This window comes from Anastrepha obliqua, chromosome 1 (genome assembly GCF_027943255.1).
Source record: "Anastrepha obliqua isolate idAnaObli1 chromosome 1, idAnaObli1_1.0, whole genome shotgun sequence".
Classification (NCBI taxonomy): domain Eukaryota; kingdom Metazoa; phylum Arthropoda; class Insecta; order Diptera; family Tephritidae; genus Anastrepha; species Anastrepha obliqua.
In genome coordinates, this window is record NC_072892.1 from 104583598 (window position 1) to 104655686 (window position 72089).

Below are 72089 nucleotides of genomic sequence, written 5' to 3' on the forward strand. Positions count from 1 at the left end.
TACGGCACTATGAACTTATCCAAAAAAGGACTGCAAGGTTTGCCTGACTGTAACACGTTTGGAGATAGGCGGGACATTTCGTGTTACTGAGATAAACCTAGGATGCACCTAGCCTATTATTTCAATAAATATCACACCAAAATTGATTCAGGGTGTAATATTTATCAAAGTTTGTTGTTTTCGACATATTATATATAAATGAATAAACTGTTGAAATTTCATTATTTGAATACGCTTGTTTGTTTATAAATATTTTTAAAGTACCTGTAAAATGTACGATTATACCTATTTTGGAAATCGTGTTGAGTTGCTGGTTCGCGCAAGCGAGAAAGGCCTCGAGTTCAAAAGGCTAATCTTCGTATGAATTCAAGACAGTCTCTTTTAAAATTTGGAAAAGATGAAAATTGCCTTTGAGTCGAAATTGAAAAAAATGCAACCACCCTAATGTATGCACATATATGTACATAAAATGCGTGTTGCTAACTACGTAGCACTAATACTAAATGCTCATATGAAACACTGCTTCCGTCATTAATTATCTAAGTATGTACGTATGGATGTAAAATTATAAATGATGTCTGCATGCACCGCGTATTCCTATATTAAAAATCACTATAAATGTACTAGAAGAAGAATTTAATTTCCTTCGTAAGTAATTGTATGCCGATTTCGCTATCAATCTTAATGATTTTTCCTATGTTTTTTTTACTCCTTCCTTTCTTACTTTTCCAGTTATGCTTTTTCTTATACTAATTTTTCTCTGCTATTCCCATGGTATTTTCTCTGTGTGCTTTGCTTAGCTTAAACCCATTCATCTTGGATTTACTATGCCTATTCTCATTCATGCAAAATTGCACTTAGCCGCTCTTCGACAGCGACCTTTCGCGATTTCCACACAAATTCACACACAGCAATTACACACGCCACGCCCATGCCGCCCATTAGCACTACGAACACCCCACCCACGTTCGCCAAACCCAACTCATTCGCCGCAGATGAGGATTTCGATGTCTCTACGCGACAACTGCCACCGCCACGTTTCTCCTTCCACCACTTCGTTTTCAGTATATGCAATTTGCCTTCCTCCTGCAGCTTGAGTATGACACCGTTGATGGCGGTGCGATAAGGGGAATCTGCAATGTATTATAGTATAGAACGTGTTATTCTTTCCTATGTATTTTATATGATTAGTAAATGGGTTTCGTCTTTCTTACTGGGTGGCGCTGCAATGCCATAGCCTTTGGTGTCCAGCATGCCGCCCACTTGTGTCAGTTCACAATTACGTTCGGTCACATATTCAATGGATGTGGACTCCATGAGAAAGGCATATGAACCTGTAATTCAATAATTTGAAGTTATGTGAGTATGTGAATTGTTAGCTTCTGTTGCTTTGGTTGGCATACATACCTTTACCCTTAGCCACCCGATCCACACCCTCAGCATTGGTTGAAGTGAATACAGAAGGCCGTGCGGACTCCATAAAAGACCACATACGTTGATATGTTGAGATTTTCGATTCCTGGTGGGTAGAGTTCGAGGCACAAATTTAGGCAAATAAAAATTCATAGTCTAAGTTAATTCTATAAACAATTTTATATAAATTAAGCGCCTAACATTCGGTTGTACAGTTACTAGATAACTTCGTCATAAAATATGAGTACTTGGGGTTATTGCATATGAATTGAATAAAAATTATGCATGATTGCTCACACAACTGATTCTATTATTTTTTCTCTTTACTCACAAGGGCATGGGGTTTTATTAGGGGATGCATTGATGGAAATAGTCGGTCAGGCATATTTGGGCTTAGATGCCCGGTGTAGCATTGGCAATTGAATTAAGAATGCGTGAATTTTTTCGTAAAAGTACAAATGGATTCGTATAAAAGGCGGTATCATAACGCAGCCTTGTGGATAACTTCAAAAATCTTTTGAGCTAATTGGGTCTCAAAATAAAGTCCCATTGAAGTTGGACTCATGCAAGATGGACAAGATGCAAGATACTAGCGTGAAATTCCATAAATTTAATACCCCTAACCCAGAAGCTACTTCCGTTATATCACGCACAAATTCAATAACTTGAGGGGTAACACCACTGTAGAAGTTTCAAAAAATTGATTTTTTTTTTATAAGCTTAAAAAATTCTTTGAACCTTTTAAAATACAGAACAAAAAGTTTTATACGTTACCGAAGTCTATTTCATAAATATTTTAAGCTTTTAACCAAGCGTTAGTGACTGCTACCTAACGACTTCTCCAAAATTCCAAACTTTAAACGCGTTTTTCTCAAAACACGTTTTCTGAAATTGGCACGCAGCATAACTCAAACAATTTTAAATATTTTTAATCAGATTTTTCACTACGTCTGTATAATAACCTTCTTAAGTGAAGAGCGTAGGGGATTTTCGATAGATTAATTTAAACGATTGTTATAATTATTTAAGTGCCGTTTTTTTAGTCCAAAATAGAGTTTTTTCCTTCAAATGCTTGCTAATTCTACAAAAATAAATATTTTTTAAATCCCCTACGTGTTTCTCTAGCTATTCTTATCTAGATTAAGAAAAAAAATGTTTCTTTGTTCCAGATTAAAATTTGCACCCTCTGTGCTGCGTGCCGCGGAGCTCCTTCAAGAGAAACCACATTACAAAAATGTCTCCAATGCCGCCATTTTGTAAAATTTTTCGATCAAACTTTGTAGTTTTGTATTTTAGTATATAAGTAATAACTTCCCAAATCAGAGTGATTGTTTCCCCTTTCCTTCTATACAAAAAAATTCTTTAAAAATCGTGTTTATTTTACGCGTGTACAGTGGTGTTACCCCTTAAGATGTCTGGCAAACTACCATTGTTTAACACCGAAAGTTGCGTGCTACAGTAGCCCAGTGTGCTTGAGAGTGAATTGTTTCACGAGACGAAAAAATGGTACTTAGTAAATAAGTACTTTGAATAAATCTCATATCGCGGTTAGAGATATTGGTGTGTATACATACGATTTTGAAATCTAGAAATTCCAGCAATAAGTCTATCCCTCGCTGTAACAAATAACGGTCACGCGGCTATCTGTTTATCTGTTGGAGCAACTTCAGGGGCATTGTCACAGAACACAGTGTTCTGGAAGATACCAAATTTCTTATCCAATAGCTGAAAAATCTTATGCGACAGAAAATTCTTACTCAAAATTTCCAGATTAAAAAGATTGGATATACGAGTATGAACTCCATGATGTTGAGTGTATGACGTACGGTGCTTCAGACTAAGATCCTATTGGTCTTAAACTCACTATTGGTCTCTGAACTATTAGAAAATGTTATGATACCCTTAAGCTTCTAACAAGAAAGAATACAGTAATCTTTTCCTAGATACCTGACCACAACGGCATTGCGGCAAACGAGGTCGCCGATGAACTGCCTGTTTCTCTAAATACCATTTTAGTATGAATGACATACATCAATTAAGTAAAGCCGAATTACGGTTGCTCACAGATTATCTCAAGGGCCATGATGCTTTGCTTGGTATCTGCACCGGATGGGTCCATTTATTGACTATGTTTGGAGAAAGATGATACCGTCCAACATATTTTATGTGCATTCTTGACCTCGGCTGGGCCTAGATTAATAATTGCTTTTAGCAAATTATCGCTGAATGTTAGGAAAGAAGCTATCAAGGAGCGCTTAGCCTTCAGGATTTTGAGGGTGCTTTAGGTATCAGAATTGGAGGCGTGCTATCGAGAAATGAAAGTTGTCTCAGTTCCCTTGCTACTGTGCCTTAATACCTCATAACTCAGATTATCTCATCAATAGAACCGAAAAAGCACAAAATGTTATACCTTATCCATCGCGCAATTGAAATAATTTTAAGACCTCATGGAACTGCTTCCTCAATTTCAATACCGAATTGCAGTACTCACTCTGAAGAATGCTGCCGTGCTGCCACCCTTCAAAGCACCATATTTAATTCGCGTCTGTTTGGCCAGATCTTCAGCACTCTCGATGGGCGAGTCCATACGTTCCACAGTGAGAAAAGCAGCCAAATTGGCGGTGTACGAGGAGATCATGATCAAAGTGAAGAACCACCATATGCCAGCCACCATGCGTGTTGACAAAGCTCTAAGTAAATCATAATTGGTTAAGAAGATTTGGAAAATAGTGTATTACGAAGCCACAACACGTACTTGGGCAAAAAGTCACAGCCCTGCTGCATTAACGAACCAATGGCAAACCACATGCAATTCATGAGAGTAAATTGGCTCTCGATTTTTTCGCCGTGCGCATCAGCATATGCAGGCCATTCGTAGGGTGTGAAGCTGAAAAATAAACATTTCTGAATATGAAGAGAAGAAATCAACACTTCCTTTTAAAATTACCGCGCCAAAATGAATAGCAGTACTGATACGCCCAAATAAGCTGTGGCCATATAAATCCAAACATCCAGTGAAAGCGGCGAAAGGAATGAAAATAAATTCGGCGGCTGCTTCACGGGCTTACGATAAAGCACTGAGACACCCAAGTTCATGAAGGGCATGGTGAAGTCTACCGCTTGTTCGCGCTCAAAGGTGATTGTCAGATCGGCAACGGCAAGATCGGCGCGTTGCTCCAACAGCTCGCGTATCATGCCGTTCCATTCGCTGGAGTAAGAAAATTGTTATAAAACATTTTTGGTCACCAAAATGTATCGATTTTTTTTACCCATTTTGCTTGTTAAAACTTCCATAGTTGCCGTCCGGTACCAGTCGTATCTTGTAATTGAATCCCAAAGCCTTTGAGATTTCATGTATGAGATCAACAACGTAACCCTCGAACTGATCATTGCCCGAGAGTGGTACTGCCGATTCTTTGCGCATGCAATACGGATTGCTCTACAAAGAGAAAAAATATTACACAGTCGCAAATCTTTATAAAAATGTAGCTAAATTTCTATGCACCAATATTGTTGTGATCGTAAGCGTTTTGTTCTTCAAGTTCGCTTCAATTTCGCGCTGTTTTTGGCTGTAGGTACGCGTAAAGTTGATACCCTCCGGTAATGTTGAGTTCCACGTGCCAATTTTGCGTATACCCGTCGGCCCTAACTCGATAATATCCAACACGAAATCGGTGCGAAAGCCTTGATGATCAAATTTTATCACATTTGTTAGACCCTTCATTTCGACAATCTTCATATAGTTGATTAGACTAAAACCATGCTGCCACGTATTCTGTCCATCACAGCTGATTGGATGTATATCTATTTGCTGGGAAGTGTCCAAATCGTGTAGTGCTTTTGAGAACAGATGTACCGCATCATACATGAGCGCAGTCTCCGCTCGCACCGTACTCAAATTCGCCGATCGTTGTAAGCCTTTATCGTCAAAACTCCACTGACGCACCACATCCGAGACAACCTTCTCGTTAATCAGACGAAAGCCGGTTATGTTCGTACCACCATAACGGAATTCGTCTAGGTTGATGGTATGCAGATCAAGTGAGGTAATCAGATAGCTATGATAGTCGCTCATCATGCCAATTTGTTGGGCTTGTTTGAGTACTTCGTAAATTTTATCGGTGGAACAGTCGAGTACGATGTGCGCTTCGGCGGAGTTTTTGATTTGTTTGAGCAGTGGTCTGTGGTGGAAGAGGTGAATGAGTAAATGTAGTTCATTTTTTATGCATTTCATAAATACTTGAAGAGAATAAGTGAACATGGATTATATATATAAGTATAAAGCTACATATATTTAGATCTGTATAAAAAGATACGTATTATAGCAGTTATGAGCAAAAGGCTTAGAGTGGAGACATACAAAAAACAATTACAATTAGCTGCTTAAAGGGCTGTCTATCTTACTGGCTCTTTTGTTGTTATCCTTTTGAGTGCGTCAGTTGACTGTCCTAACCTTCTGAAAAGAACTACTTTTAATGATCCTATGCGTAACCTATGTAGAAGCAATAATTTTAGGTCAGTTTTTCAAAATCTAACTACGCAAAGTATGCTCTCTTGATGAGCACTCTATCGGAACCAAGTTGTATCCCATTTCTATGCTGTGGACTACTATTGTGCATCCTACCATTTCATCATTTTCATTAATTTTTTGTTCAATTAGGTGAATAAATAAATAGGTTCGGTTAGGTGGACCTGGAGGGCGTACTGAAAGCCATCAAAGAGACCTTTTGGATGAGACCTTTTGGTTCATAGTGGTACCATATGGAGAAAAGGACGTAAAGGTCTAACGTTTCTCTGTATTAGACATTTGGAAGTAAGTCTGCGTGTTTTGCGAATCTAAGAAAACTCTGAAGCTTTAACCACGAGATATATTCCAAATTTTTTTATATTAAGGCCCTTAAGCATTTCATTCGTGTTCTAGCTAAAGCAGGACAAGAACATAGAAGGTGTTCTAAATTTCTCTCTCTTCCAGTTCCTTGGAAAATCTGCGGTTAACATTGTTTTGATTCGTATCTTATATGCGTGTGCTACTAGCCAATTGGGTACTGTGAGTACTATAACTACCATAGTTCTTCCTTCTTTTCTAGGTAGAGCTAGCACGAATCAGGTGTATTTATCTGCATTCTGTGTACACATGCTTTTCGCGGTTTTGCAAGGGGTTAGATTGTTCCACCTCCGTTTATCCGTCCTTTCATGCCCGCAACGACGTCATTGTAGATCGTCTTTAAGGCAATTAGTATGTCGTTTTCTTGTTCAAATAGCGAGCAAACTGCGTTCTTCGCAATCTCATCTACATTTTTATTTCTTGCAATGCCCCTATGTCCCCAATAGATGTGCAGCCGTTAGTATGCGGGCAGTCTTTCGCTGCTTTTTTGAACGTTTTTAGATGAAATTTCATATAAGTTTATTGCTTTTATCGCTGCTTGACTGTCAACGTATATACAAAATAGTCAAGACTGAGCTAAAATAGAACCGACAGGACATTTTTTCTGATAGCTTCGAGTTTATTTATTCAAAATAGTTCCCTCTGGCCTCGATACACTGTTTTGCGCGATCTAAAAGCTTTTCGAAAGAGTGTTTCAGGTCATTTACCGGGATGTCCTTCAAGATGTCGGTACAAGCCGTCTGGATGGCCTCTACTCTTCAAAACGTCAAGATAAAAAATTGTATTGACGGTTTGGCCCATTGGCACGAAGTCCTTGTGGACAATTCCCTTGGAATCGTAAAAACAAATGAGCATCGACTTGATTTTTCACTTCTTCAAAAGCGATTTTTTGGGTGGTGGCTCGTCTGAGGCCTTCCATTCGGCACTTTGACGCCTAGTTTCAAGTTCATGTAGGAAACACCATGTTTCATCACCAGTTACAATGTTGTCAAGGTTCTCGTCTTTTCTTGTCTCTTTAATGAGGTCTTTTTAATATGTATTGAATTCTGAGCAATTTTTGGTCCTCAGTTAACTTGTGCGGAATGGAACGTGCACAGACCTTTCGTAAGTCCAAATGATTAGTTAAAATGCGATAAATCGATGATTTGGAGATATCCAACTCCGATTCTATGAATTTCAACAATAATTTCGGTTCATTTTTGATAAATTTACAAATAATTCCGATGGAGTTTTCGGTGATTACTGATTTTGGGCGGCCCGTGCCACTCATGAACTCTGGCACGAGATAGACAATCACCGCCATTAACTTTTTTCATCAATTCAAACGTTTTATCGATTTTATATATATATACATATATATATATTTTTGTACCAATGACACAAACATACTGACACTTTAGACGCAATAACTTCGCGTCCACTGAACCGAATGTCGCCAAGCTTTCACAGGAAGTCAGCTAGGGATGTAACGCACTAACTCATTAAAAATATGGTGCCGTTAAAAACATTTTTATGACGCCAGTCTTGTTTATTTTGGACTTCACCCTGTAAATATATATTTAGGAGTTGCTCGATGTCTTTGCGAATCATAATTCTGCAGTCTTTCCTACAGCAAAGACTTCTGCTTGAAAGATACTGCAGTGATCAGGCAGCTTGCCTAGCTCTGCGCAATAGATCCCTGCATTTACTCCGTCCAACATTTTTCGAGCCGTTAGTTATCGTGAGGAGATGAAGCGGGAAACAGATTGGAGTTTTCAGTGACAGTCAGGCTGCACTGAAGGCCTTGGAGAACGCGAAGCAAACTTCACAGATTGTTCAAGAATGTAAGAAGAAGCTTAATTCTGACAAAACAGGCTTGTACTTACTATATGGGTTCCAGGACACTCCGGTGTTCAAGAAAACGAAATTGCCGATGAACTGGCCAACAATCGCGGATCAGCGGTTCCCCCACAAGGGCCAGAGCCAATAATCGGGATCAGTTCAGCAGGAATCATGAATTGGATCAGTGATTATGTAGGCAATCTACATAAAGAGTGATGGTCCGGTCTAGAACGCTGCAGAACTGCAAAGTGTTTTGTGACAAGTCCGAACAGAAAACTGTCAAACTTTCTATTAAAACTTAGAAGGAAAGACATTCGGTCGATTACAGGACACAGGGGTCAGCATATGACCACCATTGGAATCATTGAGGACCCAATATGCTTGTCGTGCTTGGAGGAGGCGGATAGCACTGAGCACTTTCTCTGTGAGTGTCCTGCCTTTGCTAGAGCACGGCTACGAGTTTTGGGTTCCGATGTCGTGAGAATGAGTAAAATTCGTTCTCTAAAACTGGAGAATATTTACAGATTTGCAAAAGAATCTGGAAAATTCTCACAGGACTAACTATCTCTATCTGTGTCTCTATTCTTTCTTATCTCTTTCTCTGATACTTTTCTCGTTTTCTCCTTCCCTCCTTGACTATCTACTCTCTTTCCAGAGCTCTAAATATAATGGGCTTTTGAGCCTGAGCTAAATCTCCTGGTGCTCCTTGGTTCGACCTTTTCAAATTTCAATTTCAAATATATTAAGTGTATTGGGCTTAGGTTTCATTGTCTCTTTTCCACCGCTCTTCTGTTACTAATTCTTCTTCTTCTTTTTTCGGAATTTCCTCATCCAATTGTATTTCGGAGCCATATAATCGTATTGATCCTATAAGTCATGCCTATTGAGCTATGTCTGAATATTTTACAACAAAATTCACTAAGTTTTACGACAGCACAAATAAATAAATAATAAATAAAATAAAAATTCTAAAGCGGAATGTTGAGAAATACAATTAAATAAATTTAAATTTATCCTATTTGCTTATAGTATCTGCAGGGCATTAAAACTGTGACATAAATATAAAATATGAAAATAGACTCAATAGTTAATAGAAATACAAATATGAGGTCCTTCACCTGTAATCCCCCGAATAACTCAATTGTCGTACTGTAATCGGATACGGTGAGTTATCATGAGCCTTGAGTAACTCCTGTAACCGTACAATACCATCATTGTTCTCGTAGATAATCGTGAAGGTTTTCCATTCCCAATACTTGACGATATCCACATAAGCCTGCGAAGTAAAAATTAAAACAATAAACAATGAAGGCTAATAATAGCAAGTTAAGCTCACATCATTACTTAAAGTGGCTCAAATTTTGCCAATGTGTGTGTAAATGCATGTTTGTATGGACGTTGTTCATACCTTAGCTAGTGTGTTTGGATGCGGATATAAGTTCACTAGGCAACTTTCACGTCGCAACCGGTAATCCCAACGATTCTCCAAGTGAGGTATCTACAGCAACAGAAAAATGGCATTTAAAAACAACGGAAGTGGCATAGCCATGATGCAAGCAGATCTGTGGTATTTGCATTTGGTTTGTTAGTATTAGCATTAGTGTTGGTGTAACAATGACTGCACCAATGACTGCTTGCGAGCAGTAGTAGTTACTGTAGTTAACTGTTAATCCTTACATACCTCCATATTGTCGCAGATACTTTGCACATGGCTCGCTGTGTTGGAAGATTGCGGCCCGAATATAGCTGCCACACCAATGTTCAGCAAACCGCAAACTATACCGAACGGCAAATGAAAAAAGAAAACGTACCAAATCAGTATATTCAGTGCTTTGATAAGGCAACAGATTTATTTAAAAATATGTCTGTAAGTGTAAAGAAAAAAAGAAAGAAAAAAAATGAAATAAAAAAGTAGAGCCCGAAAAAAACGCCGGCAAAATTGGCGATAACAACAGTTATTCGTTTGCTTTTATGGCGGGCTTTATGATCTTTAACAATTCTCCGCTGTCACACTCCTCCCTGCCCATCACTATTTTTACTATTCTGGCGTCTCGTTTTCATAGCTGATTCCTACGTAAAAACGAAAAGATGCTTTGCCATTTCGCTGGCGTGCTGTGCTCCTACTCTCGTGTGACTGTGTGCTGAATTTGTCTTCGCCTTACAACTAGCAAGGATTCTTAACTGTTGTGCTGCTCTCGTTCTTATTTTCAATTATTCGTTTACTGTTGTCTTTATGATGTGTGTTTGTGGATAAAAGGCGGAGGAAATTCGTATATTTTCCGGCTGAGCTTTATCGCGACCTAACCATTTCAGGCTGCGAATGAGGTCGTGTTGTGAAGAGTGAGCATTTTTTAAACCGATTATCTACATAAGCGTAGCAGTATACGCGGGAGCAAAACTTAAACGAAACGAAAAATGCTTACTATTGTTGTTTTATATTATATGCACTCCAATGAATAGATGCGACGATTTATTTAAAAAATTGGAGGTAATTTAAAATTTAATATAATATTATATGAATGAAACCTAAGCCGCTAAAGTGTTTGTTTTTATTTCATTTAACAAAGCTTCGTACTGGATCTTCAAAACGTTATGTATATATAATTGGCGCTTACACCCTTTTTGGGTGTTTGACCGAGCTCCCCCTCCTATTTGTGGTGTGCGTCTTGATGTTGTTCCGCAAATGGAGGGACCTACAGTTTCAAGCCGAACGGCAGATTTTTTATGAGGAGCTTTTTCATGGCAGAAATACACTCGGAGGTTTGCCATTGCCTGCCGAGGGGCGACCGCTATTAGAAAAATGTGGGAAAAATGTGAAAGTGGGCATACAGCCGGTAAGGGTGTCAGTGAAAATCGCATTGAAAACAGTACTTTGACCAATTTTGCCAATGTCGCTATAGACATGGCCGTCAAGTACATACGAGAGCGATTTAATAAGTACTCGTGTTAGAAATGAAGACACCATTTTTTCAATTTTTTTATCACGAAACACGTCTTATCCGAATATCTGCCAAATCCAAACTAACCTAACAATCGGTCTGAAATTTGTTTTGCTGTCCTTTGATAGATGGTAGCACACGATGCTAACACCAACTTCCCTCAGGATCGCCCTCTGCCATCAAACACGAGTACTTACTGAACCGCCCTCGTACTACATAGCGTGAGCAATTGTGGCGAAGAGTCTTAACGTTTTTGGAAGCCTTGAATTACTACGGGAGAAGTATAATTTCATCTCTAACTGTATAAGCAAACTGTCCATATCAGTCAGTTCTACGTAACAGGAACGACCCATTTCAGCAGTATTTCCCGCGGTACACTGCTCTAAGCGGAGGCTCAGTAGCACGGCGTACAGAATGTAGCGGTGTGGCCAACTTCAGACCGTTAACCGGCTCTCATCGATTTTGAAGGAATCAGCTGAATTGATGAACTAACCGGGGTTATGATAGCGGTTTGTTTACGAAAAAACTAAGATTGTGCTGGAAAAAATCAACGCCTGAACAATCGTCTGAATTGATTGGATGAGTGTGTGAAATGAGCGGGAGGAATTCTGCGAGTTTCCGGTGACGAGGCAGCCAAAGTTACCCCCAGCCTCGGATGGCTAAATCTTGTAATCTATCATACTTGGCTCCGTAGGACTTTCAAACTGCAGGGAACAACAGCGGAACTATTATCCTCATATAGAAACGCTTACATATATGCTTTTTAATGCTAGGCTTCTTTTATGTTATGTTTTTCCATCATTGACATGCATCTGAAATTTCGTAGGAAAAGAGATCTTTAGTAAGCGAAGGACAAAACTGTTCTTGTCCTCCCAGCAAATTTCTATGCTGCTTGAGTTATGTTTTCAAAATTATGATTCAAAAAAACTATCCCAAATAGGCCCATGTCTAAGGCCTCTTTTATGTACCCTATCATGGAACTAGGGGTCATGCCCATATTGTGTATCATTTTATAAGTTTGTAAACAGTGCGAAAAAATAGCCATGGCGTGAATACTTATAATAAGTCCACGAATCCGACTTTCAACTGGTGTTTCTGTTCGACAATACAACGTTTTAGAGAGCACGCTAAAGCAGTTCCACCTGGTTTTATTAATATGATATATAAGCATAGGGTTTCCTAATATGGACAGATCGATGTTGATGGGTCTGATAACTCTGTTCTTCTTCTTCTTGATTGGCGTGATAACCGCTTAAGCAATTTCGGTCGAGTGTAACAAAGCGCGCCCGTCGTTTCTTTCTCGTGCTAACCGGCGTCTATTGGACACACCAAGTGCATATTATTAAATTACTGATGAAAAATCGCCATGGAAAGTTAGATGATTAAACACCACGCCCAAAATTATTCTCTTACAGCTGTACACTGGTTTACTCTTGCAGAATTCACGTAAATTGGGCATCAAGATATGACCCCGTTAGAGGAGTTTTTAGGGTTTTTTGAATTCGGAAAAGATCCATGCCAATAAGGAGATTTTGACCGATCAAATGTAGCTGATCTCTGCAGTAGAGTTATTAAAAATTAGACCTCTCGGAACCGTGCCACCGATCGAAACATACATTCATATATTCCGTCCATATTGGCATACATACAATTGCTTTTCAAGTAAAAACCCCTGTATATCCTTTATATTTACAATTTTATTTATAGTAGAGCTTCGGACGAGAAACTGTAATTATTGTGTCGGCCATCTTTTCCATGCTTTTGCCCTACTACCGTAGGTCTCTCGGAGAAAAGATAATAATCGAAGGGCTTAGATGTAACAATCTAAAGTGGTAGAACTCGTAACGTACCCGAATTTTTATAACTATTCTATTCCACTAAAAAAACTTCTTGAAAATAAAAAAAGCTAAGGGGTGTTTTTTTTAGAGGTTAGGTTTTCAAGATGAAACAAAACGTATATAATTTAATGTTATGGCCAAGAATTTAGCTTTATTATAAAGATAAGGGTTTGCCAATATGTTTTAAAAATGATTTCGGGCAAGTGGCCGCCGCGGCTGGCTCGAATAAATTCCAGCCGAGAGGCCCAATTTTCGACCACTTTTTGCAGCAATTGGGGCCGTATGTCAGCAATAACGCGCCGAATATTCTCTTCCAAGACGTCAATCTTGGAGGCCACGCCACAGGTCCACGGCGCGAGATAATGCGCTCACCAAAAGTTTCCTTCAATAAATCGATTGTTGCGTTGGCTGTATGGCATGTAGCGCCGTCTTGTTGGAACCAAAGGTCGTCCACATCAACATCGTCCAATTCAGGCACGAAAAAGTCATTAATCATGGCTCTATAGCGCTCTCCATTGACTGTAACATTATGGCCGGCTTCACTTTTAAAGAAATATGGACCAATGATTCCCTCTGCCCATAGAGCACACCAAACAGTGACTTTTTGAGGATGTAACGGCGTCTCAGCAATAGCTTGTGGATTATGTTCACTCCAAATGCGACAATTTTGCTTATTGACATACCCATTCAACCAAAAGTGAGCTCCATCGCTGAACAAAATTTTCTTCGGTGCGTCGCGCGAACCGAACCATTATTTTCGTAATAAATTTGCACGATTTGCAAACGTTGTTCAGGTGTAAGTAGAGTTGGGTTTCGGGAATTTCCCGACGAGAATTCTCGAGAAATTCTCGATATTTTTCCATCCCGAATCTCGAGAATTGAAATTTTTAGCATTTCGGGAAATCCCGAATCTCGAGAATGTTTCAAGATTTCTCGAGAAATCCATTTTTTTTTTTTTAATTTTTGTTGTCAAATATTAAGAGAAAAAACAATTATTTCAAAAGTAAAAGAATACACATACATATGATTAATACCTGGAAACACCAAACTGTAACGGCCATTATGTTACAAAGAATCGCACACTACCTACTGTTTCGCAGAATCACATACAATTCACACCATAGTTTCAATTGCTATGCGAAAAGCCACAACAGTATAACTGTTCCATTTTTTTTTTTTTTGTTTTGTTTTAGGGTGACTACAGAGTAAATGCTAGATGCGTTGCTATGCTATGTCGAGGGAAAGCACTGTAACATCAAGCTAATAAAGTTTAGTTTTATGTGTTTCTTATATGTAGCAGCAGTTAAGCAATTAGAAATGCTTTGAAAATAGTCAAGCAATTTCAATTTGTTCGCAGACTGCACAGACGACGTTTGTAAATTTATTTTTTGTAGTGAGGGGGTGTATTTCATTTTGTGGTACCTGACTAAGTATAAATTATACACCGTATAATAAAATATTTTGTGGTCCAAATATTATTTATTTTTAAGTTTTGAATCGACGTATCGTTGACTGTGAGTACCGGTTAGTTACTTCCTTTAAAAAACAAAATTTAAAACAAATTTTGAATTTTTAGCATTAAAAATCATGAGTTCAGAATACGAATACGACCAAGTGTGGCAGTTTTTCAAGCGATTTGAAGACGAAGCAATATGTTTGAAATGCAATAAAATCATTAAATGCAAGTCATCGTCAACATCTGGACTTCACCGTCACATGGAGAGGATACACAACATGAAGCGAAGGGAACATGAGGCTCCAAAAGAACAGCCACCAGCCAAGAAGACCCGAACTCTTCACAACTTTTTCAATACTTCTTCCTCGCCTGAATCGCTTGAACAAATTGTTGCAAAATTGGCTGCAAAAGATGGAATTCCAATAAACGCGATAACAAAAAGTGAGTTCATTCGTAATAGTATCAGCCGCTTAGGATTTCATCTTCCAAAGTGTCACAAAGCTGTTCTGGGTTTGGTTATGAAGTACTGCACGATTTGAAGATCAAAATTGAAAATTTTAAATCTGCACAGCGTAAGTTCAGCTTGAGCATCGACGAGTGGACAAGCGTGCGAAACCGACGTTACATGAACATCCATATATATTATGACGATGAACAATCTGACAACCTTGGCCTGGTTCGCATTCAGGAATCATGTCCCGCTGAAAAAGTATATGAGCTCGTAAATGCAAAGCTTTCAGACTTCAATATAAAACTACAGTCCGACATCGTGGCTATTACAAGTGATGGTGCCAGTGTCTTGATCAAATTTGGGAGACTATCACCAGCGCATCAACAGATTTTCTACAATCACGGCATACATTTGGCGGTCATGGGGGTAATGTACCAGAAACGAAAAGTCGCAAACAGGATATACGATAGTGACGTAAGCGATGGAGACGATTCGGATGATAGAGGCTCCGATGAAAATGAAAACAATGCAGCCAGTACTTCATTTTCCGACATTAATGCGGAAAACGCTTCCGATGACGAGGACGAGAATATCGTATTTGTTGCTGACAAGACGGTCACTATAAAGTCTGCATTTGAAATCGTAAAAAAGGTTCGCAAGATAGTTTTGAAATTCAAGAACTCGCCTGTACGGAATGCCATCTTGCAGGATTATGTTAAAGAGATCGAGAAGAAAGAGCTTTTCTTGCTGTTGGATTGCAAAACACGTTGGAATAGCATGGAAACTATGCTGGCCAGATACATTTGCATCAGCAAGCATGTTCGTAAGGCGCTCGACACTCTTAATTTAAATTTTATGGCCACTACTGATTCAGAAGAAAAGTATTGCGAGGATATCATAAATGCTCTTAAACCTATACGTGTTGCTGTAGAAGCACTTAGTCGCCAAAATGTGAACTTACTTGCTGCGGATTCTATTCTCAAATTGTTGTTCACTAAATTGGAGAATCAGCACACCGAATTGGGCAATGAATTCTTATCCAGCCTAAAAAAAAACTTAACAGCTCGTAGATCTAGCCGTTTGTTATCGGCCTTTAAATATTTACACGATCCAGTTAACAGCTCTAGTGACAAATCTGAATTTTTCCACACCTGTTCTAAAACAGAATTGATAAAAGAAGCCGAAAACTACTTGGTTCGTCTATTTTCTACGAGCATTCAAGAAGACCAAGCAGTGTCTAGTTCTGACGATGATGACGTATTTGCAACCAACAACGTCAATGAAGAAGATATGGCGAAACAGCTTGAAAAATACGTTCAGCAATGCTCAAAACCGAAAGCAGACATTGCGCAACATGCGGCGAACCAGATGTTTTCGTCGCTTAGAAACGAGCTAAAACTATATGAAAAAACTGGAGAGAAAACACAAAATGTTGAAAGACTGATCGGGGCTTTTAACACTGTTAAGCCAACATCGACTCAAAATGAGAGGAATTTTTCTATTTTAATAAGTATAATCTTGAATTATTTTTGTTTTGAATTTTTTTGTAATTATTTTTGTTTCACTTTTTTGTTTGCAATAATTGAAATAGTAATATTTTCAAATATTTTTTTATGTAATTTATACTTTAATAAAAATAAATAAAAATAATATTTTATGAAATTCAATGCTCTTACACTGGTTTTAGATTTTTTTTTAATTTGTTGCAATTTTTCCCGAATTTTCGAGAATTCTCGAGAAATCTCAAAAATTATTTTCGGGAAATCCCGCATCTCGAGAATTGAAATTTTCGCTATTTCGGGAAATCCCGATTCTCGAGATTGGGATTTTCTCGGGAAATACCCAACTCTAGGTGTAAGTCTATTCATTATGAAATGGCAAACCAAACTGAGCATAAATCAAGTGACAGCTGTCAAAAAAACCATCTACGAAAAAAGTAGTGCCAACTTGAAAACCTAACCTCTAAAAAAAACACCCTTTAGTAGCGCCATGTGTATGGGCCATCTTTGTTATTATGTTTTTACTGCGATGGGAAATTAAGTTTCAAATGAAGAGCTTCAATTGACTTTTGTGCTGAACTTAAACTTCTGAAATAAATGTCTTCGGATAATATGTAAAGTTTTTTGGCGGAACACTATCCGAAATACGGACTTGTGGCTGATCACCGAGCAAGATCCAATCCAAAAGTTGATAAGTGGTCGCAAATGGTAATGGATCGGGCACACTATCAGAAAGGACAGAGAAAGCATTTGCTGAACTGCATTGGAATGGAACCCACAAGAACACAGACGACCCGGTCGTTCATGAAATACTTGGAGACGTTCCAACCTTCGTGAACTATAAACAGTTAACCAAACGTAGGATGTCGTAAAGAGAACGGCGGTTAACAGAATACAACTTCAATGTTTTGTTGAAGCCCTGTGTTCTCAAGTGGAATAATAGAGGAAACAAAAAAAAAAATACTAGAAGCCTCCACAATGCAGTTTGCTAGAATCGAAATGATCAAGTAGTTTCTAAGCTATGGCGTTCGCGCTTCTTTTAGACAGTCTGCATATCGCGTTTTTTTTTTGCAAAACCTGTAAAATTTTTTGCGCATGTTCTTTAGCATATACGAGATGCCCAGTTTTTATCCTGAGGAGTCACAGAGAAGCCAAAAAAGTAATCACTTTTGAAGGTCAGTTCGTCACATACGTAACTAAACCTGTTGATGATGATACAATTAATTTGTAAATTGAAAAAACTAGCAACCATTAGATTATGAATGCTAAACCCATAATTTTACACTGTTTTAAAAGAAAACTTTATGTAAGTCGTAGTAATATTAGCAGGAAATATTTGTAGTAAAATCTTAAGTAGCAACAAATCTTTGGATGGCCGAATCAGTACGACCAGTATTAACAGCAGGTGAACTCATCTAGACGTCTGCAGATAAAACTCCTTACTTTGCATAACACTCGATGAACTAAGAAATTAACTGCTCAAATTTTGTTTGAGGGATTGTAGCTTCACACCTTAAAACGTTTCCGGATTTGTAATGGGTGAACAGATTGGAGTTACTTTTTCTAATAGGGGTTTTTGACAGATCACGCGTGACTACTATCTTCAGTATTCGTTGGCATTTCATCATGGAAACTCTAACGTTTCAACAATGTGTACAAATCGTACAATTCAAAATATTACGAAGATCAACGCTCTGTGAAAAGTGTTCATCGCGCGCTCACGCCTATTTATGGTGTACATAACTGATACCGATTTTTGGCTTAATAGCTACGGCAAATTGAAGCCCGTGATCACATTTGGTTCAACAAGACGGTGGATGGCGCTACTTGCCATACGGCCTGTGAAACAATGGATTTACTGCGTCCTCGTTTCGGTGACCAATTTATCTCTCGTCTCGGACCAGTAGATTGGCCACCATGACCGTGTGATATTACATCTTTGGCCTTTTATTTGTGGGGGTATGTAAAGTCTAAATGCTTTGTGGATAAACCAGCTCCAATTGAGACATTGGAAGCCCACATTACTAAAGTTATTCACAAGATACCGACAGAAATCCTCCAGCGAGTCACCTAAAATTGGTGTTTACATTTGAAAGGGATTATCTTTAAAAAATAAATGTCATGAATGGTTTTACACAAAAATAATAAAGATTGCACAATCAATTTGAATTTACGTTATTTTATTGTATTTAAATTAATCACGCTTTATAGTTTGGTTTCGGCGCAAGCAAAGTTTTGGCTATATAAATATTCTTTCCTTGCTTACGTTTGTTTGTAAAATGCGGCCGCCAACGGCGAATACGGAAAAATCAGCCACAATTATGTTCTGAATTAGCAGGTTAAACTTCTGTCTATTGCTCTCTTTGTTTGTTTTTTGCTCTCGCTTATCTCATGATTTAACAATGAACCGTTATTCTTTATTTGTCTGAAGTGCTTTGAACTTCGAACAAAATGCTTCAGATTTCCGCCGATTCACTCCTTCGAGCAGTTTAGTTTAGACGCAGTCGTGCTGGCAGCGCCAATTGAACTCATTAAAAGGAAGTCCTGGTATAGGACTCGGGGAACTTATGTGGCAACAAGTGAGCTCCTTTTAAGAGAAATTTTAACGAAGCTACAAGCCGGCGAGCTGTTGCGTGAGTACCATTCGGGAGTGCGTAGGTTCGAATCTCTGTATGTATATGAAACACCAAAATGATAGAAAAAGTTTTTTTTACAAATACTGGTCGCCGCTCGGCAGGCAATGACAAACTTCAGAGTGTATTTTTGTCATAAAAAAGCTCCTCATAAAAAATAATTTGCCGTTCGGTGTCGGCTTGAAACTGTAGGCCCCTCCATTTGGGGAACAGCATCGAGACGCAAGCCACAAATAGGTGCAGGAGCTCGACCAAATACCGAACAGAAGTGCACGCGCCAATTATTTATTTTTTAACATAACCCAGCCAGATCATGTCAATTCATTCACTGAAGTATTGTTAACTTTTTACTAAATATTTATTTAAAACTCTTTTAGAGGAATCATAACAAGTGTGAATTTAATTAAATTTGCCTTTAATTTTTTGATGAGTTTTCTTCTTTTATTACTATAAGAATAATAATCTTTTGAACTCTTAAGTGACAGTACAGAGGAACCGCGGAGAAAGCCGACCGGCGTAGCTAAGTGAGTAGGGAGTAATTAGCACAGAAGAACAATAGTAACTAACCATTGTCCTCATTTGCTTTTTTTTGTGTTGAAAAGCTTATAAATAATCTGTCATTTTAATCTACAACCCTAATCAACCAATTTTATATACCAATTATGAAAAGAAAAATTGTCGTTTAAAATTAAAACCGCGTATGTGAGCTTACAAAAACAGTCTTATTCCCAAGCGGTTTTCTTATTTATAAAAGAAACCGATTTTAGGCTAATTTTTTAATTAATTCAACTTAATTCAAGCTGCGGCCGCCGCAGCCGAATGGGTTGCCCATTCGGAATTCACAGAGGGAACGTTGGTTCGAATCTCGGTGAAACCAAAATTAATAAAAACATTTTTCTAATTGTGGTCGCCCCTCGGCAGGCAATGGCAAGCCTCCGAGTGTATTTCTGCCATGAAAAAGCTCCTCATAAAAATATCTGCCGTTCGGCTTGAAACTGTAGGTCCCTCCATTTGTGGAGCAACATCAAGACGCACACCATAAATAGGAGGAGGAGCTCGGCTAAACACCCAAAAGGGTGTACGCGCCAATTATATATATATATATATATATATATTCAAACTGAAACAATACACATATAATCTTTTATGAGAAATGAGCTTGTGGTGAGCAAATCTCATTTGTGTCGCAAATGTCAGTTACGCGATTTCGCACTTTAAACAACAAACTCTTAAAAGCACCTCAGTAAGTTTCCCTTCAAGAGCGGCAGTAATAAGTTACATCAAATTGTTTTTTTTTGTATTATAAATAGCCGCTACCACATTGATAAGTGTTCACCCCCTTGAAGTGCTTATAAATAAAATCGCATAATCTTAAGAGTACTTACCCCTTTTGCCCGCATGGAAGCTATCAAACGGCGAGATACGCTCGATTTGCGCCACCAACTTGGAACGCGGCAATATTAATCGATCAGAGTTGATGTGCTCGACAGCCTGACGGAACGCCAGTTCCTGTGTGTCATCGGTGGGATGAAATAGGCCACCTGCGGGCATTACAATGGGTAATTTGCGGTGTGTGATTATGTTTGCGTGGAAAAGTAAGAAAGAGTAGTAGGCGAGATTTAGTTGGGGGAGGAGTGTTCGGATAAGAAGACTAATCAGGAAAAATGAAAAAAAAGATAAACATAAAATGTAAACAAAAGTGGTGGGTGCGCATTATTAATTTCCTTCCTCTGGGTTAACGTGAATGGAAGGCAAAGCGTAATTTCCGTACATTCATGCGCACACAAACATACAACTTCATTGTATGCGCACGACCCATTTATGTTACTTTCTTCATATAATAATATTAAAGTAATAAATTTAATGCTATCAGAAAATCAATAAGCATAAGTGGATTGATGAAAATAAAAAAGAAGAATGCATGCGATTGACCATCTTGGCGTTGAATGAGCTCTGCAGGCAGGCGTCTGATAAGCCCACTTGGCAAAGTAGTTATTTTTAACTCTTGCTTTACCAATTTTAATGACGTCGGGCAGCGCCAACGCATATCGTAGCTGCATGTCGAGCATGGCGAGACAAAGGCTCAGACGAAGGTAGCGCCAACGCCATGGCGCTGATATCAACGGCTGCATTCTGACGCAGCGGCAGGCGTTAAACTCCGCACTACTCTACACTGTCTCAAAGCACACTTTTTATTTTTAAACTTTCAAAGTATTTCTATTTTAAATTACAACAGACGCTTTAACTTGGCTAAAATATTTTTTTATAATTTTTTGTATTGCTTATTTTTGACACACACACACATGAGCGCTTCTTTTTCTGCACAAATGTTTTGTATACGTTGACAGCTGGAATGGTACTGAACGCATTGTGACGCATGGGAAAGCATCTACTGTGCGTTGAATGGATGCTGTATTGTTGCGAATACTGCCACTGTGTGCTCGTCGGTCAGAAGGGGGTAGCGAATGAAATGTGACAGTGTATTGTAAATGACAGTTTTGGCAACTGCGCAGTGGATGCTGTGCAGTAGGTGTGAAGCTATGCTCGGTCAAGTGGTTGTCGGAGCTTTTGAGTTGGAAGCTACAAGGAAGTTCTTAGTAAAAGCGGAATTTATAGCGAAAGTTGAAACTGCTTTATCGATGCCTAGGCATAGATCCGGTGTTGCGAATTGTGACACTGACCTGGTTGTTTGATATTCATTGTGTTAAGAATATTTGTGAATAAATATTTTTTAAATTGATATTCATATCTGCCAAATTTGAAGTGACAACAATCTTCATGCGATTTTTGAGAACATTTCGCTGCCCAAACAAGTCACTTCTTGGTGAGGTGTGCATGCCACAAGAATTACTACTCTACTATTTTTTTTAAACAAAAGACATAGTCAATGCTATCATTAATGTTTTGCATTATAGCCAAATGATTAGTAACTTTTTGATTTTCCATTTCAATATTAATCATCACAGTACCACATTTTTCACTTGAATATATGCACATATATTCTATACTCCTGGGCGGAATTGAGTTTAGGAAGACTTCACTCCGGTCGAAGTAACAAAAATAGCAGTCATGAGTGCTTGAGTTCTAAATGAGCCAAATCAGTCGTTTCCACGCGATTCAGAGAAATTGGGAACCTTTCAGTTCACATTGAAGAAAATTTTGTGCGACAGTATTGCCCTATAGCAATTGCGGCTCCTTGGATTAACTCGAAATGTGTTCAACAATGCAGATCCCTAATGGGTGAACTCTGCGGAAATTTTCAGGGCACTATATATTGGATACCAGGATACAGAGGAATAGAAGGAAATGAGAGAGCCGATGAGCTCGCTAAGGCAAAAATTTTCTTGCCGAGGTTAAGTACGTTAGAAATATATCCATAATTCTCCTTTCTGGAAACGAAACTAAGTGAGGAACTAGCTCTGAAAACTCTAAGAAGTGGAATACGAAAACTACAAACTTTATTTCATCACTTTCTAGAAAAGACTGCAAAATATTGGTCGGAGTACTGATGGGACACTGCCTCATCCCACATCACGCAGCCGAAATGGGATTTGTCCAGAGCGATGCGTGTAACACATGCAACGAAGCAAATGCTAGGGGTACTTTGGGACACCTACTTTGCCACTGCCCTGGTCTTTGTAGAACTCGACAAATGTGCCTAGCATCAACATATTTTTCATCTATGAAGAATATTGCTGACAAAGACTAAGCGGCTTTTTAAAACTCGCGAAAATGTGCATCACGAATTACATAAAATAATAATTCGACTCCAAATTCAGAACGAAATGAACGCTAGAGGTCTAAGTGAGATCTTTTTACATATCGCCCAACGCCACCTAACTTAACCATTGCCTTATATATACCTTTGCAAAATTTATATGAAGAATCCTCTACAACCTCAATATACCTCCCCTCAACCTTAATATACGTTACGTATACGCCCCAGAGGCTGTAAAATTATTATAGTCAAATGCGAATTAAACAACAGAACAATAAAAATTCGTCTTGAGGGGCAAGCAAGCAAATAGACGACCTGAAGTACCAAATAAAAGCGGTTGTTTTGCAGGAAACTGGAACGAAGCACAAAGGAGGGAATACAAATTGCTGTAATATGCTGAGAATTCCTTTTGCTTCACAAGCGATTCATGCAAGACTGTTTAGAAAAAAAGGAAAATATAATTTTTTTAAATTCGTATTTGCGCATATAGGGTTCTCCATTAAAAATTCTCGAGCTTTAAAATAAAAAAAAAACTGTTTAAACAATGTTTTTGCAAAGGTAAGTTTTATTGCGGATTCCAATTGAATGCCAATCCCGTGAAAGGGCGATAAATCCATAGAAATGACATTTATACGACTAAAGTTAACAAAATAAAGTCTTTATTTCTCATTTCGGCAGAATAACCCCTTCGTTAACATCTGCTTTGCAATTTTTTGTTTAACACGAAGAATCTTCTAGAATAAGCTTCTACTTAAATTTAGTAACAATGTTTGTTCCGCTCCTTTCTCTGCTTTGTTAGAGAAGAAAGTTTCTAAAATTGGCGAGAGAGAAGGTCACATTACTTTTATTGTCAAATTATCAAATTACTTATTACATGACTTCTGTAGAAGTTGTCTAGATGCGTATAAGCAAGAGACGATCTCGCACCTTCTGTGCCATTATTCTGCTCTCTGCTCTATCCAGACGAGGGTTTACAATTCCAGGTAGACAATTTTTTAATTGGAAAATCTCAGTTCTGAGAAATCAGGTATATTCTAAAATGTTTGAAAAACACACACTAGTTGTAGGAGAGATAGGGAAAAGTTCCCCGCGCAACATCACAATGGGCTATAAGCCTGCGTGTATCAAACAGGACAACTGCTTCAAAGTAATCTAACCTGCTTTTATTTCATTAACAACTAACAATATACCTCATAAAAGGCCTTTAAAAGGATGTGCCTAGAAGCTGTTTTAAAAGAAAACATGCAAACATTTAGACTCTTGCAGGTTTCAATATTTCTATTCAAAATACGGGTCTTAAAAATCATATCCGAGTGTTGTTTTTCAGCTCTGGAACTGATGCTACTTTATTAACATAGACTTTAAACTTTGCAGTCTAGTCTGCCAATCCGTTTTCTATCTTCGACAGAACCAGTTTCTCGAAATTTTTTCACCGAGTTTAAAATTGTACATCTTGAAAACTTTAATTTGACAAATTTCTAACTTGATGAATGTCAAAAATGACATAAAAAGGTACCGTATAGGAATTATTCACTACTGACATCAGGGTGTCTATTTTGAGTTACCATTGTATAACATTTTAAAGAAAATGTAGGTTAGGATGGCAACGCACAGACCGACTACCTAGCGAAATTAGGCGATACTTCAAAATTCTATAGACCAGAACCATTTTGTGGGCTCTGTCATAAAAGAAGTTATCAAAGACTGCGAAGAAAGGCATGGAGAGTCCCAGACAGAGACAGACTAAATAGTTTATCCTTCTCTCCAGCAGAACCTCAAATAGGCTTCTAAATCTGGATAGCGTGGGCTTACGAACTCTTTCTGGATACTATACGGAGCATTCTAGACTTTGTTATCATTTCAGGAAACTGGAATTATTAGAAATAAGCGCCTGCCATTTTTGCGAACTGGATGATGAAACTCCAGAGCATATTCTCTGCCAATGTGCCACCCTAACAAGACGAAGACTCGTAAATCTAGATGCTGTCGATCTCATACTGGATGACCTTGCAATGGGTGGACCGGGGTGTAATGGTGTGGGGATGTATGTCAATGGCAGGCGTGGGTAATTTTGTATTTATTGATGGTATTGTGGATAAATTCTTTATCTTAATATTATTATACGGCGGCCGCCGTAGCCGAATGGGTTCGTGCGTGATTACCAGTCGGAATTCACAGAGAGGTCGTTGGTTCGAATCTCGGTGAAAGCAAAATTAATAAAAACATTTTTCTAATAACGGTCGCCCCTCGGCAGGCAATGGCAAACCTCCGAGTGTATTTCTGCCATGAAAAAGTTCCTCATAAAAATATCTGCCGTTCGGAGTCGGCTTGAAACTGTAGGTTCCTCCATTTGTGGAACAACATCAAGACGGACACCACAAATAGGAGGAGGAGCTCGGCCAAACACCTAACAGAAGTGTACGCGCCAATTATTTATTTTTTTTTTATTTTTTTAATATTATAAAAGAAATCTTGTACGAAAGTGCGCAAAAACTGTTTGTTGGAAACCCCCCAGACTTGAATTCGATCGAACATTTGTGGTATGAACTTGGAAGGCGTGTCGCTAAAATTAACATAACTAGCAATAATCTCCAACTAAAGGAGATAATCCAAAAGGAATGGCGAAATTTGAGTCTAAATGTGACTAAAAAATTAATTACCTTTATACCAAATAAACTTCATGAAGGGATCGGGCAAAAAGGAATGCCTACTAAATATTAAAATTTCATTTAACTTAATGTTTTATTTGTGAAATTGGATTGTGTGAATAATTTTGTCCCTTCAAAATATGAAGAATTCTGTGTTTTTTGTTAATTTTTCATTCATGGAGGAAATTACATCGATTTTTTCTCAAGATACAGCTTATCGAAGGAAAAATTAGTGGTTGTGGGAATAACATTGTCCGTGTGTGTATGTCTTGAAGAGAACAACGACTTCTCTTATTTATTCCAAATAACTTTATGTTTATGAACATTCACTTGCCAGAGTTACCAATTACAAAAGGCTATGCTGCCAAGGTAATAAGCAGGATCCAACGAACAGAACCGTTCATAAAGTGATCCAGTAGCCCGTTTATGTAACTATTCTCGATGACGTCGATTTGACGTCACACTGACGTCACTCTCCCTTGCGGTGTTTCGAAGTAATCAAATTGATAGACAATTGTGGTAGTCACCGATGTGTTACATTACATTTCAGTACGATTACTCAATTGAAAGGGTTCCGGTAACCAAATAAAATGAAATGAAATACTGTCGATGCTGTTTCGTTTGTTGTCAATGCTTAATAACGAAAACTAGCAAAGAGTTGTGTAATTTAAGGAACTTTACTTTTTTCTTGATTTAATTTAGTTTAATTTTACTTAATTTAATTTGATTTAATTTTACTTTTTATTTTGCGCAAATGGTATAAAACTGTTTTATGGTCGATCTTAAAGATCCTGGGCGATGATACGCCTAAAACATGCCGTTCAGCTTCGAGTATTTTTGTCATTTTTTCGACCTTTTCTTTAACATCAAAAATGCCTGAACGGAATCGATGAAACCGAAATTGCGCGTAGTTGACTGTTGCAACATCGGCACCATAACACCATTAACAATTTCAGCGGCCTGGATACATTTCCGTCTTTATCAAAGAAAAACTGTAAAATGTACAGAATTTTGTCTACGTTGACTTCCATTATTAACACCCTGTAACTCACAACTGAATGCAACGAACCAAAAGCAGCAAAAGAATTTTTTTAGTGTGAAATGTCACCTTGACATCGAGCATATACTTTAAATTGTTTGATTGATACATTACGAGATATCGATCACTACATCCATCTCTTTTTTATTATTCCTCAATAAATTATAGATTTAGGTGGTGTTCTCAATTGAAAATAAACAAACTATGTACATACATATATAAGAAAATTATCATAATGCATATTATATTTTTCCTAGCCGGAACATAGGGCGGAATACGAGACATGTTTCTGTTTCTTGAGTGTATTAATTTTCCGGTTGGGTCACTAGCCCGACGCGACGTGCTTTACGAAAGCTTTACGAAAGCAGGAAAATGACGGAATTTAAGGTGCCCACGTTTACCTTACAACCATTTGGTTGTTGCCTTCTCACGTTAATTCACTTCATGAGGGTAATCAAAAAGCTATCCAGGGAGAACCTGCCTAAAGCTGGAGGTTGTGAGCTGCTTGGACTATCCAGCAGAGGAATCGCTTCTGGCCATGCCCAAGTGCATAGCAATCAGAGAGGTTTCCGCAATATGCACCTCTGCGAATAAGCCCGCCCGCCAACTTCTGAGAAAATAATGGATTTTCCCCAAACTACTATGTACCGTACTACCTCGACATGTTCTTCTAAGATCTTTGCAAAAGATTCTTTAGTTTTTTTGCCATCAGCAAAAAGGCAGGAGGTAACTTATTCTTCAAATGACGCATTAATAGACATATGTAAGTAAGTATGTATATAGAAACACCAGTTATTGGTAAAGACCAATAACCTCTCGTATATTAACACGTTGAGTGCCATGTGAGTCCAGGTTGGTCTCACAGTGCAAAGAGACTTTCAGGCCTCGTGGTGACACTTGGTCTCGCGGTATAATGTGTGAGATTTCGGTTTGTGCTGCTGCAGCTGCTTCATAGAGGCTATTAGTAGTAGTGTATTCACGCCATACTAGAGCCATTGCATTGTTTATGTTGCTTGGCCTATGGGTATGAGACCAATGTGGCATCATATGGCCTATTCAAAAATTCAAATATTCTATGGTATTATGTAAAAAAAAATCGTGGCCGGACGAACCCCATTTTTTTGTTGTATGGTGGCACTCAACGTGTTAAGCTTCTTCATCAAGCAACTTGGAATAAGTAGCTGACAAGTTCATATACATACATACATAAGTATTTCTGCGATATCTGTGCTATCCGAGCGAATATTTTTGGAAATACACAGCGAGAGAAGAAATATATTAAAAAATACAAATATTGATAAGATTTTATTTCTAAACTTGAATATTAAATTGATTGAGTTGATTTGATTGAAAACAAACCAGCCGTATCCACAATCTGATGCAAATGGTCTTAACAATCATAAACGAAGCCACTCGTCACAATTTCACTTTCAAAGACAGGCATTTGTACGACCACGTTCATACAGGGAAACTTTTGTTGCTTCAACTTTGCAAATTCTATTTTGGAGTTGCACGTCGTCTTAACAACGGCCAGAGCAATAACCTTAAGTAGAACAAGAAAACAAACTTGTTGACCGAGCACAAGCAACTCGTTGCCCCTCTCCTTGCCTCGTTCCCCATCTTCCATAAGTTACAAGTTGAAGCAACGAAAGTTGCCCTGAATTATCGCAATCTTATCACGCGATTTTACGGAGACTTACTGTGCTTAGGTTTAAATTTAGGTTATGATTAATTGCCCCTTAAGTAGTAATCAGCTGGCTTAGATAATTTAGTATCAAAAGCAGTGATGGTAAATGTAGGGAAAATTCCCTACATGTAGGGATTTTTGTCGAAAAATGTGGGTGTTGGGAAAAGAAGGACAGATTTTTTTTTAAATTCTGTAAATGTAGGAAATTTTCAAGAAGGACAGAAAAAATTTTAAAATAGCGGGGTAAAATTAAAAAAGTTCATTTAAAATAAAAATCCGCAATAAGATTTCATGCCAGACTTCTTTTCCTTATGGCAGCATACTTTTAAAAGCGTTAATACGGCAGCATTGCCTTTTTTTACTTCGTTAACGCTAGCACGATTTTTTCTTTGCGCGAAAATTGTTAGTTGTCCCACGTTTTCTGGTGCTTTTCACTTTTGAAGTAAGTTTGCAATTATTTTAGTTTTAGCTTTTTTTATATTTAAAATGCATATATTTTACAGAAATGAGCTATTCGACTGACTCTTCGGAGGAACACCAGGAAAAACAATGCAAGTATCGGAAACAAAAGTTCAATAATAAGTGGCTTGACGACGAAATTTTAGTGGCTAGGGAAGCTGTGGCTAACGATCCATTCAAATGCAAATGCACTGCGTGCGAAAAAGTTTTGAACTGTGGCAAGTCTGATTTACAGAAGCACGCCGAAACAAAAATGCACCAAAAAATATTAAGGCAATTAAGATAAGACTTAGCATGTTCTTCGCTGAGCATAATGTTGCGCTGCAAGTGGTGAACCATTTAATCCCACTCTTAAAAGAAATCGTGCCTTATTCTGAAATGATAAAAAAATCTGAGCTTGGAAGAAAGAAGTGCACCAGCATAATAAAAAATGAATTGGCAAAAGAAGAAAAAGACAATTTAGTTAAAAAATTAAAAGTAAACAAATTTTACATAATGATCGAAGAGAGCACAGACATCGGATTCAATAAGCATATGTGTCTCATGGTGAGATTTTTCGACGAGGAAAGCGAGCGGCTTGTGGTTAAGCTGTTGGCTCTAATTCCAATAAGAACTGATTGCACTGCAGAAGCTCTGTACGGAATTTTTAAAAAATCTTAAGCAAACAATTCAATTTTGACGTTGCAATTGCCACATTATAGTGTAAACACAGGAGAAAAAAATGTAGGGAATTTCGTAGGGAAAATTTGTTGTAAGCGTAGGGAAAAATAGGGAATTTTTTTGGGCTGTGTAGGGATTTTTCAAAAAACCATTTACCATCACTGATCAAAAGTAAACATTCATATGTAGTTACTTTTTTTTTGTAGAATTGTTACCAAATATCACTACCACTTGAATAATATCGGCTTTGGCTTAGCATTTGCAAACAAAAACTGGAGTATAAAGAAAAATGCAATTATTGGGATATTAATCTGGAACTCGATTCAAACTTTGAATGGCTGCGAATGAATACGACGCGAGGAGCGTTCTTTTTTCACAATCAGCCACCTTACAAATCTTTGGAAGACCCCACAGATGCGCTCTACCAACATCTGAATGACGTACATCCGATTTTTATGAAAAATAAATACCTTCAACAAGGTTTTAAGCAGCAAGTGTTGGATCCACGCACTAAAGAGGAGGTGAGATAAATTTTATATGATTATTAGGTTGATGGTCATCCAAGCGTTGACATTTTTCGCAGTTCTTGAATTTCAATAAAACGGATCATCTCGTAAGCTTACGGCTCCTAGAAGCATGGAAAGAATTCAAGGAAGTAGACGACACCGACGTTGTTCATTGGTGTTCCCTGGATCGATAAGGACATTAGAAAATGGTGCGTTGGAAGAACTTGTGACTGAGTACTGCTATACTCGGAAAAATTTATAGGCCAAGATCACATAGTTTTACATTTTATTTTATATTCCTATATATTTATTTAATTCGTAAATATCTTTTTTTTTATTTAAGGCGTCTGGCCACCCTGGCGGACCAAAAAATGCACTTTTTTTTTAATTAATAAATTCGAAGCTATGGGCCGGAATATTTTTATTTTTTAACTCAATATCATACAGGGTTTCAAGAATAACATTGTGAACTTTTATTTGAAAATATTAAAAAATGGTTACTTTCTTTTGCGATTATCTCGAAACTACATTTTTTGACCTGGTACCTTCGAGATCTCGGAAACTATCCTTCTGATTGCTTTCAAATTTTTACTGAATATTCTTAGATACATTATCTACAATGTTACGTAGAAGTTTTTTGATAACTTGATTAGTTTTTTTTTTATTAATGTTTTTGTTTGAAAAATGTCGGTAAAAAATTAAAATTTTTTTTTTCGGCTCACCATAATTTTTCTAATCGTCGAAAAAAAAAAGGCTACGCTACATTGTAGTCACACTACTTCAGAATAACCGGAATTTTTTTTTTTTTTTCAGATGTACCATAACCGAGGACCAGGTGGGACAAGGACCGCGCGTATCGTGTGGAGGACCTCCGCGGCAACCAACATCACGGCGCCATTTTTTAATATTTTCAAATAAAAGTTCACAATGTTATTCTTGAAACCCTGTATGATATTGAGTTAAAAAATAAAAATATTCCGGCCCATAGCTTCGAATTTATTAATTAAAAAAAAAAAAGTGCATTTTTTGGTCCGCCAGGGTGGCCAGACGCCTTAAAAGAAAACATTTCATTTACATCCTCAAATCAAAAAAAAAAAAAAAAAAAAAAAAAACAGCCCTGGAGCAGTATATGGATGAGAAAAAGAGGTCCGATGGTCAATTGTTTCAAATGCTGGAAGAAAGCATAAGCTGAACGGATAGCACAGATAGAAAGGTAGAAAGTCGATGTCAAATGTGTATTCAAATGTATTTGAAATGATATGAAAATACGGTACTGAGAATTAATTAATTTTAATTTCCTTTTTTAATACATATTGTATGTACGCACGATATAGGGTGATTTTTTTTAAATAAATTCTTCGTGAAAAATGGTGTTTCGTAACTTTTGATGTTATCATTCATAAATTTTGCCGATGTGAAAGCTTCGCCATGGATTGTAAGTTCATCAGATGTGTCTCGGAAATAAACACCAAATCTCCTTCTTTTGCAATATTGTGAAAAACACAGCAAGCCCTTACAAAATGGCAAATTTCGGAAGCGGCAGAAACGGAGACGAGGGCTGTGGGTAAAAAAATGCCCCATCAAACCCACTCATCTAACAACTCTCTCTCTCTCTGGACCCAACCCGTCGAAACTGCCAGTTTCCTGGGCCTACCGTTAGATGAGCTAGACGAAGACGACCGGTAATTACACTACACTGACAGGGCGAAGATACTGCTACAACAACAACAACGAGGGGCTGTGGTTCAGAAGTACGTGCCTCTGCATCATTGGCCGATTCCTATTTAATATACGACTTCAAAAAAACTTTCTAAATTTTATCTAATTATATTTACTTACATTTCATTTTAATCACCGTTTTTATTTAAAATTAAATTTTGACCCAATTCGGAAATTTTAATTATTATGTGTTTTTCTCTGTTTTTCTCACTTGCAAATTCTTACAAGTAAAAATTTATCAAGTAAAAACTTGAAACTTCCCTCAAAACGAAATGTCATTTTGCTCTCTCACTTTCCTCTACGTTGCAAGTTTTTTAGGTGCATGAACACCAAACCGTGATAATTTGTAATAATTGTTACAAACTATTTGCTTCATGAACAGACCTAATATAAACCACAATTTGGCGCTGAAATAATGACCAAATATGAGCTGCTGAAAGAATGGCTACGAATAAAACTTTTGAGCGAATGTAAAGGTTTTAGTGATCAATAATTTTGTCTTTCAATCGCAGGTAATAACTTCAGCATGTAGTTGGAAAATAAGTAAATGATTACCACGGCATCGGACAACAACTTGTCGCGCTACATCACTTACAAATGCAGCATCACTAGCAGGCCTGACAGTTATCTCACAGCTTTTGTTGAATATATAGGGTTTTTCAGTAAGAGCGCTTCAACCTTTGAACTTTTTTGAATAAAACACAAACGGTTTGACTTTTTTAACTAATTTTTTTTTTTATTATCGAGTTTGAACATATACATTTAAGTTTGAAATCCAATTTCTTTTGCATGACCACCGCGTGCACGTTTTACGAAGTCCAATCGTTGAACCCAATTTTCCACCACACTTTTTCATAAATCGGCCGAAATTCCAGCAATTTCGCGTTCAATATTGGCTCTGAGCTTACAAATCGTCGCCGGCTTGTTACTGTAGACCAATGACTTCACATAACCCCAAAACGGGATGGCTTGTTAAATGGACCGTAAAATGGCCGTAATGCTCTTAAAGTAGCAGCAACAGAACGATTATTTTCATAAAAAATTTGCACGATTTGCAATCGTTGCTCAAGTGTGTAGCGTTCCATGATGAAATGTATTATATACTAATGAAGTTTACAAATGACAAGCGAAAAATAAAAAATATTGCGTCGTTCGCCCTCCCTTTCGAAAAAAAGTTGAAGCGCACCTATTGAACAACCCTTTACCAACTGGCGGGTACAACTTATGATTCAATCTGAAGTAGCCTGACAAGCTTTTACTGTCAGCTTCTTCGATTTAAATAACTCCACATACGGTATTCTTGTAATTTCTACTTAACGTGGAACCATCTGATTTCGCATTTATGGCGGATGCGCAGCATTTACCAAAAAGTGATTTATTGTGCACAGCGGTACATGAGCATCTCCAGATTATTATTAAACTAGAAAAAAATTATCAATGAATTTTCATTACTTTTGTATTCAGCTTTCACCATGGTAGAATATACATTTTTAAAACTAAAAACAAATCTGCAAAACATATTTTTACTTAAAGAATATACCAGCCTAACTTATACTTAGCCTCGCAAATTCTTCGGCAGAAATCATTTCAACATCAGTATACGTTGGCGCATCTTTTTGCGCCCATATTGTAGCTTGTGTTGATGGTAAGGACTCCAATGGAAATACATGCACAGATAAGTCATTGAAGATGTTGTGTGTTTCATAGTCATCATCCAAGGGGAATTCCTTGACATACGGCAGCACATCTAATATATAAGCGGAATCTAATCTTAACATACGTTCGGGTTTGCTTAGTGATAAACTCTCGAAACTATTATTTATGAGCACCAGTTTGTTCAAACTTTGCGGTCGCCAATTGCTCCATAGCAAGTTGTTCGTCAAGCAATTCGGACAATGTGGTAGATAGAAAAGTGTGCGTTCATCTACTCCATATTTTGCTTCACAATTTTCATTCATTAACGAACAATTCAGGCGTTGAAGAATCTGTTTCTCACTTTCGCGGAAGACAGGATCGAAATATATAGCATCTTTAATGCAATAATGCCGTTGTGTACATATGATGAAAGCCAGTTGATGGAGTGCTTGAAAGTTGCGGGAGAAAGGACCAATGCCCAAACAAACCAGACTACAAAATTTATCTGTGCCTGCCAAAGTTTTAATACTGTCGTCCACTGTTTCCATGGCTTGTATAAAGTAATCACTACCAACCATTTGTGTGCACAACTGCTCCAGGCGTCTAGGGTATGAAATAAATATATTATCATTTAGTTTGGTAATGAATGAACGTGCGGGCGATTTGTCTACTTTAGAAATGCATCCACGTCCACTTCTTTCTCTTCCTTTTCAGTGCTACGTTCCGACAGCTTCCGCAATCTGGGATTTATAGCTCTACGCGCTATCCATTTCTTTCGTGTGACTGCACGGAATTCTTCAGACATTTGTTAAATATTCTAAATTTTGAAGTCATTTACTGCTTTCGACAGACGCTTTTCGGTTTGACTATTTATTTTTGACAGTTTGCTCTATTCGAATTTTCGTAAACATGCAGCAAAGGTTTTCGTACCATTCAGCTTTCGTTATAGTCATATTAATTTATCAATTATTTCTCTTTCTATTTAACCCTGCACAGCCGACAATATTTTTTATATGTTCGTTGTAGTCAGAAGTAGAAACGATTTACATTGGTTAGGCAGGGTTAAATTTGAGTTCTATGGAGGAGAATTTGGCAAAAATTGTTGGGTGAGTGTTTGTACGAACTTTTTATTAGAACTATTAGAAAGTTTTGAATGAAATCAACGGAGGGTTGGTTTAGAGTTTGTTTTTAGTAAAATTAACGGGAAATCTTTAGTATAATGTAATGCGTTCTAGATAAGAAGGTTGTAAGTAAGTAATTTATTGTTAAAATTGTGTAATTTAGCGAAAAGTTGGTGTTGTCAGACACCTCAAATAAGAACGCAGTTCGCATGCAGAGACGTTCACTTGGAGGTTGTTTGTAATTCTGCAGTATTTCCTGCTTAGTTTAGGATTGAGAAAGATTCTCAAAAATATAAACATATAAAATTGATTTTTACAGGAGCGTCGACGGGTCGAAGGGTTTTTGTAAATTAGTAGAATTTTTGCATAGAACTTGATTCTGCATGGGCGGTCTTCGGCCGCGCTTCAAAAAAATAACCTTCATCAGTAAAACTCCGCAATAGCAGCCATCCCCATCATCAACACTGAGGTGAAATACCTTGTTTTTGTTCATATTTTATTTTCATTTGCTGATATTCGGCAACACTATACTGTTGTCAATTCCAATGAATTGTTCTTCGCATTTGAAATTGAAAAGTGATGATATGGGTAAATGCATTTGCATTGAGATACTTCGGTATAAGTATGAAAATAACAAAAAACACGCGCGTGAGTGTATATTTTGTGAATTTAAGGGAAGTTAGAAGTTTGAATGTGGCAAACTATAATGAAGTTCTTGAGGGCAAATAGTTACAAAGACAAATAATTACAAAACTATTATTTCCGGAACAATTGGTAGTTATAAAGGTTGAACCACCTGAGCCATTCCCTTACATCTCCACCAAGTTCCATTAAATAAGTCATTATAAAGGGTGGTTAAATTTCAAGGGCCGATGTTGAATTTGAATAAAATACAATTTTTTTAGGAAATTATTGTCATTTCTCTTTATTATGATAATATTGGTATGGCTCAATTACGTATAGAACAAAATATCGGCCAAGTGGCCGCCGCGGCTTCGGCGGCACACCTCCATCCGATGGTCCAAATTTTCGATGACGCGGAGACATAATTGAGGTTCTATGCCGTTATTGTGCCGAATTATCTCATTCTTTAGCTCTTGAATTGTTGCTGGTTTATCGACGTACACCTTTTCTTTCAAATAACCCCAAATAAAGAAGTCCAACGGTATCGTTGCCGTTTAGGTGTGGATCACATTCAACATCGGGCCTTGAAATTTAACCACCCTTTACTTTGCCTAAAATTGCCCATGTAGCATTCTACAAAACCCGACCCAAATTAACACCGCAATATTAAGTTAATAATAATTTTTAATTTATTTTCGTTGATAAAATTTGTTCATTATGCTCGACAAAATTTTATATATTAAATGTACTTATCATGTTTCTTGTTATCACTATGTGATCTTAATGTAAGCGCTGAACCATCCGAATTCAAATAATCCGTAATAACTCTTACAATTTTTTAGTAAAATTTATTTCAAAGTCATCATATACGCAAGAATATAGTCAAAGAGAGTGCACTTGAGAGTAAAATTGATGTTCTCTCCTTGTCAGAAGTTACCAGTTTTAGTCATGATAGAAAGAATTATGAGATGTCGCCTATCGTGGTACCGTTACTTTGATCTCAGCAAATTTAACAATCAGTGACGTCGTATTAGCATCAGAATGGCCAGATTACCCTTTTCGTAACTTGATTTAGCATTTTTTTTGTTATTTAGTCTCGGAGTTTTAGTTCTTCCTTCATGACATTTTTCTAGCCTATCCTAATTAAAATTAATGTTTACAATTTTATAAAATATACATTTTTTAAAAAATAGTTCAATAATTCACTCAGTTTTATTTAGCTTTACTTTTTTCTAGCATCTGGTCACATTGCCCGCGATTGCGATTATTGTTGGTGGTCTTCTCCTTTAAGCAGGCAAATCTCTCGCTCGCTACTGCAGTGTTGCCTAGCTTTGGATATAAAAACGCACTAAAATGTTCGTTTAAAGAAAATAAAACACCAAATTTTTATTCAATTACTTAAAAACCTTTGTATGCGTGACAAATTGTCTTTAAAATGTAGGTGTTTTTTAAATAAATGTGTTATAGTTATGTACAATTTAATTTATGAGTTTTTTGTTAGGAGAAACTCATTTGATAAGATAACGACTTTTTTGCTAATATATATTTGAGGTTATGTAACAAGATAAGGTACTCTTTTTGTGAAAATGTCGTTATGGTTTCTTCAGTGTTTTCTGGTATTTGTTTGCTTATTTTTACTGTGAATACACCTCTTGATGCCCTATGTCCCATTAAGGATTGAGGACCAAAAGAAACGATTACACCTCTATGCATTTAATTCGCATTCAGTAAATTCAAACGCTTTTTAAAATGTGTCAAAAGGTTTTCAATGTTAAGAAGAGTTGAGAAAAGAAGATTTAATATTTTTGCACAACCTTAAAAGCAATAAAAATTTAAATTTCCACTTTGAAAATATCAAATTTTATAAGAATCAACAATTTTTCATTACCACTAAAACCTTCTCAGAGTGATCTTTTTTAACCTTCTTTTGTTCAATACTTTTTTTTACTTACAGTTTCGGTAGCTTTAAATTAAAAAAAAAGAAACAAACACAAAACTTAAAAATATTCGCATTTTGAGTATAAAAAACACTAAATTTATTGCGAAGAGCAAATGGTTGGAAACACTGCACAACTCAGCTAATGTGACGTCACACACTCTCTCATTCTTGAGCTTTAGTCCGGATTCTTTTTCCCATAATTGTTTTGCCAACTATAAAGCCTTGGAAGGATGTCTCATAAAATTCGTTTGATTAAACTTTCCAAACTGGGATTTCATAGCATACTTCAGGCCGAGCTTGACATCATAACATTAAGAAATGCCACCTAATACCTTTTTTTATACTCCATAAACCAATCTGTACCTCATATCGGATTTCGCCTACAATTTTAGATTCTGCAAATGAGATTAAATGCTTTTACTCGTAATAGCATTACAAACCATTGCCGACTTGTTTGGTTCACGACATACAATATTTTCGAGGAAAAATTTTATCAAATTTCCAAGAGGAAAGGGAATTAGAGAGTACCAAAAGAATTTCATGTTTGCAAAAAATAGTATCCCCTAGATAGATAGGTGAAATGGTTGAGTATCACGAAATAGCACATGAAGAAATGGAGCCTCCTTCTCTGAATAGGTCCCCACAGCGTCTGCAATGGGCATTAAATGGTAAACTTCACTTTTCTCTTTAGGCTGTTCCGATCGTCCAACGACCGGTAAACACAGCTACTTTCTGAGTCCTGCGTCTTTTGTACTGGGGCCAAAAGGTTTTCAAAGTAATACATTAAGAAATGGAGCTCAACCTTTTCTGTACTTTCCCGAGAAATAAGTTGTGCAGTTCCCCTTTAACAACAGTCAGGAGGATGCCGATGACCGAGTAGGAGGACGACCACTTTCCCTTTCTGGCAAGTCCATCAGCAATTTCATTTCCCTCTATGTTTTTATGTCCTGGAACCCGGATCAAAGAAATGTTACCTGCACACCGGAGAGATTTGATTTTCTCATTACAGGAGTTGACTAGGTTGGACTTGCACCATGGCGTCGTCAGAGCCCTGGTCATGGCTTGATTATCGGAAAAAAGTTTAATACCTCCCGCGCTCCCGCGTTCCGTAAGCATTTTGCATGGCTGCAGGATCGTAAAGACTTCTGCTTGAAAAACACTAGCAGTATGCGGCAGTTTAAAGGAGATAGATAAATTAGCTGATTTAGAAAAAAACCCTACCCCGATTCCTGGTTCCATCTTGGAGCCGTCAGTGAATATACTAGATATTAGATACTAACTTCGGTGCAGATTTTTCCCACTGCTCCAATCGTGCCTACTTGGAGAGATTGCCTTGGTCCAACGCTCAAACTCCAGTTTGCGGATAGAGAAATCTGCCCGAATTTCAGAGAAAGGTGTCTTCAACTGCCTAAAAATTCTACCATATCCCTTAAGAGATTGCCTCCAGAGGCCAACCTCCTTTAAGCTGATTGCACTTTGAGCAGCGATGGAAATAACACAATAGTCGAAGGGGAGTAAGTGTAAAACGACATTCAGGGCAGCACTAGGGCAAGTTCTACCTGCTCCGTTGATGCTAATACATGCAGTCCTTCGCACGCTTCCCAGTTTAGTGATATTATAGCCCTTCCGAAGAGCTTCCCACCAAACCAGGCATCCATGTGGTAAAATTGGCAGGATGAATTGTGTTTGAATTGGCAGTTGTACATCTAAAGCACGATCTGTGCCTTGAGTCCCCATAGTATCCCATAATCAAGTAATTTGTTTTAGGTGGAGAAAATTGAAGGATTTAATATCGTATAGAATCTAACGACTTCCATAACGGACTTGTTGCTAATAGCAAGTATGAAAATACGGCACGGACTTGGAATAAGGGTGACCAATACTTATATTGAAAATATATTTAATAGAAATGACTTTTCATTGTGGTCACACAAGTGTTACTTCTAATGTCCAAGTGCGTGGAAGAAAGGTTAAATTATAACACACCAATGTAGTCAATACACCAGCTTCCTTAAAAATTATCATTAACAATTAATTCTTATTTTAATTAATTTACTGATTTTACTATGATACCGAGTGTTGTTTCCACAGCATATGCCCGCCGCGGCTACGAGTTACACCGTCCTTTCGACTAGTCCAATTTTTGACTACTTGTTCTGTTACATCTGGCCGTATGGGATCAATGGTGGCTTAAATATTGGCTTGCAATGCTTCAAGAGTTGCTGGTTTGTCGACATAAACCAATGACTTCACATAGCCCCATGAAAAGTAACTCAGAGGCGTTAAATCGCACGAACGAGGGTACTAGTGAACAGGACCACTTCTGGAAAGAAAGTTTTCACAAAAGTGATTTTGCAATAAATCGATTAAGCGCGAAGTGCTCTATGAGCTTCACAAACAAATTTTTTTGTTTCAAAGTAAATTTTCACAATTTGGAGCGCTAATCTGTAGTTAAGCGATTCATGATGACTTGCTAAAACTTACCCAACAGATATGTCAACACAGTTTGCCACTTTCAGCTGTCAAGCCATAGTTATCGATATCGATATTTCCCATGTAGCTCAAAAAAACACCCGATACAAACACCGGAAAGGCATACAATTTACCTATAAACACTCTTTATTCATTGAACATTTGATTTAAGGCATTATTTAAAATTTATAATCATTAAAAATGTTCTTCTTAACGTCTGTAAAGTCTGTGATAAAACTAAAGTAAGGTATAACCGCTGAGAACCGCTTTTAGCATTTTTGAAGCTTGCAAGCAATTTAGTCTCACTCTCTCATTTCCATTGTTTGTTCTGGTTTTCTTTTTTAATTAAAATAAATTAGAAATGAAAAATATTTTTATAAAACTTTGGTTCTTCTATGCCGTAAAAGCGTGTAAAATTCTGTGAAGAACATGATAAATTTTAGTTTCATGGATATGTAACTTCTGCTCAAATATGAACGAGACATTATCAATAAAACGGTCCGCGGATGACATATGGCAAAAATAAATTTTTTATTTTTTGGTAGGACTGTTATAAGCCTACATGGCAAATTTCAGCGTGATATGTCACATCGTTTGTTTTCTGTTCTACTGTAAACAAGTCAAGCTCGAGTGTGTTCTTCGAATTCTCTTTTATGACTTCAATTGTCTCAAAATGTTTTCCACGGAGCGGCAACTTGAGCTTGGGAAACAGGAAAAAGTCACATGGAGCCATATCAGGCGAATACGGTGCTTGCGGAACGATATTAACATTATTTTTGTTCAAATAATCGCGAACAAGACGTGATGTGTGAGCTGGTGCATTATCGTGATGCAAGAACCATGACTTGTTGTCCCACAATTCCTTCCTTTTAAGACGAATGTTCTCGCGCAAACGCTTTAAAACGTCTAAATAAGATTCAGCGTTAACCGATCGGCCTTGCGGAAGGAACTCCGAGTGCACCACACCTTCGTAATCGAAAAAAAACAGTCAGCATAACCTTAATTTTTGAACGACTTCGGCGTGGTTTTTTTGGGTTGATGTACGGCCCTCTTTGAACGATTTGTACCACTGGAAAACACGTGCACGCGATAGAGCAGAGTCCCCAGAGGTTGTCTGCAACATTTTTAAGGCGTCTGAAGCCGAAATTTTGTTGGAATAACAAAATTTCAAACAAATTCTTTGTTCAACTTGAATTTCCATCGTTAAATTCGAAGAACACACTCGAGCTTGACTTGTTTATAGTAGCACAGAAAACAAACTATGTGACATATCACGCTGAAATTTGCCATGCAAGCTTATAACAGTCCTACCAAAAAACAAAAAAATTATTTTTACCATACGTCATCCGCGGACCGTTTTATTGATAACGTCTCGTTCATATTTGAGCAGAAGGTATATACAATATGTAAATTATATAATTATAAGTTTTTATAATATACAAATTATTAGCTTTATTCACCACAACCTAATTATAAAATTATAAGTTTTTTAATATATAATATAAAAATTATTAGCTTTATTCAACACAACCTTTACCACCGAAGTCCTCTGCTAAAAAGAAAGATCCATTTTCAACAGAACTCCCATTTACAAATTCTAATTGGACAATACTGAGTTTCACACTTTATTACTCATCGCTGTTAATTGCTCTGGTCGCTCTCATAACAGTCGCCTCACACTTTCATTGTAACTGCAAGTAATGCGTGTGCTGTTCGCTGTTAACTGAACTCGCTTTCACAGCAGTCGACTCACACTTGCATTGCAACTGTAGAAGCGCTGTATAGTCGTATGCTTAAGATGTTCGCTGGTAGGAACACATCAGAGAGCATATTCGTGTATGAAGGTGGCCAGCAGTTATTTCTGCTTAACTTGAATAGCTTAACTTGTACATACATACCCTATGATCAGAAGGTACCGGGAATGTTTAAATAAAACAAAACACAGTTAAATTTGAGGCAAATTTATTTTATCTCCTTCAAATGACCCGTCTGAAGCAACACGCATGTGCCAACGTTTAACCCAGTCCTCCATGCACCCCTGGTAGGCCGACGAAGGGATGGCCTTCAGCTCCTTCGTCGCATTCCCTTTGATCTCCTCTATCGGCTGAAATCTCTTTCCACGAAGTGGTGACTTCAACTTGGGAAACAAAAAGAAGTCGCACGGGGCCATCCTACGGTGCTTGCACGATGGAATGTACTTGGTGTTTGGTCAAATAGTCCAGCACAATTTGGGCTCGGTGCGATAGCGCGTTATCATCATGCAAAATCCAAGAATTGTTTGTCCACATTTCCGGCCGTTTTCGACGCGTAGCATCTCTCAAATGCTTCAAAACGGATAAATAATATTCTTTATTGACTGTCTAGACCGATGGAAGGTACTCATGGTGCACTACGCCTTGGTAATCGAAGAAAACAGTCACCTTACCGGTACTTGTGTAAATAATTGAAAGTTGAGCGCAAGTACCATCGAATTCTTTTCCAACATCTTGGATACTCCAGTTCCGAGTAAGGTATGTGAATTATTTGAATAGAATTGCTGTACGGGTATATTCAAGTACCGCCAAATTCTTTCGTCATATCTTCACTCCATATGTATATATAATACAAATATATGTACATAAAGAAGGTCAAATATCCTTTTGAAAAGAAAACAAATGGCTTGAATGTTCTATCTGATGATTTCCTTCATATCTTAAATTTTCTTAATCGACATTTATGCATGCCTTATAACTTCAGGTCATTTTCTTATTTATTCGTTTGGAAAAGGCTCCCATACATACATACAAACATAGATTCAAAATCAATCGCTCGTAAAAATTTGATTGCTTTTTTAGATTTAGATTCTTTGTTTTTACATGACATTCGCACGCTCCTTTTAATCTGGCAAAATTAAAATTATTTAAAATTAAATTAAATTAAATAAAATATGGCCGACGAATTTGGAGGGTGGTTCTACCTTTTTTTGGTTCTGCTCTATTTTTATCATATTAATGCCGATATTGAGAAAAAAATAAAACGAAACAAGAAAAAGCCCAATCAATGAAAACGAAAAATCAGTACTTAATATTGTGGTAAAAGAAAAGACCAAATGACAGAAAAATGTTATTCTAATAGCGGTCGTTCCCCGACAGGCCATGGCAAACCTCCGCGTGTACTTTCGCTATGGAAGAGCTCCTCATAAAAAAACCATCTGCAGTTGGAAGGCGACGTAAAGGTGTAGGTCCCTTCAGATGATAAAATACATCAAGACGCAAACCACGAATTGAGCGAAGAGCTCGGCTAAAATTCTAAATAAAGGGTGTACACGCCAATTATACTAAGTTGTTCAATAAATTTTGCGGTTCGATAAGAAAAACACAGTTTTATGGTGCGAAATACACTTCGTTCTTCAGTATAGTCACCCTGATACACTTGTTCCAATGAGATCACTGTCTATGAGATCCATCCCTGAAGTGAGAATCTGGAAGGGCTGCTAAATACACTTCCACAGCTGTTATGACTTCGTCATTTGATGAAAAACGCTTTCCAGGACTTAATTTTTTTAGGTCTTGAAACATATGGAAGCCACTAGGGGCCAAATCTGATGAATAGGGTGGATGCTCTAACAATTTGAACTTGAATTCATGGATTTTAGCCATCATCTAAATGCTCTTGTGACATAGTACTCATGTAAAATAATTTTTTCTTTTCCAAACTGGGTATTTTTTCACGATTTTTTTCCTTCAGCTGATGTAAAAGGGTACAATAATATTCAGAACTTATTGTTTTACCAGTTTGTTTACCTTAGGTTAGGTTAGGTTGAAGCGGTTGTCCACCGTAGGACACACTCAGGCTCATGGCCCATTGTGATGCGCTTGGGCAACTAGCCCTTATCCTACCTAAAACCAATGTGTTAGTTGGTTGGTTGGTTGGTTAGAGTGGCGATTCATCCAGAATCCAATTAGCGCTTCCGCACCATTTTGTTCCAACATCCTCGTTACCAACTTAAAAAATAAATAAATAATTGGCGCGTACACTTCTGTTAGGAGTTTGGCCGACCTCCTCCTCCTATTTGTGGTGTGCGTCTTGATGTTGTTCCACAAATGGAGGGACCTGCAGTTTCAAGCCGACTCCGAATGGCAGATATTTTTATGAGGAGCTTTTTCATGGCAGAAATACACTCGGAGGTTTGCCATTGCCTGCCGAGGGGCGACCGCTATTAGAAAAATGTTTTTATTAATTTTGCTTTCACCGAGATTCGAACCAATGATCTCTCTGTGAATTCCGAATGGTAATCACGCACCAACCCATTCGGCTACGGCGGCCGCTTGCTTAACAGTTATTTACAGCAAAACTATATCCAGTCTGTGCGGTTTAGGAACCTTATTAGGCTGTTGACGTCTAAGCCAGACAGTTGTTCAAGACTCTCGAACAGCGGTTTGCCCAGGGTTAACATTCTGTCTTTCCATTGGGCAGGGCATTCACAGAGGCAATGAAAATACTTTCCTTTTCCCTGGTTGTTTACAACTAAGACGGTATGTGTGTGAGGGATGCCCATTTTGGAAGCTTGTTCTACGATAAAAAACCAGTTATGACTGCCGTTAGTCTAGAGGCGTCCCGTCGCGTCATGTTTATGAATGTCGACGATTGCTTGAGGATTTAGGTGGGCTGTAACGTCCTGCTAATTTTGCATTACGTCTGGTCTCTCCATCTATAATCCGCGATTCGAAGGTATTTTAGGGAAATTGCATTCTTTACTGCACATAATGGGATGAATACCGGTATACCGGCAGATCCTCCTCTTCCCAGTTCTTCTGCTTTTTGACGTGATAACGTCTTATAATTCGATTTAGCCGGCTGCACGCACGAAAAAATGTGTCGTTACCTTGTTCATTTGTCGTTACCTTGCTCATTAGTGTTACCTTGCTCATTGCCGTTACCTTGAATGAACTGTAAGCGAATGCGCGGAACGAACAAAGCAAACGAACGGCAACGTTCGACATCTTGCTCTCTCCTACTTAAGTGAGCGTATATATGTATGTATATGCGCATATGTACATATATAAATTCACGTATTTGTATTTGCATATGCCTTCTTATTGATTATTATTAATTTGATTTACTTGAAGAATTTAAAATAAAACCAAATTTGTTAATAATACCTGTTGTTTTAATGTTATTATTATTAATTTTTTTATTATATATGAAGGAAAAAATGTATGGTAATATTTTCCACATACCTTATAAGATATGTTGTATACTAATATATGTATATAAACATGCATATACATATACAATTTCGCGCAATTTTCAAAAAGAACAAATCTATATGTAAAGATGCATACAAGTCATATGGACATATCAAATATACAAATCTATTCCGTACGCAAGCAAATGTAAGCTAATGTGCTTGAACTGCAAGCGAGAGCGCGGAACCAACGACAAAGAGCACAATCGGCTCCCGCGTTCGGCAACGTTCGACATCTGGCTCTGTCCTACTTGAATGTATATGTATGTATGTATATGCGCATATGTAGGACCTACATTGTAGGTATATAAATTCACATACTTGTATTTGCATATGCCTTCTTCCTGTGTGCATGGTAATGAACCATTTCTCTGTTGAGAATAGGACGATGATAGAAAAAGTAGGAAATGAAAGGGAGTGTTTCGAGTGTAAAGTGTCTTGAAAAAGGCAAATCGATGATGGTGCCTCTTAGTGTTGTTGACTTATTAACGTCTGATGCACAATCGAAATTGAAGATATCTTTCATGAATTTGATAAATGTTTCGTCATTTTTCACGTTTGTGTAAATGTAACTTGACCTATTCCATTGCAATTCCATTTTCCTCCTCTATATCCATACAAAATACGAGTATCTATCAAACAAATAAAATTAAAATTTTGTTTTGAAAATTGCAACCATTCCATCAATATTTTCTTATGACGTTGTCACGTTAAACTATCGTCAGTAAACCGACTTTACAGACAACCTCTTTTTGTTACCTTCAATCTTCCGGTGACTCGGTACCCAGACTAAGGTAACATTATGATTTTCACTCAAGGTGGTGAGGCTATTCCTACTTTGTTCCACTACGATAGAGGTTGTTGTAGCTGAATCCAGTGCCTGGATTGCAGCTTGGCTATCCGAAAGAATAGCGATATTGCTCTTAAAAGAAAAATCTGTGATTAGTAGTCTGGAGGCTTCCCCAATTGCCAGTACTTTCGCCTGGCAGATACTGCTGGTATAAGGGAGACGCACAGATTTTTCAATTCCAAGTCTATGAGAATATATACATACCTGCCCTAACACCACAATCCATCTGTATAGACTGTAGTATCGAAGTTGTTTAGTGAGAATCCCTTATTCCATCCCTCCTTAGATGGAAAGGGAGTGGCAAAATTCCTGTTGAAAGTGCCAACGGTAAGTTGGGACGAAGTAATCAGTCCTTTCCGAGGTTAACTGAGTTTGTCGCAATAATAGACTTGCCATGGTTGCCAGTGTGTACTCTTCAAAAATTTTGTAAAATCCTTAATTTCGACAGGGCCGAGATCTTCCAATTCTTTAAAGGATTACCTACCCAAAATGGCGAGTCTACGTCTGGATAGAGCACACCAAAACCGTTTTCGCTGATTGCTGGACACGAAGTCGTTTCGGAGCCGAAGACCAGGTTCCTACCACTCTTTTCTCACCGCATCTTGTTTCGATTTAGGAGCATGGTGATAGACCCAAGTCTCATTCATAGTAATGAATTGACGCACAAAATCCACGAAAACGCTCCAAATGCTGAGAAGTCGCATTCGATTGAGATTTCGTTCCATTGTTAGCGAATGTGGCACCCATTGTGCACCCAGCTTTCTGAAACCCAAGAGCTTTTACTAAATCTATTTCAGTCACTCGACGATTTTCTCTTGCATTTTTTCTACGATTTCTGGTGCTGTTGCTGTTTTTGGACTCCTGGGCGTCGATCGGCTTCAAGGCTTGTACAACCACATTTAAATTCAGCAACCCATCTTTCTACTGTACTAATTGCTGGCGAAAAGTCCTTATACACTTACAGCATTTGTTCATAAATTTCCTTTTTCCTTTGCTTTTAAAACTTCCGAAAATAAAAATTCAATCACTGCGCGATACGTAATTTTTTCATTGTAGAAAATATAATACTTTGAAACGTCGATACTAAATAGCTTGTAAACAAATAATGAATTGACAGATTGAAATGAAATTTCCCATACGTTCATATGAAGAGTGTATCAGCATAACAAAAAAATTTAGGCTAGTAGCAACGCCCTCTCTTATCGAACCGCCAAACTTATTGAACAACCTAGTATATATAGATATATAATAGAAAAGAGAATTCCACTAATTGAGGGTTATGATGCTATACGTACTCAATGATAAGAAAACTTCGTCTAGCTGCGCCCTAAAGTCAAAAATTAATAACTGCCAAAAAAGTGAAAAAATTAAAGCTAAGTTCGGTTCTTTAATCTTTTGTTTTAAAACCTAATTTATATCTTCCATATTCTGTGATAAGGAAAGCCTGTCGATCCTTTTGTAAATATATGCATTCATATATATACATACATATGTACATCTACTTCAAACAACAGTGTTGCATTGCTCATTCAATAAACTAAAGTGCAGTAAAACTGAAGGCTTGCACATATACATATACATATACTTACACATGTTTTCGTCTAACTCGCTTGCCGACTCCAGCGCACCGCGAGCAGGTCAATACGAAGAAGAAACTTGTTTTCTTCGGCACTTTGTGTGGTGAATCCAGTGGTGATGACTTTCTCACGCACATGAATCTACCATGCAAGTGATCGTGTCAGTCGCGAACGAGCAGGGCTGCAATTCAAACGTGTATAACGGATGAGGAACGGAAAATAGATTTGATCGTGTACAAATAGTGGTGCACTAACTCGCTCAAACGAATTTCCTTCAGCTACATACGTATCATTTAATATTTTTTTAGTTCAGCACCGCAAAGTGGTAACGAAGTAATTAAGGGTGCTTTATATACAAGATTAATTGGCGGTTATATAGATATACTGGGAAAAGTGTTGTACCGAGGCGTTGGTGTGACCTATTTAACGGGGTTCATGTTTATGTGTGTTAAAAACTAAAACTAAAAAAACGTTAGCTTAAGAATAATAAAAAATAAAAATTTAACGAATAAGTGAAACTTGAAACGGAGGCTGCAACTGCCAATTTAAATGACTAATGAAACGAGCTAGTAAAAACAAATCTAATATTCTCGTACATACGTAAATAATATTTGTGAAAAGTCGTAAATTAACCCACTTTCTCTTGTGAAATGATTTGATATGAAATACAAATTAGATGTGCAGATTACAATAACAAAAACCTAGTGAAATAAAACGGCAATCGTGACTACCCAAAAAAATTAACGGACACACAAACACTAATTTCATTAAAATAAAACGAAAAGTCAGCAGCAACAATAACAACATCAAACAGTGCATACATCAAATGTAAAGTGACCGTGTTTGTAGGAGAGGTAGTAAAGTGTGCAGTGTCAGTAAAAAATCAGTGGTAAGTGCACATGTTGTTGAATCATTGCAAATTGCCATCTTAACTTCAACTACACCAAAACACAAATTTTCAATACCAACTACTGCTGACACACACATTCGCACAATATAAATAACACCTTTGGAATTTGTTTTTGCACAAAAACAGCTTCACGTGAGGTAAAAAAAAATTGTAACTGATATTTCATCGTACACAGTCACAGGTTTATTTTGAGAGAATTTAATAGCGCACGAACAACAAAGCGAGCAACAACGAGTTAAGTAAAAACAAAATTAAATAAAGTCGTATACGTTACAGCGTTTCCTTTTACAGCGCGCATTTATTTACTCGTTTATTATACTGAATTTTCGGCTTTGGTGCTTAAAGTCAAGCTGCTCCCATTTTGGAGCGCACCTTACTGGCTTGAAGGCGCTGATAGTGTAGATCTACAGCTGTTGCGCTTGCAAAAAAGCAGCAACACAAATAACCCAGAACAAAGTGAAAAAAATACTGCACAAAAAGTGCTAATTTGGCACAGAATCGCCAATAAGGAGGAACTCGCCTTAAGCGAAATCGATCGCAACAGTTTGACGGTTGGTCGGTCGGTCAGTTAACATACAGTAAAGCTACAAAGACGTACGCCTGTGAATAAATCCAGTTGGCGAGTTAGTGAGTGTGTGTGTGTATTTGCTTTTTGAAGACTAAGATTTTGCACGAAAAAGGAACACAAGTAATAAAAATAAAACAAAAATCAAGTGAAAAAGTCGCATCATTTAAAAATTACACAAACGAAACCATAAAAAAACGCATAAACTGTAAAACGGTCGACAACGACATTCGTTGTGAAGACAAAAGAAGCCAATTGGCAGCTCGTTTCCTTTTCCTTTTTGTATTTTTCCGTTGTGCGCGCAATTTTTTAGTATTCTCGCGGTTACATTAACTTCATTTCGTTTCTTTCATCTCATTTTATTTTTATTTTTGTGTAGTGTGTAAGTGCCTCAATTTGCATAAATTTTTTCGACATTTTGCACCTCTTCTATATCACTTTGAAACAACGTTGAAAGGCATTGAAAGTATAGCCACAGAATAAATGAAAATCGTGAACAAAAATAGCAACAAATCAAGATTATCCCCATCAACATAAAAAACAACAGCCGGCTCGTATAGCTTACAAAATATCGAGAATATTACTTTTCTGCTGACTCCATCGTCTCGTTTTTGCTGTAAAGTGAATACCGACAGCGAATAAACAATAAAATCAACAACAAAGAAGTAAGGTAAGTGTTAAGTATATCAAATAAGCCATGTAAAGTGAGCCATCAGTGGTCAGTATGTGTGTATGAAATTTCAATAATGCGCTCAATTTTTCGACAATGCAAAAGTGCTGCTTGGGAACTAAGCTACCCAGTATGATTTGCCTAGAATTGACGAAACAAAATTGCACAGTTTGACAGTAGAATTTTATTCGAAAGACAGTCTTGAACAATCTGCAAGATCTCGAAAGCCTGTCTCGAATTTCATACGAATAAAGGTTGGATTCAGAATTTCTTGCAGCCACGTTTATGTAAAAGTTCAGTGATCCATAATCATAAAAGAGAGACGTTTCAAAGTCTGTTATACGGGTACATAGGATGGAGTCGAAGATGCTAGATTACCAGGTTTGGCCATCCGAAGCAAATTGTCAGAGTAACTTCGGCCTCCACGTCATCGGGAATTCGGCAGCAGATTTCTGTCCGTTCATTTCACACGTATTCACATGCACGCCCAATCAGTCATTGTTCAGAATGCAACTATGTAACATGAGCAATGGATGCATTGATTTATTTCGTGTATCACCAACACAATCTCGGTTTTTTCGTAAACAAACTGCTGTCATGACCCGGTGGCGTCAGCCAATCAGCTGACTCTTTGAAATTCGCGGAGAGCCGGTTAAAAGTCTGATCTCGACCACACCTTCGGAATTTTTTTCATCACGCATACCATCTTTATTACAACTACATACATGTGAACTCTCTCTCTCTCTCTTTATTGTACACACGGCTCTCCATATGCCCTAAACTAATTAGTAGCAAAAGAAATTAAAGCACATCCATCACCTTTGAAGAATGTAAACGCTTATGTCTAAATAAAAAACAAAGAGTACTAGTTGTCAGGGCTTACGACTCTTACAAATAATACTCTCCGTTTAAACTGCACTCGGGTCGAGACGAACAACTTCCATCTAAGATGAACGAAATCAAAAAGTACCGGCCGAATTTCGAGAATCATCACTTGAGGCGTTTGCGTTTGCACTCACAAATTCAAAATGGATAACTGAACCATAAGAAAAAAAGCATTTTCGTTAGAAACAAAGTACGATATTATCAAGGCAAATTCATTAACCAGTTAACTGTGATTGACGAGTATACTCGTCATGCGTATAAATTAGTGACCATTGGCTATTTAAATTACAATTTTTGAGAAAAACAACACATATTCTCAAATTTCAAGATGTTTAGAATATTTTGAGGCTATGCCGGAATAAAACAAACAAATAGAAAATATAAACAGTTTGAGATAATGTCATGCTTCCCCGTATGCACTGATTGAAAAAGTTCACTATTTCGCATAATGAATTTATTTATGTGCGATGATAACGTTTTTCAGATGTTAACCTAAAAGGGGCAAAGGCAAAAGTCAAAAAGTGGATTTATAAACTAGAAAGCTAACTCTTGTGCGTCAGTGCATATCTTACCAAGGGGCGGCGGTTCTTATCAAATAAGTACAGTGCAACGTAAAAATTTCAAGTGCGTAAATATTATAAAGTTGTCCAGAAGTTCTGTAAATTACTATTGTTTTATTTTTAGTTCATTTGTCCCCAAAATGAGCAACTATCCAACTATCTTTTTCATCCAATATCTTACCAGCGCAACTTACTCTGTGATTGACGAATATACTCGTCATAGCTCAATTCTGGCGACACAGTTAACTGGTTAAAGATGGTGGCACTAGACCAACAACAATATTTTCTACATTAGAATGTCACGTCAAAGTAGAATACAATGAAGTGCATTATTTATTTCAAGCAAATTGCGCCCCGTGATTCAATAATAAAAGGTTTGCTGAGTAAGCAACTTCCCGTTCCCTCTTGACAAATCGGCTGAGTTAGCAAGGCACTGGGTAGCCTTGTAGGTAGGTAGGTAGAAGTAGAAGTGGAGGAAAAGTAAAATTTTTAGGAAAAACATTTCGTTTCTCAAAATGGTGTGCTTATGAGCAAGAACTTGCTCTGTATGCCCAGAACCAAAACGATGTGGAGTACATCCTGACATATCCTTTAAATCAGGATATCATAGAACATTTTATTGGGGCAATGCGCGTGAAATCTAATCTAATCAATCTAAGATCGATGCCTTTTAAATATATAACTAGGTTGGGAAACTAATTACTAGGTTCCTTGAAAAATACACAAGTTACCCACAATAATTCATTTAGAAATATGTAATTGATCACAGCCTTCGAATGGCAGATGTTTTTTCATAAGGAACTTTTACATGGCAGAACTACACTCGGAGGTTTGCCATTGCCTGCCGAGAGGCGATCGCTATTATAAACAACATTTTTTATCATTTGATGTTTCGTGCCCGGGGTTTCGAACCCATGCACTTCCGAATGGTAATCACGCACCAACCACCTTCGATATAATAATAATTAATTTAAATAAGTACAAGTAGTTTATCAAGTAGTTAGAAATATAAGAATAATCGGAACTTGGGAGTGAAAACTCCAAACTTACGTGGGAAAATCGTAGTAAAATAAGGTGTAAATAAGTTTAAAGTTTGTTTTTAGTCAACTAACTTTATAATGAATCCGCTTCTTTTATGAAAGATTCATTAGGGTCGTAATTCCTAGGTAACATAATAACGTTAAGGTGGCGAAACTTTGCATCTTTGCAAAAAATATATTTCTGGGATTAAGTTAAATCAATTTTTATGTCATATTTGACAATTTTCGTTGGTTCATATATTTATTTATAATTTGAGAAAAAAACACTTTATTGCTGCCATTTTTACCAAAAGGTTTTTAATTATTCACCTTCTTCACCCTTCTTAAATGCGACCTTTTGTAAAGAAGTGTTAGAATTCTAATGTCACAAGTGAGCAAACCTTTAATAATTGAATCCTGATTGCGCGCTTTCTCATTATTTTTATTTATTTATAAATAATGTATTGTATTTAAATTCATAACAAATTTAAAATTTAAAATTACAAATTTTTATGTAAATAATACATTAAGCAATTTTGTGCTGACACACGAATGTGCATGACGAAAAAAAAAAAAACAAATTAGCTGGCCTACCGCTACCACCATTAATAGATTCGTCTTGGATGTTATTGAACGGCTACAGCAAGTTATGAAGATAATTTTTCAAGAAACGCATCCATTGAATTTTCAGTCAAGCGACAGATTCGCCCGCGGTATTTTTTATTCTTTTTATTTTTGATTTTTCTAGTGACTTCGGCGAAATAAAATCCGGCTGTTACATTCGTTTTACCGAAAATGGCCTTTTCCTTCTATACTTTTCTGTCAATTCAAGTTCCTTTTTTTATTTTCATTTGTCAAATCACGAAATCATGGCCATTCGGTAGAAAGGAATGACTCGTTACCAAAAATTTCTGGTCTACCGTTAACACGCATCACTGTAAGCTATTACGCGACATCCTCCAGATGCGCTAAAAAGCATGATACTACTTTCTGCGCACCTCTTGATGCTGTAGTTTCATCCCATACATACATCTTGACATTGTTATTATGGAGATTATGGAAGCCCAAGTTATAAACGTACATATTTTGCTTATAATAGGCTAAGTTTTTGTAAATCAAACGAGAATCTGTATTATCCGCTGGAATTTGCTTCGTTTTTTTCTGGCCCTTTGCAAGACAGACATCTTGACTTTCTTAAGAAAGGTCCGTTATTTTCAAGTTATGTTTATATGTAATTTCTTCAAATTTTTGACTTAGACCACTTTCATAATTAACACTAAATGAATTCAGTATGACGTTGAAATTACATCCACTATCTTAAGATTCATTTTTGACGATAACGTGAAAATTATATTAAATACATATAGTTTAAGATAATGTGGATGTGAAATAAGTGATAAACTCATTTTTTTGAAATTTTGACTTAGACCACTTTCATAATTATGGGCACATATATTAATAAAGCCTATATAAATACTGAACAAAGTAAATTGGAGGACTTTTTTAATACTATTATAAATAAACATAAACAATTCATCACTCTATGTATTGCTCTATGTTGCTTTGAATAATTACTGAATTTGCTTAAAATGAAGTGGAACCGATTTTCTCGGTCCCTTGGAATACGGTTTCAGCGAAAAGTAATGTATATTATTGTAATATTTTAAAACATACAAATGAACGCAGCGTAACATATTAAGCATAGCATTTCTCTCTTTGCCTTTTCAAAAAAAAATACGCATATAAATAAATAAACCAATCGAAATGTGAATTGAGGTCTTCAAAATATTTTTTTTTAATTGCGCAACATAAATTATTTAATGTTTAATACTTACTTTCGTAAAATACAATTCCACAATTTGGTACGCTGCAATTTCACCTAAAACTCTTTACCGCCGCCTGCTTGCCTGCCTATCATCTACCAGCATCTATGCACCACAACACCAACCTAAATGCAAGGCTGCGACAGCCAACACTTTTCCTAACGAAAGCCACAAATCACAGCTAACCAAACACGTTAACAGCAACTGGAAAAATAGCAACAAAATAAGAAATAAGCTGCATACAAAAACTACTGATATGCTGTTGAGTTTTTTGTTGTTGTTTATACAATATGTATGACATTGTTGATGGCAAAAAAATCGTGGTAAGCGCAATGTTTGCAACTAAGACTTGATAGCATTGAAAAAACAACAAAAGCAAAGAGCATTCGTTGTGGCGTCTGTATTGTTGGTGAGCCGATGGGAAGACGTGCGGGGGAGTAGTATTGGCGATGGTATACGAAAACTTAGTCGAACAACAAAAAACACTTTCACAAACAACTGATGTTGTTATTGCTTTTAGTTTGAAGTTTGTTATGACTGCAGATTTTATGTATGGAAATGTATACACACACATACATATAGACGTATACTTGATTTTATCTACTCCCGGTAGGCAAACCTACTAGTTACGTAGTGAAATTCACTAACTTTAAACGATTCGTCAGCTGTTATTTTTGTCTAAAATATTTGTCGTTTGCACCAACGATTGTGAGATTCACAAACTTATTTTAGCTAACACTAAACAGCTGTTTTCTTCTATTTACTCAAACTGAGAGAGAGTGACAACTCCGTGTGCTATGGCTAACGGATGACTGGCTCATGGATATTATCCACTGCTCACCTACGTGTCGTTGATATCCAACAGCTTGAACCTAAAGGCAGACTTTAGAATTGCATAAATTCCATAGAGTTGAATTGACGGTTACAAGACTTGCCTGCTTTTCGGTCGAAATCGGTGTTATTTTAGAATCTCTACGTTAACTGTTAAGTTAAGAAATTAGGTCCTTAGCAAAGTGAAGAGTTAATCGATATAGTTTTTGGAACTCCCCTGCAGCCAAATGGGGAGGATATAACACATCCCGAAACAAACGTCGATTCACTCTTTGAAGGATCACTACCTCCCCTTCACGCGACAAATCATCATCAGTCAAATACTCAAAAGACATATTGAGGTTTTTTAATAACTTTTTGATCATGTAATTTCACCACTAAGTCTTATTTTATCGTTTAAGTTAACCGCACTTGCCATAATCGACTTGTTAACCAAAAGTGCTGATTTTGTCTTATCGATTGTTGTTATGAAACGGGTTACGAACTTGCAAAATTGTTAAAAGATGGTTAACAGAAGAAGAAGAATATGTTACTGAATTCCACTACTGAGCTGCCTTATTACAAGTTTGCTTTGCACCTGAAGTAGCTCGTCTTTATTATCTCTTATCAGACTAGCAACTGGTAATTTGTATCATGGCGATGTCCTTGAGTGTCAATTGTCAGCTTTTGTTCAGTATGATACTATTTACCGAACTACTTAGGTTCTGTCTCAGCATTATTCCAGTTAGAGCTAAATCACTACGAACAAAAAAAAAAAAAAAAACAATAGCATATGTATATTGCATATAAGAAAGTTGTGTATAAGAAAGGCGTTCCATCTTCCTCATAACAAGGTCTATGCTTGTGTGCCTGCGTCTAGGTCCCGCTTTTTCATCCGCAATTCAATTCCTTGCTGCTTTGCATCTTGTCGATTAAATTTTCAGCGGTTATGTGACCGACTGCATTCTCTAGCATTCGACGTTCTTGTTTCCAACGCATGAATTGGAAACGGTGGATTCAGTATCATCTTCGGCAGCATCACAGTATATGTGGGATGCTCGCATTTCCCTATTTTGAATAGGTATTTCTGGAAATACGAGTTCGCTCAAAGCATTTGGGTTGTATAAAAATTAACTTCACCAAAGTTCTTGCTGTACCTGCTGTAATTTGAGGCCACGTAAATCTAGCCACGTTTGTGTGGAACGGTACCGATATTTGATCATTGTGCCATCCCGGATTTGACGAGATTTCGGTTTCGCAAGTAATTCCTCATTATGCGCTGTAGGTATACCGGAATTTGGAATTTTGCTCTAAGGCGTCTAATATATCCTCACATCTTCCGCTGTTAAAAGCGTTCCTAACATCTAAGGTGGCAAGGAGGACTATGCTTCTGGATTTAAAAATGCCCTGTTGCGCTGCTAATGACAGTTTCGATTGTCCCTATTGCAGACTTTCCGCGTCTAAAGTCGTGCTGTCTTGCTGATAGTACTCCGGCGTTGTTTATAGCTGCGGCCAGTGGAGGTTTGATTAGTCCTTCAAGAAGCTTTGCTGCTGTGAAAGAAAAGCGCTTATAAAAAACAATGTTTATAATAAAGAATTTTCCTATACCAATATACAAATTCTACAAGATAGCACAAAATTAATCGTGCAATTTTGTTTTTGAATAACTTTTTACTAAAACAAAATGATATTGAGTGATGGATAGGGTGTTTAATTTTGCCCCTCCTTGAACAACAGCTGAACCCTGTATAAGAAAATTTTGATTGAATGTATAACTTGGGCATAATTTTTTATTTCTTTTGGAAAAAGTTCCTTCTGGTAACGCTGTGTTGACATTGCGAACATTTAAAAATTTGTCTCACTTACTAAAATAAACAAAGAAAAGAGGGGAATATTTTTAAACAACGGCGTTTTATTGAAATACAGAGGATGCACAAATGAATGGGTTTAAAAGAGAGGATATTTCTTATATAGGTAACATACATAAAAAGTTTTGATAAAAGAAATAATGCATCCGTGCCACTTTCATACATGCAATAAGTAATAGGACTATGAATAAGTTCGTGCGGTTTTTTTCGAAATTTGAAACTTTATTGACGTAAAATGGTTACAAATTTAATATTCATAGTATTGTCCATCGCTTGCTACTACTTTTTCCCATCTTTCTGGCAATTCACGGATTCCCTTTGTGAAAAATTCGGTCGGTTTTGCCGCAATCCACGAATCGATCCATTTTTTGACTTCATCGTAATTACGGAAGTGCTGGTCAGCCAGGCCATGTTGCATCGATCGGAAGAGATAGTAATCGGATGGCGCAAGGTCTGGACTATACGGCTGGTGGGGTAGGACATCCCATTTGAGCGTTTCTAAGTATGTTTTGACCACTTGTGCAACATGTGGCCGAGCATTGTCATGTTGAAAAATAACTTTGTCGTGTCTATCGGCGTATTGCGGCCGTTTTTCTCGCAGTGCTCGGCTCAAACGCATCAATTGTCGTCGGTAGACATCCCCCGTAATCGTTTCATTCGGTTTCAGTAGCTCATAATACACAACACCCAGCTGGTCCCACCAGATACACAGCATAACCTTCAGGCCATGAACATTCTGCGCCGACGTCGATGTTGAAGCATGGCCAGGGTATCCATACGTTGCCCGACGTTTTGGATTGTCGTAATGGACCCACTTTTCATCGCCAGTCACAATTCGATGCAAAAAACCCTTTCTTTTGTGCCGTTGAAGCAGTTGTTCGCATGCCATAAAACGGCGTTCAACGTCTCTTGGCTTCAATTCATACGGCACCCAATGGCCTACCTTTCGGATCATTCCCATGGCTTTTAAACGTTTGGAAATGGTTGATTGATCAACTCCCAAAGTTTTTGCAACCTCTTCTTGCGTTTGAGCCGGATCTTGATCGAGCAATTCCTCCAATTCGGTATCCATGAACTTTGGCGGCGCACCCTCGCGTTCTTCGTCTTCCAAGCCAAAATCACCACTTTTAAAGCGTGCAAACCACATCTGGCACGTTCGCTCAGCTAGAGCATGCTCACCATAAACTTCCACCAAGATACGATGACTTTCGGCTGCTTTTTTCTTCATATTAAAATAATGAAGAAGAATTCCCCGCAAAAACACATTATTTGGCACGAAATTCGACATTTTCAAGTGTGGTAAAAATATTGTTGTTTACGCTTCAAATAAAAAACTTATACTGACGTTTGTGCCTTACGACAGTAGCTCTCCAATGAATGTTTGGAAATGTGGATCGATGGAATAATAATCAAGTTACGCCATCTGTTGTAAAACCGCACGAACTTATTCATAGTCCAACAACAAATTTCCTTTGTCACTCCTAGGAACCACGGGAAATTTATACAAGAATAATCCGTTCTTTTCGGGGTAGCTTTATTAATAATTTCCAAGGCTACACAATTCTTACAACTAAGTCAACAAATATGACTCAAAAACTAATAGTGAGAGTCGAAATGCAAAGTGTTGTTGTTGTTATGTGAATAAGAGAAAGCGATTGGTTTAGATAATATCATTAAAGGAATGATCAGTTAGTAAGGGGGCAAATTAAGAGACGTGAAAAAGAGATGTGAGAACAAAAGTAGGAGAGATACCGTACCGTTACTTTGCTCTCAGCGAATTTGACAATGTGTGACGGCATATTAGCACAATTGGTGACCGGTATGGCCAGATTACTATTTTCGTAACTTGACTTAGCTTTTTTTTGTCATTTAGTTTCGGAGTTTTAGTACTTTTTTCATGACATTTTTCTAGCCTGTTCTAATTAAAAGTAATATTTATACTTTTGTTAAATAAACATTTTTTAAAAATTAGCTTATTTTTTTTAGCTTTTATTTAACTTAACATTTTTTTTAACATCTGGTCACATTGCCCGCGATTGCGATTATTGTTGGTGGTCTTCTCCTTTAAGCAGGCAAATCGTTCTCTCCCTACTGCAGTGTTGCCTAGCTTTCTAGCTTTTGATGTAAAAACGCACTAAAATTCCCATTTAAAGAAAATAAAACACCAAATTTTTATTAAATTACTTAAAGAACTTTGTACGCGTGACAAATTGTCTTTAGAATGTGCTTTTTTTATGCAAATGTGTTATGGTAATGTACAATTTAATATATGAGTTTTTTGTTAAAAGAACGACTTTTTTGGTACTCTTTTCTTTCAATACCGTTATGGTTTCTCCAGTTTTGTCTGGTATTTGTTTGCTTATTTTTGCTATGAATACACCCTATGCCCCACTAAGGATTGAGGACCGGAAGGAATGCTTACACCTCTATGGTTTTAATTCGCATTCAGTAAATTCAAACGCTTTTTAAAATGTGTAAACATTTTCAATGTTAAGAAGAGTTGAGAGAAGAAGATTTAATATTATAATGCAGCAAAAAATTAAATTTGCACTTTCAAAATATTAAATTTTATAAGAATCAACAAATTTTCATTACCACTAAAATCTTCTCAGAGTGGCCTTTAACTTACAGTTTCGGTAGCTTTAAATGAAAAAAAGAAACAAATACCAAACTTAAAAATTTTCGCATTTTGAGTATAAAAAAACACTCAATTTATTGCGAGGCTGCACAACTCAGCTAATATGACGTCACACACTCTCTGATGGGTGCAATCTTGTTTCTATCATTCTTGTGTATGCCTACAATTTTTAAAATTCAAAATTTAAACTTTATACTCTGCTTTAATCAAAACTTGCACATATTTAAAAATTGCCATTAGCTACACAAGTCTTACAAACTTTCCAAGTTGCTTATCGATAAGTTTGCTTATAAAACGCAGTGCTTTTCACTTTCGCTTTTTCCCAATTGAATAACAACATAAGTGTGTATGTATTGCATATGACACATTGTCCATCACCACATCCAGTTTAGGCCAGTTCCTACATTAACGTGCATAAATTGGTTTACCTTTAGAGTTGAAGTATGATAAAAACAAAAACAAAAAAAGTAAAAACAAAACAAAAAATATTCATAAAAAATACCAATTAATTAGGTGGCGCCTCCTTTTTCACTTTCTTCGGCAACCTGTTAGGGTATTAGCCACTTTTCATGCTACACACATATGCACATCTTCATATAAAAGTATATTTTTAATTTTCACATGCATTTATACATGTACTCAACTGCAGTTGACTTTTTTCGCCGTATTTGTATTATTCGTAAAAACATCATAGTCATCGTCATCGCCAGCAGCTTCACATGCATTTCACGCACAAATTATGTAATAAAAGTCAATATAAATTACATACCTACATACATATGTACATACATATGCACCCAATTGACTCTTCGCCCAATAGCAGTAGGCAACACCAACAACACCAGCAAGAAGAGCGGGAGAAGGAGAAGGAAGAAGCGTTAAGCGGGCACCTGTTACTCGCTGATTAACTCACAGCGCTTCAATACAGTTATGCATTTTAAAGCCAACGCCACATGAAACTTCGTGACACGTTCGCTGCCAATTTATATGCGCAAATAGTCAAGTTAAGAGATATTACCTAAATATTTACGCTCGCATTGTCTGGGGGAAAGTTTTGTGAAATGTCTATACCTTGCTAACGGGTTGCATACATACATACACACGTACATATGTACTTATGTGTGCGTTTTTTGTTATCTTCACGCAACCGAATATAAAAATGAAATATTTATCGTTGACTTTGCTTTTAAGTATTAATATTGCTTATTAGTATTTTTATTAACCTACTTACTTGGAGTTTGCGATTTTACGATTCATGCAGTTTTTGGTGTTGCCGAACATTTTGTGAGATTTGATATTTAACTGGTTTTTGGTTTATGATGGTTTTAAAAAAAGTTTCCACGCACACACACACACACTAATTGGCATCCATGTATTTATGCACATACAGTACTAGTTCGGAATTCACAGAGAGAACGTCGGTTCGAATCTCGGTGAAATACCAAAATTAAGACAAAACATTTTTCTAATAGCGGTCGCCCCTCGGCAGGCAATGGCAAACCTCTGAGTGTATTTCTGCCATGAAAAAACTCCTCATAAAAATATCTGCCGTTCGGTGTCGGCTTGAAACTGTAGGCCCCTCCATTTGTGGAACAACATCAAGACGCACACCACAAATAGGAGGAGGAGCTCGGCCAAACACCCAAAAAAGGGAGTACGCGCCAATTATATATATGTGTATTTATGGTACTCAGTCACCTGGACAACAGCAAGGAATATATCCGAAATTTCCTATGCGAGTAGTTCGGCCTAAAATCCGCAGGACATTAAACTCTTTGGAAATATAAGGCCTGACAGCCTATAGACTAAACAAATTTCACAATAGGCGACTTGAATAAATTTATAAACTACTAGCAAACCCGGCCCCCTTCGCTGGGCACACTAAAATAGAATAGATATTGCTTAGAACAGAAAATATATGGTTTTCATATTATTTATTTCTTTATTCTTTATTCAAGCGCTTTGGCATAAACAATATTTTTTGTTTTTCTATTTGTTTTTGAGTAAATATAAAATATAAATTGAAAATCAGGAAAAAAGAAGAATGTTTTTAAATTTCAAATCAACGTATATGAATAACTAAGAAACAATCGTCTTTTTTCCTGATCATCCATGAATTTTTCGTTTCAATTTATATGTTTTATTAAGCATTGGAGCACGAACACATAATATCATTCGGATTTCACATTAAATTCTCAAATTTCGTAAGAAATTATTCACTGTTCCAAAATCCACTCCAAAAAAATGCACAAACAATTTTTACGTGTTGCACTTACGTTTTTTCCTTATGGCATCCAAATCAGAAAGAAATATTGACACATTGTAACTCACACTGTCAATTTGATAGTTCAGTTCCGCCCCAAGCGTTAAAAAAGTAAGCGACATTATGGTTGGTTCAAAAGAACGCTGTACCCGTTGCCACTGCTCCGAATTACAACCAAACTTTACGAAACCCATTTTCAATACTTACTTAACAATGTGCGTAAGTTTGGTTTAATTCGGTGCAAAGACACGGCGGGTCCACGTTTTGGCATATATTTCCAGACCCTAGTCATCAATAGGTATGAAAATTACCCCGTATTAAAGCACTTTCATTTGATACCCATATTGTACATACACAACCAAAGGTTACCCGGGCCCACGTTTTGACCTATATATCGAGACTCCAGTCACGGAGCGGCATGAAAAATACTCTGTACTAAAGCATTCGCCAACAGCTTCCATTTGATACCCATATTGTACATACACATCCGAAGGTTACCCGGGTCCACGTTTTGACCTATATCTCGAGACCCTATCTACCAATAGGTATTCAAACTATACGGAAATCATCTTCAATACCTACTTAACAATGTGTGTAAGTTTGGTTTAATTCGGTTCAAAGACACGGCGGGTCCACGTTTTGGCATATATTTCGAGACCCTAGTCATCAATAGGTATGAGAATTACCCCGTATTAAAGCACTTATCAACAGCTTTCATTTGATATCCATATTGTACAAACAAATTCTAGGGTCCACGTTTTGGTCTCTATCTCGAGATCCTAGTCACGGAGCGGATGGAAATACTCTGAACTAAAGCATTCACCAACAGCTTCCATTTGATACCCATATTGTACATACACATCCGAAGGTTACCCGGGTCCACGTTTTGACCTATATCTCGAGCTCTATCCACCAATAGGTATCCAAACTATACGGAAACCATCTTCAATACCTTCTTAACAATGTGTGTAAGTTTGGTTTAATTCGGTGCAAAAACACGGCCGGTTAGCGAACACACACAAAAAGTTGACTTTATTTTATATTACAATATAAGATTTTTTTCAGTTTGTGTCCGAAAAATCCAAATATCTTACAGAACCCTATTTTTTTCCAAAATAAAATGTAATCCATGTTACTCGTGGATAATGTAGCTTTCGAATGGTGAAAGAATTTTTAAAATCGGTCCAGTAGTTTTTGAGCCTATTCATTACAACCAAACAAACAAACAAAGTTTTCCTCTTTATAATATTAGTATAGATTAAAACTGAATTGTTTTCCCAATTGAACTTTAATACGTAGTACGAGGCGGCGCAAAATTAGTCAAAAAATTTTGTTTTTGAGTAACTTTTTTGAGTGATGAAAATCTTTATTTGACCTTTACGCACCCCACTCCTTGTCTGTTTGTATACTGCAGCTGTCTATGTTTGTTTACAAGTGTCAAATATGATTGACATATGACACCATTTGCACAAATCTTGCAATCGGGTGATTAATTTTGCGCCACTTGTATTTCTAGACTGCATAATAAAAGACGTGAATTGTTCAGTACCTTTTTCAACTCTGTTGCTTGTTATAAAAAAATTGTGACGCAATATTTAGTAGATATATGTAAGCATATAAAAGTATTAGAAATATTAAGATTTCAAACTCATTCATTGGCTTTGAATGTAATATAACTTCCAACGGAGTGAAATTTATAAATTTTATGAAGGATATTTAATAGAAAAAGTATTTCGGAAGCTCTTGTGCGGTTTGGGCAAAGGCGACACTACCCACACTGACTATAGAGGAAGAAAAAGCTCATAGGGATCTATGCTGGGACAATCTACCAGATTTTAAAACCTCCAAGGCATTTCTGGGTTTCTCTGACCGAAAAAGCTAATGAAGATTGCATGAACTCTTAGATAAGTACAGCAACTTAAGACACCTTGGCGGCAACTTGTATTTGTATTTCTAAACTGGTTTTGTATGGGGAACTTTTTCATGACAGAAATACATTCGAAGGTTTGCTGTTGCCTGACGAGCAGCGAACGCTATTGGAAAAGCCTTATTAAATAATTTACCCATTGAGCTACGGCGTCCGCCATCAATTCTTTAAGTAAACAGAAATAGTTTCACGCTTACAAATTCTTAAGTGGTAATTGAGATACTCTCAAGAGCTCTCCACGAGAGCTCTAATAAATTTTAAAACTTATTCCTTCAAACTAATCTATTAAATTCAAAAATAATATGTCGCTAGACTGGTTTTGTTTATTTAACATTTTTACATATAAACAAACATTAACTTGAGGCAATTGCGAATATTAGCGTCGAGTAACGATTGCCGTCATTACCGGAAATATTAACCAAAAATGGAAATACTCAGGCATAACTACAGCTAGGCACCATTGAATTATCAACGAATAGTGGACTTAAGAAAACAACTAACCAGAAATCAATCAGTAAACAGCTCAATGTTAATAAAATCTAAATGATACAACAAAAGCTCATTACCAAATAAGATCATGGAAGTATAACAAGTTTTTTTATGATCACAAGTGAGTTTCAATCATATATAAAATTATTATAAGTAAAAAATTTTAAGAATTACATAAAGTAATAAGTAGAAATTTGTGAATTGTGAGTCATATGCGCATATATATTTATATATGTATGTATATATGTAAGTACATACTCAGTGATGTAACTCGTATACATACCATTTAACAGCAAAGAAGTTTTTTACCTGTTCACTTTCAAGTAGGTGGTTGCTTGCAAATTCTTTCTTGTTCTAATTTATTGACAATCAACCATAACGCAACACTTAAATTGAGCGATTGTACTACGACCATTGTAAAATTGTATGAGCAAGATATTGTATCAATCAGTTAATTGTCAAAATTTTGCAAAGGAGTGCCGCACACAACATTCACCAACGCAACTCGCCAAAAAAATACCAAAAAAGCAATAAACGTCAGAAAGAATAATAGGAAATTCTAAAATCAAGCATTTTGAAACTGATATGCATAATCACCGTTAAATCGGATATTTTAGATAAGTTCACGACATTCGCTTCAGAAACAATTTTAATTTTCATTTATTCCCATGTCATTCTATATTCAACGGCTGAACTTGGTTTATACGCTGGCAAAATTTTTATAGAGAATTGCTTTTTACTACGCACTTTTAATTTTGTTTTTACTACCTTCTCTCTTTTTTCTCAATGCTTTGCTCACAGCAGCTTCTCACTCAATTGTTCGTTAAACTAACGGAAATTTAGATTTCATGTAATCCTAAGTTACGTTGTTGTTGTTATACCTAAAGTGTTGCATTTTAAATATCATGCTAAAAATAAGGACATATTCGTGTAAGCGCACTTGAAAAAGGAAGCAGCAAACATTGAAGTGAATAAAAAAATAACTCGTGTTTTGCGTTAAGTTAATAGCTGCTAAGTTTTTTTAACAATTCAAGTACAAATATTTTAACAATATGCTTTTTAAGATTTCTATCAAAATACCAAATGTAAAATATCTCAATGATTCTGAGAACGTCCAGATCAACCTGTACCATAAGGAGGTCTATTCAAATTGAGAGATTGGGCGAAGAATTGGCACATTGCTGCCAATTTCATATCTGTTAAAAACCTAAAGAAGTAGGAGTTTAGACAGCGATATTGCATTCTGACAAGAGCGGGACAGGGGCAGACTTTCTCCACCTCCTTCCCGTTCTTGCAGCTGCGACAGATGTAATTTGAGCGAAACTCCATACGTTTCCCAGTGGTTCTATTAGGCAGTACCTGGTGCTGATACCAATTACCGTACTAATGGAGGGCCGGTCTTGTTTGATGAGAGACCTAGTTCTGTGCTCATTTCTTCTGGGTTAGGTTGAAGCGGTTGTCCACTGTGGGACACACTCAGCCTCATAGCCCATTGCGATGTCGCATGGGGAACTTGTCCTTATCCTTCCTAAAACCAGTGTGTACTTTGAAAAAATTTTATAAGATCTTTAATTCCGGATTGTCTACCCTAAATGGCGAGTCTACGTCTGAATAGAGGAGGAGAGTGACACAGAAGGTTTGGGATCGTCTCTTTCTCTTCCTCATCTAGACAACTTCTGCTGAAGTCATGTGTTTACACACTCATTCTCTGGGCGTGCCTACAGATTATGCAAAGCCCGTTATAACTGAAATCAGTCTATTAAGACTGTGCTTATCTCTTCTTAGTAGAAGTTCCGTGCGTGTAGCATTGAGAGTCGGCCACAGCTGTCGGGCGATTTTGCAAGTGGCTTCATTACGCCATCTTTCATTCGCTGCTCGTACAATTTCTTCAAAGATAAGTAGTAGTTGTATATGTACTCATCTGTCAATTTGGTGCCGATATTCGCTAGTTCATCGACTCTGCAGTTCCTCTCAATGTTACAATGGCCAGGAACCCATGTTAACATTAAGTGAAATGACTCAGCCATCTCGTTAAGTGACGTGCGGCGTTTCTTGGCTACCTGGTGGGAGTCCACTGCTTTGTGAAGGATTTTATCGCCGCCTGGCTTTCAGTGAAAATCTAGATATCATCTCCACGTATCGCATCACCATAGCATCGCCATCAGTTCAGCCTGAAAGACACTACAGTAGTCGGGAAGCCGAGAACTGAAGGAGATCGACAGATGTTCGCAATATACACCTCTGCCCACCCTGCCCTCGAGCTTTGAGTCATCTGTGTATATACTCGTATGGATGGACTCACCCAGTCTTCCCTCGAGCGTAGGAGGGTCGTGAACGTTGTAATGGTAAGTATAGGCGCGACTGTATAGTCCGCCAGTCCGGGAAGCTGCAACGTGCCATCCAGGATTTTACCGTAGCCATAGTTAGTGTTTGACCACTTACTTAAAGTACTCATCCTTATGGCCGCACTGCGCGCAATTTGTCTTGCCTGCTGGTCTACCGGAATTTCTTCTAGGTTAAAACTATTATATTTCATTATTGAGCGCTGTGGGCGATCGAATGTTGGTGTGCACGATGTAGACCGACCTGATTTAGAGCTTTCTTGAGGCTAAAGGGATGCCCACATATTGGGTAGAATTGTGTGATTTAAGATAAGTTCCCCTCTCAACAGATCTGCTATGCAATTTCCAGGGTTGTCTCTGTGTCTAGAAACCCATACAACATTCATGGCGCACCACTTAGCCAGCTTAGTGAGAACAGCTCTACATCCAATTGCTACTTTGGAAAAAGTTTTATCGCACTTTAGAGATTTTATGGAAACTTGACTGTCAGGGTAGTGATCAGTTGTGCAGCAACACATTAGTTCTGGACCCGCAACTTCGCCTCCTTTATAGATGTATGTAGGTATTAAAGCTGCGATTAGTGGTGCTGTACCTTAGCCATAACCGTAACCATAGCAATCAACTGTTCTGATCTAAAGATTATAGGTGCCGCATCATAGCGCCGTAATCAAAACCGTAGCCGGATGCATTTATTGAATTTTGGTTTTTCCACGTAGCAGCTGGGAAATACTTTACATTTGTTTGGATATTTGCTATATAAATTTGAGTATTAGAAATGAACGACGAAAAATTAATTTATTTAGTCGAAAATTATCCGAATTTTTATGAAAAAATGCAAATGTCATTAATTCTACTTCAATATCAGCTGTTTATGGTTACGGCATGACTAATCGCCAAATGCTGCAATGTTGCGGCTATGATTATAGGTTCGGCATTGGCGTTATAGCTACATCACCACTAATTATAGCTTAACTCAGCTTGAAAAAAACTTTGTTTTGTTAAAGATGGCTTGAAGTAAAAATCTTGCATATGTATCTCTAGATCGGTGAGTTTTGATGCTTTTATAAATTTGCCCCTATTATCATCATACAGTTTATATCAATTTCTAAATTAAAAAAGCATTAAATATTCTGAAAAATAATGTATCAACCCATTTTGGCCGAAACGCAAAATCACCTAAAATCAAGAGTTTTAATATTGAGGAAAGAAAAACTGACCCCTGTTCAAATGGCTTCCTGTAGCTGTAAAATTGGCTTGTATGCTCTCCGGCATGGTTTTACTTAAATTTTGCAGTGTGCTTTCTACTATTCCGTTAAACCATTAAAAACTTATTACCACTCAATGCTGCATCGCTCTCCTATCTGCTTGCATCTGTTTGCAACATATTGTAGCAGCTGATGACTGAGTTTACTTCTCGAAATACTTTATCACTGCGTTCGGGCTCCTTTTGAAAAAAAAAACGCATTCGGCAAGGTTTTTGCTGTTAGCTGCCTGAAGACTCTCACTTCTCATCATTCGTTTTAGCGAAACGTGTCATTGGAGTTATCCTGGAAGAGAGTGTACGAGAGTTTGCTATCATTTATATTTTGCTAAGTTACAATACAAAAATAAAAATAAATCCAAACAAGCAAACGAAAGAGTGCCCTAATTCAAAAAGGCTGTTATAGCGAAATGCCGTATACGAGTAAAGAGAGGCCGTTACAGCGACAATGGATATATGCACTATTTTTACAAACTATCAACCAATTTTGCTATTTCTTTGCTGCGCTCTGAAATTTTTCACTTAACATTCTACTACTTAAATATTCATTCATGTAAATTGCTTGGCCTCTCAAATATTTTCTCGACAAGAAGCGTCAATTTTCATTGTGATAATGGGAATGCTAATTTTTCATAGAAGCAAACAATCAACACTGCATAACGATATGTATACATACTTATGTGAAAATACTGAACTAATGTGTGTTATTTGCCTATATACATACGTATCGCATGTATGTGTGTATGCATGTTTATAAGTGCATTTGTTGGCAAACACTCGCATGAATAGAGAACAGCTTCAAAGTATCAGTAATGTTGTTGTTGCTGCCTTTTGAGTCGCCCAATGTTGCTGTTTATGATGTGCTGCTGCTGATACTATCTATCGCACTGACTACCTCACTGGTTGTTGACGAATTTGCTTGGCTTATTTGCTTGTCTGGTTTGCACTTGCTATATTTCTATATTTTCATTTGCCTATGTACTCTGTATGTGCCCTGTAGGGAAAAATACTAGTTGTGAACTAAAGGGTGGTTAAGATTCAAGGGCCGGTGTTGATTTTGAATAAAATACAATTTTTTTAGGAAATTATTGTCATTTCTCTTTATTATGATAATATTGGTATAGCTCAATTATGTATGGAACAAAATATCAGCCAAATGGCCGCCGCGGCCTCGGCCGATGGTCCAAATTTTCGATGACGTTGAGGTATAATTGAGGTTCTATGCCGTTAATGTGCCGAATTATCTCATCCTTTAGCTCTTGAATTGTTGCTGGCTTATCGACGTACACCTTTTCTTTCAAATAACCCCAAAGAAAGAAGTCCAACGGTGTCGTTGACGTTTAGGTGTGGATCACATTAAATATCGCCCCTTGAAATTTAACGTCCCTTTAGAATAGTACCAGTTCACTTTTAAATTCAACCAGTTCGTGTTCTATCATGTTAGCAAGTGGTAGTTTTAATACGGCGGGGTCTTATGAAATGCCAATCATCCGGCTATGCATCAGCAAAATATCAGTTCATACTAGCCAAATACCAGTTCATACTAGTCCAATATATTTCTTAAATAACCAGTTTTATACCAGTTAAAATTTAAAAGAACACCCATTCCATTCCACTCCAACATTTTAAAATATTTTACTTCATTAAAAATGTATACAGATTTTCTTCCTTAAAATTAAATAAAAGTTCTTTCAGGTTCCCTTCGGCCGGCGGAGAGCGGTCGGTGTCTAAGTATGCGATAATGTAATATTATAATGCCCTGTTCTTTTTTCAAGAAGTAACCGGACCAAAAATATTAGGTAGGGAATTTTGCAGACAATAGACTGACACAGCAAGTTGATGAACAAATACCACTTCGGGAACGAAAAATTGCTCATAAATTATAGAAGAAGGAAGGAGACGTCTATAAAGTTCAGAAATACTGTTATGGTTGTTATGATGAAAATTCAATATTAATATATTTGGGCCTAAGAAAGTCAAAAATGTAACAAAAAAATTTGTTACATTTGTAAATTCCAGCTACACTTTTGCTTAGAATGCTTGAATAAAGCTCATTAAAAGTATGTTTGACTACATTCATTCAGGTTACATTTAGTTTTTAACTTTAATACTGTCGGCCCACGAAAAGTGTAACGACGGCTCCCAAGGACCGGGGTCGCACTCAACGTGTTAAACGTCTAAGTATTAATCCGAGCTTATACTATAAATAAATCCTAAAGTAAAATTAAAACAAATTCTAAAAAAAATAAAAAAATAAAGTTGCACTTTACTAACATGAATAAAATTAAGGCTAGTTAAACTTCGGATTCATATTCCGGTGTTCGGTTACTGCAAGGATTTTTCTGCGATGGCACTTTTTTGGAGAAACCTTTTCTTATTCGATTGAAGTGCTTTTCTTAATTGCATTGCGGTTCAGCGGCGTCGGCGTCGGAATCTTATTATAGATTCTGTTTATGTTGTAATCCACTATTATACTGACTATAAATACGTTTTAAAGATTTTTCCTGATAGCAAGTTGAACAGAATACTCCTTATTGCAGAAATCTGTCGAAGATAAACTTAATATTTTCGACAGTATTTTTTTTGTGACCGAAGATAATACATATCATCACAGTACGGTTTTCTGGCATCACGTTTTCATTCATATCAATTAAACTTTTAAAGAATACAGAGGAAAACAAGGTTTAAACATCACTTCCGTAGAATCTTGCCGAAACCAATTTCAGCGCCGGCATTACCGAAGTATAATAATATTTTTTTTTTTGACGTCTTAAAGCTTAAAATGAGTTAGTGCAATAATATAGTATAATTAATCCGTACCTGTAATCTTACTGACTTGTGATGTGAGGTTATAAATAAAGATTGACTTTTTCCTGCAGGGCATTCACAAATGTATGTATGTACATATATGGTACATAGGCTTGAGTGACATATTGAAAATTTCTGCAATATGTGTTGATTAATGCTAGCAGAGATATTCATGAGTACACAACTGGTGCGTGCTTATGCTCTTCTCCATAAAAACAACTGGCAAGTTTTACCCCCCTGCATCCCTTTAGTATTTCGGAACTAGAAATTAAAGTCAAATTTAAGATTTAATATGCGCTGCATACATTTCTTGATAGTTCTACCCAGTATTGAATTCAACAAATTATTTGTATGAGAATTAAAATTATTAAAAATTTAGTAATTTACATTTTATTACAAATTGGCGCTTGCACTCTTTTTGGGTGATTTCCTCATCCCATTTGTGGCGTGCGTCTTGATGTTGTTCCACAGTTTAAATCATTTTGACGTTTCATGCTTGGAGATTCGAACCTACGCACTTCCGAATGAAAGTCATGCACCAACTCAATCGACTACATTCGGCCGACACAATAACTTACTTTCCTTTCCTTTCGAAGCATCACATTATCGTCCAGCCTGATTCGAGCCAACAACTTATTTTGTTCGAAGCTGTAGTTAATGGAGAACGCTAGGGTCGATATGTAGAAGAAAGGTCATTATTTACGTTAAATTTTCGCTTTCTTCTTCTTTTTCTTATTGATTGGCGCGATAACCGCCTACATGATTTTGGCTGAGTTTAACAAAGCGCACCAATCGTTTCTTTCTCGTGCTAACGGGCGCCAGTTGCACACACCAAGTGAAGTTCTTTTCCACCTGATCTTTCCAACACAGAGGAGGTCTTGCTCTTCCACGGCTACCACCAGTTTGTACCACATCGATTACTTTGAGAGTCGGAGCGTTTGCATCGTTTCGAAGGATATGACCTATTCACCGCTCATAGAGCTCATTGTTCCATCACCTACGTCACTCGCCGTCCCCAACATGCAAAGGTCTTCAAAATCTTCTACTAAATCTTTCATTCAAACACTTTTAGGGACGCCTCATCGGGTATTGTCATCGTCCAAGCTTCTGCGTTATACAATAGGACGGACATGAAAAGAGACTTCTGTAGTGTTAGTTCTCTTTTACACTGAGTAAATTTGTGTCCAGATATCATTGCTTGTCACATAAGTAGTGGAATAGTTCCAAATATACGAAATCGTGCCAGTTTTGAAGCAGAAGTTTGGTTCTCTGCTCAGGATTTTCCTGCAAAATATATAAAAATATGTTTAATGACATTCATACTACATCTATCATTTTTGTGCTATACATAAGTATAAAAGTACAGGGTGGGCCATATAGCGTTTGCTTTTTGAACCACCTATTTTTTTGAGAATGGTAACACAAATGACATGTCAAATGTGTTCATAATTTATTAAGGGTCTGACATTAATAAAATGGGACGCTATACGCTTGAACAAAATTAGGAAATATTGAAAACCTATTTTCAAAGTGGTGAGTATTCTTCTTCTTTTCTGATTTTCACATCAGTGGCTACGTCAATAAGCAAAATTGTTGGATTTGGGGTTACAGTAAATGGCGAGCGTTACCGTGACATGCTCAACGAGTTGTTTCCGAAAATTGAAGAGAATGACATGGACGACATTTGGTTTCAATAGGACGGTGCAACTTGTCACACTGCCAAAGTTACACTCGAACTTTTGGCTACCGTTTTGAAAACCGAATAATCAGCCGAAATTCCGATATCAGTTGGCCGCCTCGGAGCTGTGATTTAAGCCCGTTGGACCATTTTTTGTGGGAGCCGTTAAGGACAAATGCTATGCGAACCATCCAGAGACGATTGATGCTTTAAAACACGAAATCGAAGTTGCCATTCATGAAATTGGAGCCCAAACAATCGAAAATGTGCTTAAAAATTGGGTTGATCGAATGGCGAACTGTAAAGCCAGTCGAGGCAGTCATTTGAACGTTATTATTTTTCATTTATAAATGACTATGTTCAATCTTCAAAATAAAAAAAAAGTTTGAAAAAATATTGATTAATTTTTTTTTTATAGCCGATTCAAAACGCAAATTTTACATGGCCCACCCTATATGTATATATAAATCTGTATATCATACAATATATATATATATAAAGTATACATATATGTGAATACTTGTACCAATTTGTACTAAGGTGCGTTTCATAATCATAAGACACCCCTAATTTTTCAAAGTATTTTAATTTGTAGATTTCAGAGGAAAATAAAACTTTTGCACATCGATTAGAGTAACAAAAGATATATGTTTTACAGAATTTAGAACTTTTTTTAAAACTTAAAGAAAATTATTTGCGAAAACGTATTTCCAGGCGTTTCAAAATGATAAGACACTGCTTAATTAAAGTGATCGTT

The 72089-nt window shown here is 37.0% G+C and overlaps 2 protein-coding genes across 2 annotated transcripts; both read right to left on the bottom strand.

The window, feature by feature from the left end:
• Positions 1-267: 267 nt before the first annotated feature.
• Positions 268-21123, bottom strand: LOC129253508 (glutamate receptor ionotropic, kainate 2). Its single transcript, XM_054891917.1, is given in 12 exon segments — positions 268-1133; positions 1215-1334; positions 1408-1519; positions 3905-4103; positions 4169-4621; positions 4683-4852; positions 4919-5594; positions 9238-9395; positions 9528-9617; positions 9801-9895; positions 20321-20476; positions 20950-21123. Coding segments are annotated over 12 exon segments (2643 nt in total). The 5' UTR covers positions 21068-21123; the 3' UTR covers positions 268-837.
• An 11686-nt stretch (positions 21124-32809) lies between these two features.
• Positions 32810-33888, bottom strand: LOC129248789 (SRR1-like protein). Its single transcript, XM_054888408.1, has 2 exons — positions 33678-33888; positions 32810-33609 (listed from the first exon to the last, which is right to left on the bottom strand). Exons 1-2 carry the CDS (start codon positions 33809-33811, stop codon positions 32916-32918), a joined length of 828 nt encoding a protein of 275 aa, XP_054744383.1. The 5' UTR covers positions 33812-33888; the 3' UTR covers positions 32810-32915.
• Positions 33889-72089: the final 38201 nt, after the last annotated feature.

What these genes read in the sequence shown, in the direction of transcription:
- LOC129248789 (XM_054888408.1), bottom strand. Translation starts at nt 33,811, where the DNA reads ATGTCTGAAGAATTCCGTGCAGTCACACGAAAGAAATGGATAGCGCGT. An exon ending in GACGTGGATGCATTTCTAAA is followed by an intron (nt 33,610 to 33,677) that starts GTAGACAAATCG and finishes TTCATACCCTAG; the next exon opens with ACGCCTGGAGCAGTTGTGCA.